At 39.4% G+C, this 72089-nt stretch overlaps 1 protein-coding gene across 2 annotated transcripts; it reads right to left on the minus strand.

Moving 5' to 3' along the window:
* Positions 1-1650: 1650 nt before the first annotated feature.
* Positions 1651-43233, minus strand: LOC129769218 (homeobox protein vnd-like). Of its 2 annotated transcripts, none has more exons than XM_055771325.1 (4): positions 43066-43233; positions 42753-42967; positions 2569-3020; positions 1651-2504 (listed from the first exon to the last, which is right to left on the minus strand). In XM_055771325.1, the coding sequence occupies exons 2-4, from the start codon at positions 42893-42895 to the stop codon at positions 1708-1710; spliced, it is 1392 nt and encodes a 463-aa protein (XP_055627300.1). In that variant the 5' UTR covers positions 42896-42967; positions 43066-43233; the 3' UTR covers positions 1651-1707. The 2 variants fall into 2 exon arrangements, with proteins under 2 accessions (XP_055627300.1, XP_055627299.1); XM_055771324.1 differs by having other exon boundaries at positions 42753-43007.
* Between the last annotated feature and the right edge of the window lie 28856 nt (positions 43234-72089).

A 72089-nucleotide genomic window follows, 5' to 3' on the forward strand; every position in this document is an offset into this window, starting at 1 on the left:
AAGACGTACTTCCCATCCGCGTGATGCTCGTTCAGGAACGGCAGCAGGATTTTATCGAGGCACTGTTCTCGATAGATTTGTTGGTTGATTGCCAGACCGCTCGGCTTAAACCAAGGCTTTGAAATGTCCCGGTCGGAAATGGCGATGTACAACATAACCTTTTTTTCAAACTTGTGCTTGAACTTGTATTTCACTTCAGGCGGTGTGGATGACTTGACTTGACTGACCACGTCGCTGGAGTAGTAATTATCATTTCATGGAATATGCGTTTTGGACAGCGGAAAATAGCTTTCGTCGTCCAGAACGAAAGACGTCCCGCGGTATATTTTGGTCATCCACCGACACTGTTATTTAACCGTCTCAATCTGCTCCTCCGTGTACTCCGGCGACCTCGTCATCTTGCTGCAGACGATTCCTTCCATCTTGAGGGTCCGATGGATCAATACGTGGGAGCAGCCATATTTCCGACCGGCGTCACGCAGGCTGGTTGCGTCCTTGTAGTCAAACAACTTCTTTAACGATGTCTTCCTCTGCTTCGTCATTATCGTCACCGGACGATACATTTTCTTCCTTAAAATGTGCCACCGTGAACTTTTTTCCTTGCTGGAAATGCGTTTCGTAGAACCGTAATAAATTCAAACTAGCAAAACCAAACACGCCTACTGTTTCTAGAGAGCCCAAAGAGCAATTTTCTTGGAGAAAGAAAATTTTACGCTCTTTATTTGAGTTACTGAAAGGTAAAATTCTCATTTTTTATTTAACACCCGTGAATGATTTATCGTGAAATGCACCTCAGTAACAGGCAAATCGCTAATAAAATCAATCGTTCACTGTCTGTTGTGGCAATTTCGTGAAACTTGATAATAATTAGTTTTCTCATTTTCGTTCATGTTTTCTAATTGTATGTCGTTATTCTAAAACTATCATCGCTTTTATGAATAAAACGCAGTGTAGTTGATTATGTTCACTATCTCAGGCAGATAGTAACACTCATAGTTCGAAAAAATTGAACAAACTAATCAAATATTAGCTTATTCGGACTCCATTTTCAAGCGCCGCAGACGTCAAAATTTAAGTTTTGATGTTATAATTGAACAGTTGTGGTGAAGATAACTTCGTTCATCATGAAAGCGCTGATGAACGGTGTCACCAAGAGCCTGCTTGTACACCTTAGGACAGAAGGGAATCCATCAGGAGGAGAGTGATGCCACTGAAAAGGCGACCAAGAAAGTACCAGCATCGAAAATCGGTTCCGCTTGAGGCATCGGAGCAGCAGCCACACACCCACATACACGCACGTAACTCTTTTTGTTTGCTGGCTATCGAGCAAAATCCAGAAAGATGTGATCGTTGCTGAAATATAATCTGCCAGTTCCCCTTGGAATTGAAAATTACATTCAAGCGAAAGAGTTTATTTTAATGTTTTCTATCCATATAATACTGCGACCAAATACATTTGGTTTTGTGATTTGTCAATGAAGTGCAGTACATAAAATCGGGATTTTCAAAAAAAAATTGCAAAGGGTATTTAAGCAGGTGACCAATTTACCCCCACTATCCCTATGTAACTGAGCCTGTAAAAATAAGTGAATTATTAAAAACAAACTCATAGATGGAATGATTTCTTTCAAAAGAACATAACCAATTGGATACTTAAACAGAACGCAACCCAGGTAATTATTTATCCAAAGTTTATCACAAATTATCTCAGCATCCGCTGGGCCACCAGCGCGGTCCGGCTGTCCCACAATGGTTCTGCAGAATCCTTTGCCCACCAGCCTGCTGATGATACGCGAATCCCATGGCTGCACAGCTCTCCACCGCGAGCGAATGCAGACTTCCGGCCGCCCCGAGCAACGACTGTTGCTGCTGATTTTGGGGTCCACCGCTCGGCACCGTTCCTGGTTCCCCTGCCGCTAGTGACACGGGCTTCCCGTCCCGCACCAACACCGGCACGTTTATCCGCTTCGGTGAACTCCCGAGTTGTTGGTGTTGATGGCTGAAAGTTGGAATCTTTTCACTCTGAGCCCGCTTGGTTTTGTAACGATGGTTCTGGAACCAGATTTTAACCTGCGTCGGCGTCAGGTGGATCATGCTGGCCAAATGCTCCCGCTCGGGAGCGGATAAGTATCGAGTCTGTTTGAAGCGCCGTTCCAGTTCGTACGTCTGAGATTTGGAGAACAGAATGCGGCGTTTTCGTTTTTTCTGACCGGCGGTGGTATCTACCCCTGTCGCCCCGCTGTCACTACCCGGTCGGTCGTCACCGGAATTGCCGACCTCAATGCTGTCGTCGTTCAGTGATTCTCCGTCACAAGTGTTGTTGTTGCAGTCGGTTGCGCCACGGCGTTCTTCCTGCGCTGTCAACCGTTCAGATGGTTCGATAACGGCTGTGCTGCAGTTGCCTATGGTGGTGTAGGAACACATTTCCGCAACAGATGAAGTACTGTCTGGATTTACCTGCTGGTGAACGTTTGGCTCGTTGCTTTGCTGAATCACAGTAGGAACTGTAATGTTAACCAAAGAACCTTGAATACGCTGTAAATATAGCCTCACCAGGGGAATACTCACTGTAGTCATTGTTAACGTTGTCATAGATCCACGTCGCTCTTGAAGAAGATCCGGCTACACTGCCAGATGGATCCCCTCCTGGCGGGAATAAATGATGCGAGTGGTGGTAATATGGAGGTAAATCACTGTATGCTGGAGGTTGTAGTGATGATGCGTTCACCACCGTTTGTAACGGGATGTACCCACTGGAACTCTCATATGGCACCAGATGGTTTTGCTTCTGATCGTGTTGCTGCTGCTGCTGCTGCTGCTGCTGTTGGGAGGAATACTCCGCAGGGTCTCTCCGTGACAGCTGATTGCTGGAAGACGTTGTCGAATGGACAGAATGTTGCAGAAGATGTGCGTGAGTGTACTCTTTGCTGTTGTGGACGTTATGACTGTTGAGTTCCAGAATATCGTTGATGTTGAAGCCCGATCGATGACTGGGAGGGATTTTCATACTATCCAAAATCCTGTTCGGGAGTAATGAAATGGGTGATGGTTGAGAATTTTTGTAAGAAGTTAGCTTAATTAGGACACCACAACATTGTCAGTGAAGTGCTAAACAATAGAAACGACAGGTTCGATGAAGAATGTCAACAGTTGGAAACGAGGAGAAGACAGCATGGGAGAGAGTGCTGTTAAATCGTACACGGGCGAACGAGAAACTCAATAAAGTCAAAAAGACGCGAAAGTTATATTAAAAGGTGAACCGTACAGGTAAAGGCTTTGTAATGCTTGCCGATATGTGCAAGGACCTGAATCTTCTTACGAACAAAAGTGAAATGGACAACAAGTAAATGCAGTATTCCGGCACCAAAACGGCGACGCAGAAGACACAGACGGAAGAGAAACTGACCTAGGAGAACCATCATCCTAAGATATGGTTTCAGCATCTGGGATTGCAGAAGATTTGGGTAGAGATTGGTAAGCTGAAAAATTCGTTAGAATGTGCAATCGTTATCGACATCGAAATCATTCCGCCGGATTTTCGCTGCGAACTCGCTCGAAGAGAATCCATCAGTAAAATACAAATTATCACCATTGATATCCATCCCTACCTCCTGTTCCAGCTTCGTTGAAACGATATCTGATAGATGGATAAACTTTGAATTCCATGGATTCACTGTTAGCACAAACAAAATGTAAAAGATGAATGGGTAATGTCGGGGACATAACCGGAGAGACGTAGGACTACACCAAGGACTTCCAACTGTAATAACTCATCGAATATCCAAGAAGTTTTACAGTATCTGTTAACAAAACGCACCCAAAACATCATTCCCAAAGATGTACCACACAGATTATACTACGTGGCACCTTCCGCAGAATGACAACAGAAAATCCGAAATCGATTGCGTTGGCGGTACCTATAGCAATTGTGTCGCCTAGTTGCAAAACCGGTCAACTCCAAAAATAAAAATTTTACAGAAAAGACGATTTTCTGTAGCATCATGCCACCCGTTTTGCATCGCATCATGATTTTCAAACGCGTTTTTTATAAGGAATTGATCTATATTGGTGCTGTTTCTCACTACCAATAAGTGGAAAAATGTATATAAGGTTTTTACTGACGGATCATACATTAATGGCTCCTCTGATTTTGGCATATTTAATGAAAACTTCAGTGCCGTTAATAGATTGAGAAATCCATGCTAAGTGTACGTTGCGGAAATGGCTGCAATCTATCACACTTTGGAGAAAATTGAATCCTTGTCGATTGATCACTATTTTATCTTTTCAGATAGCCTCAGCTCAATAGAAGCTATCCGTTCGATAAAACCTATAAGAGCCTCATGTTATTTTCTTATGAGAATAAGACAGCTCTTGGGTAGACTAGTAGAAAAATCTTATAGGATTACATTAGTCTGGGTCCCAGCCCATTGCTCCATTACAGGTAACGAGAAAGCGGACTCGTTAGCTACGCTCGGGGCCTTAGAAGGCACCATTTTCGAGCGACAAATAACCTATCATAAATTTGTAATACTCGTAGTTATGTACTCTCCGTTTGGCAACACAATTGGAGTGAAGATAATATAGGTCGCTGGTTACATACTATTATTCCCAAGGTATCGACAAATGCATGGTTCAAGGGATTGAATGTATGTCGGGACTTCATTCGCGTGATGTCCCGTCTCATGTCTAATCATCACTTGTTAGATGCACATCTGTATCGCATTGGGATCATTGATAGTAATATAGCGTTTGTGGTGATGGTCATCATGACATCGAGCATGTGGTCTGGTCTTGCATAAACTTTCATTCTGCCAGGGCTCATCTATCGGATTCACTCAGGGCACTAGGAAGGCAATCTGACTTACCGGTTAGGGACATCTTAACTAGTCGCGACCTCAACCTTATGCTTCCTCTTTACCAATTTCTCAAAGGAAATGCTATCTCAGTTTGATTCCTTCCTTCCTCATCAAACCAAACTACCCCACTCGCTCCATCCTAATCCTAAATCCTAATACTGTCCAATTATTCTAGTGTTAGATTTAGTTATTATTAAACTGTTAGTCTTAAGTATATAGAAAATAAATTATATTTTAAGGTGAAATTTGACTCTGTAAACGTTAGATAATAAGTAATTGAGTCTGATTAATAAACGTTCCTGGAAAAACAAATATTTCTCAAACTTGTGGAGTTGGCCGGTTTTGCAACTAAGCGACACCATTACAGAGGAATGAGTTTTCACCTTCAATTTTTAACCGAAGAACAGAACTCTCACTGTTGGAAAATTTACTTCTTCCCATCAGGCTTGCAATGTGTTATATTTTGACGTCATTTTTAATCCGGAAACAGTTCTGAATTCGCGAAAATTTAACGATCGATCGGCAATCTTCCCCGATTGTGGACTGAAGCAAAATTATGGAAATTTTGCAAATTCCATGTTTTTATGAAAATATGGGTGGGTTATATCTATGACATAACCGCAAGGGTGGCGTCTAACTACCGTTAGCTTAGTAAGCATTTGTTTATTATTAACTAGTTGACCCGGCAAACTTCGTCCCGCCCAAAATTTGTTTTTTGTTATCAATACCTTCAAACATTCACGTTTTCTTACTAAGCGCAACTTCATAAGTCTAATCGCAGAACTGTTCATTGATTGATCTTCTAATCGACCCCGTTGAATTTACCTTTTACTAAAGAAATCCTAGTCTTCTTCTTCTTCAATGGCACTAACGTTCCTAGAGGAACTTCGCCGTCTCAACGTAGTATTTTTATTAGTCATTTTTATTAGTACTTAGTTGAGATTTCTATGCCAAATAACACGCCTTGAATGCATTTTGAGTGGCAAGCTCTAGAATACGCGTGATCACAGTGCAAGTCGGAGGAAATTTCTTTGACGAAAAATTCCCCCGACCAGAACGGGAATCGAACCCGAACACCCGGCATGTTAGTTATGACGCTAACCACTCGGCCAAGGGAGCACATCCTAGTACTTCTACCAAAACTCATCATTATAATATCAGATTATTTTCGGACACAGACTCCTCTCTCTTCTCCTCTTTAGAGAGGGGCAATAGTGTCTATTGACCATAGAAACGTTTCATGCCCCTTAAAATCTTCACATGTCAATATTGGCTTCAAATGCTTGATTAGTTTTCGAGTTATGAAGAAATTTGTTTTTCATTTGTATGGCAACCTCCCCTTAGAAAGGGGGGTGGGGAGTCTAACCACCGTGAAAACATTTATTGCGCCCTAAAACCTCCATATACCTAATTTGGTTTCGTTTGCTTCATTAATTAATGCAGAAATTTTGGTTTCATTTGTGTGGCAGCCCCCCCTTAGAGAGGGGGGTGGAGTGTGCAACCACCATAGAAACATTTATTGCACCCTAAAACCTCCAGATGCATTCGGTTGCATTTGCTTGATTAATTCTCGAGTGATGTAGAAATTTGTTTTTTATTTGTATTAAGTCCATAAGAATCAGACAAACAGACAGACCGACAGAAATCCATTTATATATATATAGATAAACGATTTTATTTTAGTCTCATCATTGCCCTAGGCTAATGAAGGAAGGAATGTGATAACTACTAACTGGTACTTGCCTTATTATTTTCTACCTTTTAGTACATTAAACCGTTTAACTTAAAAAGTTTCATTTGATGTAAATATCTTTCCGATCTATTGAGAAATGTTTATGAAACTTTTAAACAAAAATGGACTTCTGTCCCTCGTGTGGAAACCCGAACGTTGGCTTCACCATTAACACCGAATGTTTTTGTGAAAACATGCGTGAGGAAACGGTTGTGCCGTGCGATGAGTTTATGATGTTATGCTCAACTTTAGAAGGATAGCACCCATAAAAAGGTTGAGCTAATTAATTCAATGAGTTCGAAATTCTCATTCTCTTCATCTAGAAGCCAAGGAAAGTCGGAAGAAAGAAGAATTCGACGTAAATGAATCAATGTTAATGAAACGGTTAATCGTTAATCGTAACAGTTTCATGAAATTGTTCCGAATCAAAATGAAAAGTACTCGTACTCGTACTCGTAACTTTTGAACTACTTTTGAATTTAGTTGATCGACATATTAATTTGAAGCCAATGAGCTAATCTTTCGCGAGTACTACACTTGCGAAAAGTTTAATTTTGTTTTCGTAATTATTGATTGCATTTGTTTTTTATAGTTTACATTGTTTCGGGACCAAGGGCGTGATATTTTTTTTATTTTTTGAAACTGAGGATTTTTCTCATGACATATCCTAAAATCAGATATGTGTTCTTTTTCGTTTTTGATTTTTTGTTTTTTAAAAATGTCATTATATAAAAATGGGGAGAAAATGCCCTTAAATGAAAATGGGTAACCTAATGAAAAAATGAAAACTATATATTTATTAATACTTTGCTATTAGGAACAAAATCACCAATTTTCACGATTAACTAAGAATCACTACACGCACCGGTTTGGCATGGAATGGCTGTTTGAACTGTATTAACCCTTTACGATCGTACTAAATTTTGACACCCCTTATCTTTCCCTAACTCATACCCTTTACAATCCACAGAGAAAAATGTCTTACCCTTTACCCTCCACAGAGCCGCGATACATGGAGTTATCCATTAGGCCTTCCCTCTTCATCTGAAGTCAATGGTCTTCCTGGTTTCAAAAATGTTCAATCACAAAAATCACCTACAAGTCGTTCCACTAAGGTGCGAACAAACATAGAATGTGACATGTTCCCTCGTTTAGTTGAAACCGGTACGGTAAAAAAGGTTTGGTGGCTGAGAGCAGACATACGTCCGTAAAGGGTTAAGACGTTCGTCGCCCCGTCGCCCAGATCTGGGTGACACTTTTCTCGTTCAAAATGAATAGGATTTTTAGAAAGACTTTGACAAAAGAGGCACTCGACTTTAAATAGAGAATGTATGAAAAGATAATATATTTTCATATTTTTTAGACTATTCCTTTTATTCTTTTATATTCCGAACTAGCTACAAAGATATAGAAATACATTCACAGAGCATGTGCTTGGAGCTCAATTTGAGTAATTTTTCACCATACTTATGCAAATAGTAGTCCTGAATCGATCATTAAGAATCAGAGAATCGAATCAGTACTATTTTTGTGTTGCGAAAAATCATTGTTTCCTGTTTATTTCTCTGATTTCAGACAATTTGGACCCCGTAAGAAACACAATTTATTAACAACGAACGTGTTAATAAATCCAATGTCTTATCTTTTACGACACGTCTCACTCGTCGTTCAACTCTATCAAAAATCACAAACAATTCGTTCGATATTTGATTTCGTTGGGAAATTACAGCCGAAATGATGAGGTCACCTTATAGGATATATTATTGCTGTACGATTTTTTAAACGCTTTTATCTCGAAACCATGTTTTTTCATCTGGTGGTATCGATATGTAAGGATCTACTGGACCGATTTGGCTGAAATTTTTTATCAGCATGTAAAAATGAATTATCTAGCCGTTTTTTGATATTTAATTTTTTCGATTTTTTATGGACTTCTAATCAGTGCCCATTATTTTTTGAATTGCAGACAGGGGTCCCCCCTTAAAAGCTACAACTACAGAACTAGTAGAAACCTTTGGCTAGTCTACAAATGGCATTTGTCTGAAAAATTACTGGGAAATCAGGGATTTTTTTTCGGGGTTCGAGCCGCCACCCTGGTTTACGTCTCCATACAATATTTGCAGTCGAGCGCTAAGTTAACACGTTCAGCCCCGGATTGTTCTTGCTGCGTTTCCATTTAGACCGTATCAATAGCATTTGCACAATATCAGTATCGGTCTCCGCTCCCAGAGATGTATATTGTGTAAAAAGAAAATAATCAATAAAAAGTAGTCACACATCGTTGAACATCTGTTAACAAACCATGTGCTCTGTTATTTTCTTATTTGACTGTCAGTCCCAGTGATCATCGTATTTCTAACGAAAAGCTCAATGTCAGTCCCTAGGGACCGATACGGGGCTCAAGGTGTTAAGGTTTTAATGTTCGTGATGTGGATTTCTTGCCAGCGAGATGGCAACATGTAACATTTTATCTCCAAGAATAGCTTGTCTCTAGAGGTAAAAAAACTGAACCAGAGCTCATCTTCTTGATTTATTTTTTTGATTTTTTCCCCACAAAACAGATTGTGAACTGAGGGTACTGCACTCTGTTCAACTTCTATAAGACCAGGTGATGATCTTGCTGCTTTGTGCCATTGTAAACAAACAATGTTTCAACTTATATTCTAGTGTATTGATATTGGTGACTACCATACACTCCATGATATTCATATGTGTGTGTGTGGAAGCGCTGAGTGTAAACCAAAGGTTTTGTATTTTTCAAGTCTCAAGTTTCTATAAGACCAGTTACATTTTTCTATTGTTTCAGTTGTTTTGATCAATAAATCTGGAAAATTCTGAAGGGAAAAGTGCTCTCGGAGAGAAAAGACGACAAATCGATGCATTCCACCAAGAAAATGTTAGTATCAGAGAAATTTCTCGTCGGATTGGACCATCCCATCGAGTATTGCTCAATTATTTAACAAACCCTCAATGATACGGTAAGAAGGAGAGAGCTCCACGTAAATCTCTGACCGGGATAAACGGGAAATAGCTAGAATAGCTTCGAATACCTCAAAATCGCTTATGCAAATAAAGCAATATTTCAATTTAAATGTTACTCGGGTGACAATTCGTCAAGTTTTAGTAAAAAAAAACCTCACATAAAGAGGGTTTAATAGGTTAAAGCACCTTATCTTACACCATCTCACGTCGGGAGATCATATCATCATATCAGCAAGGAAACTAAGCAATGGAATAAAGACCAAAAACTTAATTTTTTGGACTGGCCGGCTCACTCTTCAGACTTGAATCCTGTTGAAAATCTCAGAGGGATCCTTGTATATAGAATCTACACTGAGGGAAAACGGTACACAACGATTGAAGAGCTTAAGGTCGCAATTTCGGAAATATGGAAAAAATATCGAGAAAATCGTTCAGCAGCATTTGGTAAATAGTATCCCAACACGAATTTTCCAGGTTAAGAGCCGAAATGGCAAGGTTGCCAATTATTGACATGTAAATCAGCCGATCGTTCCGAATTTTTCATTGATAACATTCATGAATTTTGAAATGGTCTAATAGAAACTGGACAGCTGAAATTATCATTCATCATTCATGTTGCTGACTGTTTGTTCAACATCAGTTTGTGAATAGAAAAGAGCGGTGTCGTCTACAAATAGACGTGGGGTTCCCTTCAAATGGAGCCTATACAAGTCGTTAACATACAAAAGAAACAATAACGGACCTATGTTACACCCTTGGGGTACGCCCACTTCAATAGGCTTCGTTGAACTGCTAGACATACCTATTGCTACAAACTGTTTTCTTCCCGACAAATAGCTGCGAATCACGTCGTTTGCAACACCCCTGATTCCATAGCTATCAAGTTTCTTTAGCAGCAATGAGTGATTTAAAGAGTCGAATGCTTTACGCAAATCCAAAAAAAAGCTATTCGTCGATATATTCGTCGTTAGATTCATACGTTCAAAAGCAAAATATAAATGTTTTTGACTTTCGTATGGTTATTCGCTAAATATAATGGTCATACATATACACACTTGTAAAAGAATTTCACTTGTGGAAGAATTGTAAACCGTAAACTATAAACTAATCGGTGGCTTATGGTAATTTTTCGGGGATTTTTTTTATAATGGACAATATCGACAAGAATACAAGAAAAAGGAAAAGAAGTTCCTAGAAATCCTTTTATATCATCTTTTTATGCCCCGTCTAAAAAAATGCATTATATCTTAGATTCCCAAGAATACAGAGACAAAGAATATTAGAAATATGCAAGCTTTATATTCCAGAACCTTTATCATCTGGTAATTATCTAGAAGGTCGAAGGTCGCTATGTTCTGATTCATTATACATTATTCTCTTCGATAAAAGACCCGAAAAACATGCAACAACTGCATGAAATGTAAAAAATATCTTTGTTTCGAGTATGCAGTTATGCTATGTTCTGATTCTTACTCCAATGAAACCACAATCGATTAATACGTTTTTATGTTATTTTATAGCTCTTTATACTTCCATGAATTGGAGTTTTCGAACGCCGAGTGCTCAGAACAATATACGGTGGTGTACAGGAAAGCGGAGTATGGAGAAGGAGAATGAACCACGAACTGGCGCAACTCTACGGCGAACCCAGCATTCAGAAAGTCGCCAAGGTTGGACGAGTTCGATGGGCAGGGCATGTTGCAAGATTGCCGGACAGCAGCCCTGCAAAGATGGTGTTCGCATCGAATCCGGTAGGAACAAGAAGGAGAGGAGCCCAGCGAGCGAGGTGGTTGGACCAGGTGGAGCAGGACTTGGCAAGAATCGGTGCAGCCGGGAGTTGGAGAACTGCAGCCATGGATCGGGACTATTGGCGAAAAATTGTGAAGAAGATCTAATCTCTCAATGGGATGTAGTATCATTATAAATAAATAAAAACTTCCATGAATTATATTCAGTTGCTTACTTTTAATTAATAACAGTGAAAAATTCGAATTTCGTTATTTGTGTTGGAGTATCAAAAATTACTCTGTTTTGAGGAGGCTGAATTAGATGACTATTAAAACATAATAAAGACGAAGAAAACATTTTTTTTGGAGTTTTTTCATTCAATCATACCCTCTTCTTCAAATAGATGCCAATCAAGCCTGAAAAATACACAATGGCAACATTACAGAGAAGTTCATTTTTCGGTCTGTGACACCGTGCGCGAGTATACGTGTTATGTTTTTGCACGCGAGTACAGGAGGGTTAATAAGTAGTTTTCCAAGTATTTTATCAAACATTGACAACGTAGAAATCGGTCGGTAATTGCTAAGATCATACGCATCCCCTGATTTGAAAATAGGAACAACGCAAGCAGTTTTTAGACTGCTTCCAAAATTTTATTCCGACAGAATTCGAAAGAAAACAATGCAGTTACTTTTGACAGTGTCCGTTGAAACATTGTCGAAAACGCAGCTTTTGTTACGTTCTAGGTCGTTTAGTAATAGAATAACTTCATTTTCCGAAGCTGGGGCCAGAAGAATCTATCAGAAACCCGTTGTATATTTGAAAAAGTATTCACTAAAGCAGCGGTACTCAACCTTTTTTTCAGATGGGCCACAAACACGTGGTAGTCATGGTGTCGCGGGCCGCTTGTGTCTAAGACGCGACCGCATTGTTAACGTAGGAATTATGAATGCCGAAAAACAAACTTTATAGTAATTCAAGATTGAAACTTTTTAGCACAAATATTTGGTAGCACTGAGGGCCGTTGAATGAATGCTCTCAGTGAGGGAGAGGTTTCATTGTTTGCAAATGTTTCGCAAACTTCCAGTTTCCACAGAAGAACACAGCACTCACTGCTGAAAATAGCTTTTTCACACCCGGCTTCAAATGCGTTGCACTTTGATGACATTTCAAACCCTGAAACAATGCTCGAATTCACGAAAAATTAATTGATCGATCGGAATGTCACCATTAAATCATTCACGATTTATTAGTCATCTTGCTAGTGACCATTTGGCAGCGACAGCGGGAGCATTCCAAATGGTCTTGGTCAAGGCCGAATGTTTTATTTAGTTTTCCAAATTGGCCTTTTTTAAGGCTAGAGGCGTATTAACTGAGGAGTCATCATTTCATCATCATCATTACACCAATAAATCCGAACACGCTTCCAAATTTACAGAATCTCTCTTCCACCATAAATTCAACAATTTGTACGTGTGATTCAATTATACGCAACAATCTCCACATATCTTTATGAAAACTCGCACCATGTTGGTTTTCATACCGTTATGTGAAGATTGGTTATATTTTTAATACTTTTTATGCTTACATTGTGCAAGCTCTGCACGTTCGTTCAACATGGTAGCAATACAGAAACTGGAACCAGCCAGGGTAAGCACGATATTTATACTACTTTCACGGCCATCCGACGACATGCATCATCTACTGAGTTCTTATGATTTCACCAAAACTTATAGATTTTTGTGATTTCATTTGTTGGCTTTTAAAGCTGTGAAAAATTAGGTCAATAATTAACAAACATCACTTATACACTTTTTATCTTTTGAAAGTAATTGTAATACCACTTCTCTCACCCGGCAAAGAGATGTTAACGCTCAAATCCTTGCTCCCCAAATGTTACATATCGTTTTCGAAATTTTCAACTTGCACTCCAGTACAGATGCAAGAATGATGTGGTGCAGAAATAAAGAAACACTCTCCACCAGACGGCGTGAAAATCAACACAGTGTCTCCACCGAACATACATCACTATGTGGATACCAGTCTTTCATTTGTCCTTTCTATCGAACAAATCAGCTTTGTCTGAAATCAGTATTGAGAAAGACTGCGGTCTGCAAGTTCGAATTATAGAGGCTTTAAAACTTCAATTTATTCGGCTTTAACTTTGAAAAAAAAAAGCCTATTTGGAAAACTAAACTAATCTCTGAATCATGAATGTTGTGAAATCGCGAATAGCTCGTTTATACTCGATAAATTAAAAAACGCTGCATTTTCTATTTCTATTTCATAAAACCGTGTTCTGTTTTCTGATTTTGCACCATTTCTGAAAGATATAGCCCTACGTAAAAAATAGGTGATGATTTCATAGGTTTTCGTTATTGTTAGACATTAAAAATAGTTCAAAATAAAGTAACACCAGATGGGCCAACCGGAAAAGCCTGCCGGGCCGCAGGTTGAGTATAGCTGCACTAAAGGATCAATGTGAATTGAGTCAGCTAATTTTTGTTCTACGTTAGCGAAAAAGTTGTTGAATATTTCGCATGTTTCCTGAGTTTCGGTAAATCTCACACCATCCTTAATCAGCGTTATTGATTCATTTTAAACAGATTTTCCGAAAATAAGATTTATGTTCTTCCATATCTTCGCATGAGAGGTGTTATTCAAAAGGTTATCATAATAGGATTTCTTAGTATTTTTTTTCAATGAACTCATTTTGATGGATATGTGTTTCAGAAGATCTCGAGGATGATTATCATTCGGATTCCCTTTTACCCGATTAACGGACAAAAAATCCTTTTTGTGTAAATCTACTTTCTAATGAGTTTTGAGTGTTTAGTTAACAGCGAATTATAAGTAGAAACAATACAAGAAAAGCAATAATCAATATTCTGAACTGGTCCAAAATTGTTCAGAAAATTTTTGAAGTCCATATCAAGTTCCCGGCGGTCGATAACAGTTTTTGTGAGGATCACTTTCTCCCTATCGACATGCAATTTGACAGACAATATAAGTATACAGTGATCACTTATATAAGTATGATTGGTGTCATTCCTTGATCGCGCAATATCATCAATTTTACAAATAACATGATCATGAATGTTCGAGCTTATTGGTCTGGTTGGAAAGGTATTCAAACATGCAAACCCAAAGGCTCCAATAGTGATCTATTTTTTCTGACAATGTGACAATTTTGATGATTAATTGGGATATTGACATCACCAACAAGAAAATATGAACGAGTCTCATCAATAGAATCCAAATTGTTTTCTAAAGTGTTTAAAAAGCTGTTAATTTCATACGATGGGGGTATTTCCCGGGGTTGTTCTGTGAGTTCTAACGAGTCCCTCAAAGATGTGCATATCGGTCATTAAAGTTATCAGATAACACATTCAGACACCTATCTCGGATATAACACACTAATCGTAGATTCATAACACGGTCCGAAATGTTTTGTCCACATGAACTAGCGATGGAAACTGTAGTGTTTAGGCATGATAAATGTATTGTTTGTTCCAACAAACTACTTTCATCTAGAAGCCAATTTTTAGAAACACGAAATCATCTTAATACCCTTATAGTTTTAGATGTTATCCGTTTGGTTCACAACCGACAAAATAGCGTTTCTACAGTTTTATTTCCAAACAAAGCGAAAGTCTGATAGAGAGACTGAGATTTTCCCGGAAAATGAAGATTTCTCCACATCCGAATAATCAATCGAATCCATTGAACCTTGATCGGATCTTTTTTCACTTTTCTCACCCCGGCAGTGTTGAGTTGAGCATAATCGGATAGAGGGCCGCAGCGCGTAGCAGGCTGTGATTCAGTGCTGCCGCTGGCATAAAGATGGGCGCCCATTGTAGAAAAGGTGCACATTTTGAGAGCAATTTATCCAATTTGGGTTTCGTTATCCGCTCGGCCGCCACTGTGATAACTTTAAAAATGTATCTAACAATGAAAACAACACAAGTCACCACCACTTCACGATTGTTTTTCGACTCTGTAATCCGACCGCGAGCACTGGTAGCTAAGAACTGAGAAAATCCTTCCGTATGTTCCAAAACATAAGTTCCGTTTGTAAGCAGGAATATTTACGGGCCGCGCCATGGAAACCGGGCCATTGTTTTGTTGCTGCCTTTCATGCAGACCAAAGGTAACTTCAACTTTAACCAAACCAGTTACGATTTCATTGCAAATAAAAGCTCTATCGAAATCATCATCAGAGCCGCACACTTCATTCGTATAAGTAGTGCAAGCACTCACCGCAGCAGCGCACTTATTTCGCCATTTTCAACTTTTTACCATCTCCTCGTCGACACTCGAGCGGGATTTGTTCGTTCGGCTCGACCAATGGAAAGCGAGAGTGGGCGGTTCTCTCGGTCAGACGAAGCGCACGCGATTGACTATTTGTCACGTGAGCTTTGAATTTGGACCGTGGAGAGTTCACCGCGATACGTCTGTAATAAAGTGTTGGGGATATGACAAGAGAATCAAGACACGCTAATGGGTACAAATGTAAACAGACAATCTATAGAAAAGGAAGCTAGTAATGAGACTGTTTGTATTTGTAAACAAATTTGTTCATTATATGATCAATGACTGAACAGCAATTTTACCCAACATTTAATCCTACCAGAACGCCCTTGTAAAAATCCAATATTAGTTTCATTTAATGATCAATTAGATTTAAACATTAGAACGAAAGTAATTGCCAACTGATTTCAAACAGAAACGTATATTTCTTCAAATAATGCTTATCATTTTTATCAAACATGCATTTAACAAAATGTGAGGGTAATGTTCGATAAAAGTAGGCAAGAATTTTGATCATAAAAAATGTCCTGAATTCATTATAAAAGGCAAGTGATTCAGCTTGTTTTCTTCTTAGCTTCATACATTATAAATTTTCAGAAAAACGCGAAAAAAGTATTTTTTCGTTAATTTTATTTCAAATTATTTTCAAAACCAATAGGGGAATCGTGGGTAATATGGACAGGTGGATGATTTGTATAGTTACATTTTGAATTTCAGATTTCAGTTAATGAGAAAACCTTCTACATGTTATTCTATAATACAGGGTTTTCCATTTCGGGCTTCCGAAAGTATACAGCCCTGCGCTGACAACCGTTTGACATAGCTGTCAACCAAAGCGTCATATCGTTAGTTGAATATCTGCCATTTTACAATATGGATCGTTTTAGCATCGCACAACGTGTTAATTTTGTTAAATTATACTATAAAAATGATGAAAAACCGGCAAATGTTTTTCGAGCGACGGATTTTGGTCGTCATGGACGGCCTACAGAGCACACAATCGCTAATGTAGTGCGTAAATTCGAACAAACTGGATCCGTAGCGGATATTGTGAAACCTGTGCATCATCGTAATGTGCGTTCGGCCGAAAATATTGCCGCTGTTGCTGCCAGTGTGGAGGATGACCCGAATGTTTCGATTCCATGGCGTGCTCAGCAAATGGGCTTGTCAAACACATCATTGTGGCGAATTTTGCATTTGGACTTGCACCTACATCCATATAAAGTCCAACTGGTACAAAAATTAGAGCGTGGTGACCATGGAATGCGTCGGGCATACGTCGATTGGGTGAACGAACAACAGCAGCAAAATGCTGAATTTTCACATCAAATTTTCTTCAGCGATGAGGCACATTTCGAGCTCGGTGACTATGTGAACATCCAAAATTTCCGTATATGGGGCTCAGAAAATCCACACGTGATTGTTGAGAGGCCATTGCATCCGCCAAAAGTCACTGTTTGGTGCGCATTATGGTCATCGGGCCGTATTTCTTTGAAAATGAGGACGGCGAGACAGTAACTGTGAATGGTGAGCGCTATGGCCGCAAGGTAACCGATTTTTTTTGCCACAAACTGAAGATATGGATACGGATGACATGTGGTTTCAGCAGGACGGCGCCACGTGCCACACAACACGACCGAACATGGCCATATTGCGAACGAAATTTGAGGGACGCATAATTTCGCGTTTTGGTAATGCCAATTGGCCGTCCAGATCATGCGATTTGAACTCACTAGACTTTTTTTTTGTGGGGTTATGCGAAAGACCGTGTCTATGCCAACTCTCCGCAAACTCTTGAACATTTGAAAGACAACATTCGTGAAGTTATGACCGAGATACCCCCCGCCCCCCCCATATGTGCCGAAAAGTCATCGAAAATTACCTGTTCCGGATCAAGGTTTGCGAGGAAGCCCTAGGTAGACATTTGAATGATGTTGTATTTCACACATAATGGCATAAACCAAACTTTAATTTGAAATAAATGTTTCATCGAAATTCGAATTCTAAGTGTGTTTTATTTCAATTTACTTTCGGAATTTAAAGTTAGAAAACCCTGTATTTTAGCCACCCTATGACAATGAATACTGATCAAAAGTGGAAAAGGGAAACAAATACCGAAAATCATACATGATTCCGCGTGAGGATGTAATTTTAGCTGCTTCGATATTAAGCATTTTGAGTGGTTTAATATCAAAATTCAATTCGCTGATGGTTACATTTCGGTTTGTAAATTAACAGAGATGCGATATTAGGTATGTACGGAAAAATAAATTCATTTTTGAGTGGAAAATTTAAATTATTGAAATAATTGTACTGGTGGGGTAAAACGGACAGTTGGCAGTGGGATTGAGATGGACTGTGAAAAGTCTGTTTAATCTATTCCTAAGGAATGCCCCGCGTCTATAAATGGACATCAAATCGCCAAATGTGGACTGTTTAGAAGCTGACTGGAACCAAAAGCAAAATAGTTGAGGGTCTGTCGGTTTATGCTGCTGAAAAGCACGATATCACCTCCAGGTGGATTAATTCGATTTTTTCATCATTTAACGGACGTTCGTGATGAGTTCCGACTTTGATTGAATAAAATTATTCCTCTCGCGATCGATAAATCACTACGCTTCATATATTACAAACCTGTCCATATTACCCTCACTATATGTCCATATTACCCGCATCGAAAAAAAAAGTTGTACTTTTCGGTCTGTTTTCAGTAAAAACATTGAAACACACTTTTTTGTAAAATATTTGGCCTAGGTAGGTACTAGGTAGAAAAACAGTATATTGAATTGCAAGAAACTGCATCAAAGTTTTGGGAAACATGAGTTTCCAAAGATATAATTGAAGTTCTTCTTAACATGTCCGTTTTAACCCCACCTCCCCTACTGGTGCTAAAGCAACATATGGTCCTCGATGGTTTTGTTAAAAAAAAACCCCGAACACGCTGCGCCCCGTGTCGGTCCCTATGGGCCGACGTTGAGCTTTTTGGAAGGAAAGCGCTGACTGACTGGGACTGACAGTTACAAAATAAGAAAATAAAAATACATATAGTTTGTTTTTGGATGTTTTACAAAATGCGTCTACTTCCTAGTCGAATTTGTGACTTCTTCCTGTACAATAAGTACCTTTGGGAGCTCGCACCCCAACACTGATATTGTGCGAACGCTCTTGATGCCAATTGAATGGAAGCGCAGCTAGAACAATTCGGGCTCACCGTGTTAATCGTTAATTTGGAAAATTTCAAAACGTCGCTTCAGGGTGAAATTGATCAATCTATGTTTTATATGATGTTCTAGCGTGATAGGCTTAAAAATGTATAGAAAATCAATTATTTCTTCACTTACGGACATTTAAATGATAATTTAAAGCAGAGATCGAAATGCTCGCCGATTTGAGACGAAAAACATTCGTTTTCACCCACAGGGAAAAATAGCTGAGAATATAGGAGGCGAGAGAATGTTATACGCTAACTTAAATTCTCGCGAGAAATTCAATGCCAATTTTTATTTTTCTTCGAGTTATGATAGCCGAAAAATGGTTTCGTTTTCAGTGACTCCTTGATGCCGATAATAGTTTTTCACTTCTTCAGTACCAGCTGTATGACACCCGCCATGTTTTTGATGCCAACATCTCAAACGTCAAAAGCATTTATTTTCTTCAAAACAGCGATCCGCGTTGGCGGCATTGTGCTTCGTATACTAGTTTAGGGGAGCGTCAACGAATAGCTGATTTGCAGTCGGAATGAACGTTTCCAAAATTAAAATTATGAATGAAAACTAGCTTTCCCATATGAAATTAGTATTCTATTTGAATTAAAAATATTTTTGTTTGCAGTTGGTGAAAAAGTCTCATTCGAAAATTGTTTATGAAGACAATTTTATATTATAATGAAAAAATTCAGCAACAATTTTGGAATTGTATAGCCATATGGTTGAATGAAAGCCAGAAATACTTGTCTCAAGTAATTAAATAACATGATGAGAAAATTTTCATTCAAATTTTGAAATTCAAAAACCGGCTTCGTGTCTTCTAATCTGATAGAGCTTATACTAACGAGTTTGGGACACAAATTATGGCCCTAATTTGAAGTCGCCACTAGATGTCGACACCATCGCGAATTACCAATTTACCACCATCTGACATATCGTGATGTCGATGACGAACTTTAACAGCAGAGAATAGTGAGATATGCGATGACGGTAGGAAGAGTGAGATAGCGACAATCGTGCCATACACCTGTTCAGTACAGCTGAAAACATTGTATGAAAATGTGCGGCAATATTGGGTTTCCTCGTGAAGTGAACATGAAATGGATTAATATTTGTACAATTCAAACGCTGTCCAAATGCAGATCGTTTGGACGCTGTCCTAACAGACTAACGTTGGTAAAGTTAGCTTTGATTTTTCGCACCATATTTTCAGTACCAAATGAGAGACGAAAAAGAAATTATCAGCGTTGAACTTCCGAGATAGAGATTTTCCACATCTCTTTCTCTCTGAAAAAGAATTTTCGGTGAAAAGGAAGAGACGAAAATATCAACAATAAACGTTTCATCGAAAACTAGATAGATTGACTGAATATTTATCACGCAGCCGAGCGAGAATTTCGATCTCTGATTTAAAGGTTTAGGATACAAAAACCTGATTCAATCCGCCTAAAGGTGTGGTCATGCCTTTCCGCAACTCGATCTTAAACTGATCTGCAGGCAGGTATGGGCAAAATCGCATCGAAATTCGTTCAACAACACTCATTCACAGATAAAACTCACCCTTCTATTCTCCATTTATGCCTCACTTTTTTTTAGACAGAAAACATTCACCTATCATCTTCGCAAAGTTCATTATCGAGTTAAACGGAAGAATACTGTCTCGATTCCGCTCATCTCTTCTCATAGAATTTGCATTCTCTCATTTGCCTCTCGGAATGACGTTAGATGGTGATAGAATCAAACTGGAAACTTCTACTTGAACTAGCGAGTGTCTCTGTAAAATCATTCGTTTTTCACTCATTGAAGCCTCGATCACGGCATTAAAATATAGGCAGATAGTTGAAATCGAGTTGTTTCCTGTGCACTATTGCAATGGCATTTTTTTGTTTCTAGTATGGATTGATCTAAGCCAATGCAAAAGACCATATTAATGCAAGTTATTGGTGTGCGGGAAGGTAGATTCATATGCATCGCCGGTAACAAATGCACTTGAATGCTGACAAGGAAGAGAGTAGAAGGGAAAATAAAATCATTCATTCACGCAGATTCAATCTGATTGAGGCTATTTTGACACAATCGTTATTTTGTTTCGTGCGATCCTTCCAAAGGAGTATTCATGCATTGAATGTTGTTTTCCACTCTCTTTGTTTTGTTATGTTCACTCTCAGTCCCGAATGAAGAAGGTCGGAGAATGTAAAACGATTCATCGTGCAATCTCACGATTGCTTGCTGCATTCTTTTCGCCATGATTATTCCAAGCAGATACAAGAGTGAATTGTAATTAGGTATGGAGAAATGAGCGAATGAACTTTTCCATACTTGTCTGCAGGTTAACCTTGAAATGGTCGTCAATGAGCTAGTTTCGCCAAACCAAACCATTCTAAACCATTCTGGTCATTCGCGGTGCCTTTTTGTAAGATAGTTTTTCCTCACTTGTTTGAATAGTAATTACAAGTATTTGATAACTCATTCAACTGATCAAGTATCGACTAGAAGTGAATTAACATATTTTGCTTCTATAAATGTTAGTTTAATGTGTTCAAAATATGTTTCTTTACCATAGTTGAGAATGGAAACGAAAATGCTATTCCGAAAAAAAATTGTCATCTCATACACCGTACAGAATCTGTACCAAAGATCGAAGAACATCTGTATCTTTCCGGATAAATCTGTACATGTAGCAACACTGGTTATGGATAGGATATCGAGGTTCCGCTGAAGTTTTTCCGTCAGAGCACATGTTATACGTCGTTTGTAAAGGGCGAACACGAAATTACTGCAACACATTCAACAGGGCATAACTTTTTTACCATTGGGTAAAAATCAACCAAATTTTGCACACATTCTTATTGATTTGTATTGTCTACATGCTGTCAAACTCGAAGTCTTGTTTTTCGATTCAACGAAAATGGAGGTGAACCAACGCGAGTCGAGAGAACAAATTCTTTCCAAACACCTGGAATTGCCTGACCTGTCGGACCGGCAGTTGGGAAAAATGTTGAACATTCACCATTCAACCGTCTCCAGAGCGGTTCCAGGAGCGGTTGACGTTGGACCACGGCAAAGCAGCTGAAAGAAAACCGGTACCGAAGAACAAAAAGACGGAGGGAAAGGTAAAGCGGATGATCAAAGCAAATCCCAACGTCTCAAGCCGTGATTTGGCTGAAAAGATCGACATGTCGCAGAGCTACGTCCAGAATGCAAAGAAGAGAGCTGGTCTACATACATACAAGGTACAGAACTTCCCAAACCGCGATGAGCGGCAACAATCGACGGCTAAAACTCGGGCACGGAAGCTCTACGAGAAGATGCTGACAAAATATGGCTGCTGTGAGATGGACGACAAAACGTATATAAAAGCCGATTTTAAGCAAATTCCGGGGTTGGAGTTTTTCACCGGCAAGAGCAAGTTCGATATGGACGACAAATTTAAGAAGTAAAAAATGTCGAAGTTTGCCTCCACATATCTCGTTTGGCAGACCATCTGCTCTTGTGGACTGAGGAGTGAGCCTTTCGTGACAAAGGACACAGTAAATGGCGAGATCTACAAATCTGAGTGCCTCGAGAAGCGCCTTTTGCCGTTCTTGCAGCAGCACGACGAAGCTCCGCTATTTTGGCCAGATTTGGCATCATGCCACTATTCTAAAAGTGTCCTGGAGTGGTATAAGGCCAATTCTGTCCATTTGTTCCTAAGGACATGAACCCGCCAAACTGTCCGGAGCTGCGCCCGGTGGAGCAGTACTGGGCAATAATGAAGCGGGAACTTCGGAAGAGCAAGAAGACAGTCAAAGACGAGAAGGACATGTTAAGAAAATGGAAAAAACTGAGAAACTGGTACCGGATGACACTGTAAAGACTTTGATGGAGGGCATCAAGCGAAAATGCGTTCAATTTTTCACTCAAGGCTCCATCGATTAACTTTTCTTTTGATTTTTGAAGTAAATATTATATATGTATTAGGCTGTCAAAAAAGTCCTGCGGTATTTTTTTTGAATTTTCATTTGTTCATAAAATTAGTTACAATCATCTGTTTTAAGTCAAATATGCGCCGTTTTGTTCGATGACTTGTTCCCAACGAGATGCCAACTTCATAATACCCCTGTTATTGAAGCTCGCTTCCTTATTGGCAAAAAACTCGGATAGCCAATTTTCACAGGCCTCTTTTGTGGCTAACTTCTGACTACCTAGCTCATTCGCCATGGACAAAAACAGGTGGTAGTCACTTGGTGCAAGGTCCGGACTATACGGCGGATGCAAAAGAACCCTCCATTCGAGCTCCCGGAGCTTCTGGCGCGTCACCAAAGAAGTGTGTGGCCTGGTGTTGTCCTGATGGAAGACAATGCGGCCTCTGTTTATCAAAGATGGCCTCTTCTTCATGAGTGCTACCTTCAAGCAGTCCAGTTGTTGGCAGTACAGGTCCGAATTGAGCGTTTGGTCATAGGGAAGCAGCTCATAATAGATTATTCCTTGACAATCCCACCAAACACACAGCAGAACCTTCCTGGCCGTCAATGAGGGCTTGGCCACCGTCTGAGTCGCTTCAGCGGGCTTCGACCACGACCGTTTGCGCTTCACGTTGTCGTAAGTGACCCACTTTTCATCGCCAGTCACCATCCGCTTCAGAAACGGGTCGATTTTGTTGCGATTCGGCAGCGATTCACATGCGTCGATACGGTCAAAGATGTTTTTTTGCGTCAACGTGTGTGTTCTTTGTGAATCCAAGCTTCTTCAAATGGTTAATAACGGTTTGATGACTTATCCCCAGCTCTTGGCCGATGCTACGGCTGCTACTATGCCGGTCTTTCTCGGCTAATTCAGCGATTTTGTCGCAATTTTCGACGACAGGCCTTCCGGAGCGTGGCGCATCTTCGACGACCTCTACACCAGAACGAAAACGTTGAAACCATCGTTTTGCGGTGGAAATGGAAAATGTATCGGGTCCATAAACTGCACAAATTTTATTGGCAGCTTGAGATGCATTTTTGCCTTTGTCATAGTAGTACTGTAAAATATGTCGGATTTTCTCTTTATTTTGCTCCATATTTGCGACACTATAACTCACGAACGACTTAACCAAACAAAACACTGTCCAGGACTATATAATAGCGCGCAAAAATACCTTTCCAACAAGCTATAGTATGACTCGATACAATGAATACAACTAGAACTACGCGCTTACAACGACACCTCGCGGAAATACTGCAGGACTTTTTTGACAGCCTAATATTTGTAGCGAATTCTGAAGGACAAATCATTTTCAAGAAGGTTGAGTTAAAAAAACCTTAGCAAGTGAATGGAACCCCGAAGCAGGTTTTCGCTTGAAGAAAGTTATGGCTAGGTCTGGTAGGACTGGAAGAAAATCTGTATCATGAGCTTCTACCAAGCAAACTAGTTTCGATGAATTCCAACATGTACTGCTAGCAGCTGAACGTATTAAAATCAACGATCCAGAACTCTTCTAGAGCACTTCTAAAACTTCACCCGCCTTACTCACCAGATATTGCATCTTCAGATTATTAACTGTTAAGATTCTTGTAAGAACTTCAACTTACTGCATAGCATAAGTTCTGAGAGGATGGAATTCTCAAGTTGCATGAAGGATGCTGAAATATTCAGGAAAGAATGGTGCATCTATGATCTAAAAGATGTATGTCTACGAAAATATGCTTTTGGTTTTTTCCTTAGAATCGGCACGAATTTTTCAGGACTATATTTGGCATGATTTAACAATTAAGGGTTGTAGGTCAACGGAATCATCGATCACGATGATACTGCAGATGTTTTGTTTATATTATAGCCATCAGACACTACCGAACCTGTAAAAGCGAAAATCATTGATTTTTAGACGAGAAAATTCTGTTTTCAAACATTGATTGATTGCTTGATTTCATTGTCTGATTTTTTGAAAACTCAAACAGCCAGCTTTAATAAAAATACTCGAGAATAAGTTCACAATCGATATTTTAAAATTGATATGGAGATAACGTAAATGAAATTCGGAAGAAAATAATGAGCTCCCGGACAATGTTGTGTTGACAAAAAAGAGGATTTCAAGACAAATCGTTACCATCGGTAAGGCTATAATTTTTATCAATAAAAATATGGAATAGAAAATAGAAACAAACTTGAAATGAAATTTAAGCGAAAAAAAATTGAATTTCTAGATTTTTTCCTCAAAACCGGAGGAATCCACGGAGGTCCACGTGGACAACAGGGGGAGGGGTAGAAGGAATGTCCACGCTTGTCCACGGAGGGGAGGGGGGTGTCGAAAATCATGCTTTTTCTGTCCACGTGATATGTGGCCGTCCCTAGTTGTTTTTGGAGACACTCTTCCAAATGGTGCTTGCGGTAATGAATCCGCTTTCCGCAAGTACAAATCGCTTGTTAAAACTTCGCCAAACTTCGACATCTTCTGTGTCCAGAAGTTCTCGGGTTCTCGGGAAGTGTCTCGTCCAGTCCAGCTCGAGTTTTGGTTATTCGGCAGAAAAGTCTTGCTCACATGCAACTATTCAGCCACAATTCAGGCAGTGAATGTCGAGCAGACCAGTGTTGGGGTGAGCCGAGTGATCTGATATCGGATGTGCGAAGGAGAGGAATGAGTGATGAAACTATCTTCCCTCTCTGACTCGCTTACGGACATGCGGAATCACGTCGCTGCTTAGTTAAACAGCGCGTTAAAGTGCGGTATGGAAGGAATTGAGACAAAATGTGAAAGAGTCTCTTAGAGAATTAATTTGTGAGAAATTGGAATCAATGACTAGCTCTGTTTTTATTAATAAATGCGCAACAGAACTTAGCTGCAATTAATGATTCTCTCAATGAACCTGGTATTATTTCTACAGGTTCGCAACAAGTGAATAAAAAACGAAATAAACGTAAAGTCCAAAATAGTGATAACGATGATGTCTTTCGAGATAAGTTTTGCGGATATTGTTAAAACTTCTAATATTGTTGATTAAGGTAATGTAACAGGTAATATGAATAAGCAAGGTAGTTTGAAGGCTCCTCCGGTTATTGTGATAAAACCTAAGGAGTCCAAGCAAGCTTGGCAAGAAACTCGTACGCATTTGAAGAGGAAATTAGATCCAAGACAAAATAAGCAATTTCAGAAATGGTAGAGATGGCTCCATCGTTGTTGAGTGTGCAACTGGAGCAAATTTAAAAGATGTGAAGAATGATATCCAAAATAATCTGGGGGAAAAATATAGTGCTGTTACTCCCATATCGGTGCCAATAATGAAAATTGTGGGCATAAGCGACCATTATTCCTCCGATGCCTTCGTTGTCCATTGAAAAATTCAAAACGACGGTATCACAATAAAGGATGTGAAAGTTACAAACACGTTCGAAAATCCACGCTTCGCATATAACAAGCATAGTTCTGTTTTTGAAGTAGATGTTGACACATATAATTAAATGATGCATGCGAAAAAAAGTAAATGTGGGGTTTGATCGGTGCTCCGTAGTTCCCGCGATAAATGTGTTAGGGTGCTTCAAATATGGAGAACTTTGTCATAAGAGATTGTAATAATTGCGATACGTGCTCCAAGTGCAGCCAAAAACACAACACATCCGAGTGCAAGTCAACTGTATTGAAATCTATTAATTGTTTAAAAATGAATAAAGAACGCAATATGAACTCGGACGCTAACCATGCCACTTTTAGCATTGAATGCTCAGTTTATAAAAGACTTTACGATTTGAAAAAAAGCTATTTGCATTTCAAAATAGCAACCATGTTTCAGAAGAATTGTGAATCAATTTCATGTACTATATTTAAATAATGCGGGCTTATCAACAATCCACGTATCATTACGTCAGATTGTTGAGGAAAAGCGTCCACTTTATTTTTATTATCAGAAACTCACATTTTTTTTCCCAAAATATACATTTTATTAAGGCACATGTGGCGTTAGTCTGACGGGGCCGGGAGTCCAATATTTTGACAATTTTTGTCTTACAACTATGTTAGTAATATGTAACCGATTACTCGCGGTTGGCTCGAGGTTAGTATTACAAGTGTTCTCACAATTGGTATGTTGCAGTCTTCGATGCTCTGTACGTGTGCCCGACACGGGATACCTCCTATTGGGATGCAGCTGACCATTAATCAGCAACGCCCCCTAGTCTGTAACCCATATCTAGCGTGGTGCGTCTTTCTCGACTCGAGGAATCCAGGATAGAATGGTCACTAGCCGGCGCAATCATCAGCTCGTGTAGAGTTGTCATGAGCGGTACAACCTTTGGCTCTTGTTGAATGATCAGTGGACTGCACAACCTTCGGCCCGTGTATCTGTAAAGAGTGTGTGTATGTATTGCCGCGACTAAGTAAAAGTTTATCGATCGGATAGGAGGGATATGAAACAGGGACACAACGAAGGAAACATCATTAAACGTTGACATCGGCGTTTCTGAGGAACAGGTATAGATGAAGCAGAAGATCAAGATCACGGCTACCTAAGATATCCCGGACGGGGATATCCGATTATCTGCCTTGTGCTCTCAGTGCTCTAGAGAGCTGAGAGCGAGCAGCATGGAACCGGATACACGACCAGACAACATGCTCGATGTCGTGGTAGCCATCGCCACAATCACAGAGATTGTTTGCTGCGAGCCCAATGCGATAGAGATGCGCGCTTAGGTTGTAGTGATTGGACATGAGCCGAGATATCACGCGAATGAAATCACGACCTACATTCAATCCCTTGAACCATGCCCTCGTCGAGACCTTAGGGATAATCGTGTGTAACCAACGACCGAACTCATCTTCACTCCACATGCGCTGCCAACTAACGAGTGTGTCCTGACGAGGAATGTGAAAAAATTCATTATAGGCAATTTGCCTTTCAAAAAGTGTGCCTTCTGAAGCGCCTACCTTAGCTAGCGAGTCCGCTTTCTCATTCCCCGGAATCGAGCAATGAGAGGGAACCCATGCTAAGGTAATCTTGAATAATTTTTCGACCAAAACACTCAATAGTCTTATTCTTGTTAGGAAGTAAGATGAGCGTTTATCAACCTTCATTGAGCGGATTGCCTCTATTGAGCTGAGACTGTCTGAAAATATATATACGTTTCAATGATCCCTAATGCGTAATATATCGCACCCAGTTCAGCGACATACACGGAACAAGAATCTTTGAGTTTGAAAGAGGCACTGGAATTTTCATTGAAGATGCCGAAGCCAGTGGACCCGTTTATGAATGAACCGTCAGTAAAGAACATTTTATCAGATCCAACTTTCCCATATTCTGCCGAAAACATCGGCGGAATAGAATCGGAGCGTAGGTGATCTGGGATTCCATGGATTTTTTGTCGCATGGACAGATCAAAAATGACAGAGGAATTGCAGAAGTATGGGAAGCAAACTTGGTTGGAGATGCCTGGTGAAGGGTGCACGTCGTGGGTAAGGTACTCATGGTATAAAGACATAAAACTTGACTGAGGAGTTAGTTGGAGTAGATTTTCGAAGTTATCAATCACCAATGGATTCATGATCTTGCAACGGATGAGAAATCTGTAGGATAATTCTGTGAACCGAAGAGTAAGTGGGGGTACTCCTGCCAAAACTTCGAGACTCATCGTATGTGTCGAATGCAAACACCCCATGGCTATACGCAAGCAACGATATTGTATCCTCTCCAGCTTGAGAATATGAATCCTGGCAGCTGATCGGAAGCAAAAGCTGCCATATTCTAACACTGATAATATCGTTGTTTTGTACAACTGAATGAGGTCTCCTGGATGGGCACCCCACCATGTTCCGGTAATTGTTTGGAGAAAATTGATTCTTTGCTGGCATTTCTGTTTCAAATACGCAATGTGTCTCCCCCAGGTACACTTAGAATCAAAATATACACCCAGGTATTTGAAAAACATAAAGTGTTGGATCGTTTTGCCGGATAGGTGAAGCTGGAATTGGGCGGGTTCGTGCTTCCTAGAAAAAACGACCATTTCAGTTTTCTCCGTAGAGAATTCGATACCCAGCTTGAGGGCCCACGTGAACAGATTGTTCAGGGTATCTTGCAACGACTTTTGCAGAACGACGGGATTAGTACCCGTGATGGAAATCACTCCATCGTCTGCAAGTTGTCTCAGCGTGCAGTCTCTAGTTAGACAATCATCCATATCATTGACGTAAAAACTGTACAAGAGGGGGCTTAGGCAGGAGCCTTGTGGTAGGCCCATAAAACTGTAACGAGAAGATTTCGAGCTGCCATGAGAGAAAATCATGTGCTTTTCTGACAGTAAATTGTTGAGAATTGGTGAAAGTCCACGATTATGAAGCTTCTCTGAGAGAATTTCCATGGAAACTGAATCAAATGCCGCTTTGATATCGAGAAAAACGGAAGCCATTTGTTCTTTGCGAGCAAATGCGATTTGGATTTCAGAAGATAGCAGCGCGTGACAATCATTTGTCCCTTTACCTCGGCGGAAGCCAAACTGCGTATTTGACAGCAAATTGTTCGTTTCGACCCACTTGTCCAAACGAAGTAGAATCATTTTCTCTAACAATTTACGAATACAGGATAACATTGCAATCGGCCTATACGAGTTGTGATCGCAAGCCGGCTTGTTGGGTTTCCGTATGGCTATCACTCTCACTTGTCTCCAGTCATGCGGGACAATAATCAGCTCCAGAAACTTGTTGAACAAGTTCAGCAAACGCTGTTTTGCCAAGTCGGAAAGATTCTTCAACAAGTTGAATTTAATCTTGTCCGACCCCGGAGCTGAATTGTTACATGAGAAAAGGGCAATTGAGAATTCCACCATCGAAAAATTCTCATAATCGCTTTGAAGTGGAATGTCGCGTACGACGTTTTGTGCAGGAACAGTGTCGGGGCAAACCTTCCTTGCAAATTTTAAAATCCAACGGTCAGAGTATTCCTCACTTTCGTTTGTATGGTTCCAGCCACGCATTTTCTTACCCGTATTTCAAAGAGTGCTCATAGCGGTCTCCTTTGACAAACCATTGACGAACTTCCGCCAATATCCACGCTTTTTTGCTTTAATCAAACCTTTTAGTTTGGCTTCTAGAGCTTGGTACTTTCGAAACCATTCCACTAATCCAGTTTTCCTGAATTTTTTGGAAGCGGATGATTTTTCAAGGTAGACCTTTGAACATTCCTTGTCCCACCAAAGTGATGGAGGACAACGTCGGAAAGTGGTAGCCGGTACACATTTCTTTTGAGATTGAAGTGCGCTTTCGTAAATCAAACTCGATATAAAGTTATACTCTTCGAGTGGAGGAAGTTCATGCATTGAAAAAAGACGGGTGGGTAATGTCGGGGACATAACCGGAGTGACGTAGGACTATGCAAAGGGGACAGCTTTTGTTAAATATATATTTTAAATATATTGTTTTATTTTCTTCACCTACGTGAATACCTACCTATCTACCTGAAAAATGGATTAGTTTACTGTTTACTCTTTATGAATATGTTAATGGTTCTGAAAAGAACCTTTGGTGTTGTGTTTTTGTTATCACTCGATATTCCCATCTTGTTCGGCTAAACCTTCCTGTTTAGCGATTTGTTGTCACTCGCCACAGCTTTCACAGTTAGAAAATTTCTTCCCATCCAGCTTGTGACATATTTTACAGTAAATTACATTCAATGGCACGTCGCATTACCACTACTCAGTGTCGGATTGGAGGTAATTTTAACCTGTAATTGAACATTTGCGATGACAGTGGTACAGTGTCGACTTTCAATGTGGGATCATAATTTGGATCTCCAATTGAATCTGGATTCAATTAAAAGAAAATAAGATATTTTTTTGGGGTCCGCGTGTTTTATACTCTAGCGGTACACACTCACAGGATAGAGACAAATCGGCAGACTCAGCCAAAGGGGCGGGTCCAACGAGACGAACGAATGAGCGTTAAAAGGGAGCGATGGCAAAAAAATACATTCATTACGATTTGTTCGCTCGTTGGATTCACATACAGACTAAAAAGGGTCCTTTTCAGGATCACAAAAAGTCTAAAGAGTTCATTGTTTTGTTATCACTCGATATCCCCATCTTGTTCGGCTAAACTTTCCTGTTTAGCGATTTGTTGTCACTCGCCACAGCTTTCATAGTTGGAAAATTTCTTCCCATCCAGCTTGTGACATATTTTACAGTATATTACATTCAATGACACGTCGCATTACCACTACTCAGTGTCGGATTGGAGGTAATTTTAACCTGTAATTGAACATTTGCGATGACAGTGGTACAGTGTCGACTTTCAATGTGGGATCATAATTTGGATCTCTATGTTTACAAAAATGTCCAACTAAATAAGTCACATTACATGTCCGTCCAATTAGCTAAATGTCGAACTAATTGTAGATTACTGTACTTTCAATCTGGAAACAATTTAAGAATTGGTGAAAATTGAATAATCAGGAAAGTCCCCAACTATCAATAAGCTCAGAACAACTGCCAAATTCACATACTCATCAAATCCTGGCAAACAAATTATGAAAACATCAATTTGTGTTTTATTATTATTTTGGATAATGTTTTAGAAAGCATTGAACTTTATTTCCTAAACTCTTTTTTGGAAGGTTTAATGGCCCTGAAAAGCGCCTTGTTTTATGGAATGGTTCCAATTTAGAAAACTTAGTACTCGTGGTTTTGAAAAAAGCCATTTCGAACGCCCTCGATGCCGCCTTGTTCTGGATTTGCCACCAAAGCAGTTTGTATAAAGAACAAACTTTTTTCTTCTGCTACCTGATGCCGTTTTGCGATTGCGTTTGCCACTCGCCATTCGCTGCAACTGCCTGTTGTCTTGATGTCCACCGAACCGAATGTGTTATGATCCGAATGCAGGTTTTCTTATCGTCGCGAGCAGCTTTGCCAGCCAACTCGATCACTCCGGCGGCCGAAACTATATAACGCCGGCTAGGTGGACTGGTACACAGGTACTAACGCGCTCGACCTAGCTACCTTTTCCGGTGCAATTGGCGGATACACCTACGGGAAATTGCAGACCACCACGGTTCGAGCGGGATTTTGCCTTTCCTTTCACTTTTCCTCCTTTGCCATATCCAACCATGGCTGCTTGTGTTGGTTTGTTGATGTGAGGTGATGCGAAACGATGTGGTGTACGGTTCGGATGAGAATGATCGTTACGGCAGCGGAGAGGGGATTTTTAAGCTGACTGGCTGGCTCGAGAATTACGCATGTGTGAGACTGCGACCAATGTTTCCCTCATTTTTTTCTTTTTCCTTTCCAATCGTGCTTCATTTTATTTCGCTGCTGCTCTGGTTGCCCGTTTTGGTCGGTACGATTTGAGGAGCACAAAATGGACCAATCAAAAATGGGCACATAGTGTATTTGGACAATGCTTGATATTTCACAATTATTCAATTATTTATCTCAAGAAAAATGAAATGTTATTCGTTATGATAGATGCGTAGATATATTTCCTATCAATTGATGCAAAAACCTTTGCGATCTATTGAGAAATGCTCGAGTTATAAGCGTTCCAAATCTTGCATTTTTTTCCTACTTGTTCAGTCTTGCAATCTTGCATATCTTCCGGTTAGACGTAGTCCTACGTCAACAATTGCTTCAGATATTATTTCCGCAAATGTTCTCCAGTCAATATTCTTCGTGAGGTCATACGAAATATTGACTGACTCACGAGAGCTTGATTCATTAGCGATCGATAAAATTATTGGTAGGTGATCACTACCATGGGGATTATTACTAACTCACATTGTTGAAATTGAATCATTTGATCAATATAAAGGGTCTTTCAGATTAAACGCTCACGTAAAAAAATCGAATAGCTCCCTATAATTTTTTTTTCGCTCCGTCGATGGTAACACTTTATTCCCCATTTCTGGACGATTCGGCTAGTCGTTCAGTCTGATCGGGTGGTTTTTAGTGTCAAGATGTACAATTTACAAGAACGTGTATTTTTAGTGAAATCATTTTACTCGAGCAACCGAAGTCTTAAAGAAACTTTGTCCCCTTATGGTAATAATTTCAACATTTCTCGTCGTCGATTGCTTCCTCTGGGGGTACGTGAAGGACCGTTGCTATGTTAATAAGCCACAAAATTTGGAGGAACTTTAAGAAGAAATAACTCGGATTTTCAACAGAATCGAAATCGTAATGTTAGAGTTGTGCATGAAGAATTTTGTTCACCGTTTAAAACGCATTATCCAAAAAAAAAGGCGGCCACATCGAAAATGTCATAAAATAAGCTTTAGCTTGTTTTTTTTTTTAATAAAAATCGGTTCACTTTTGTAGAAGTTACTAAAATTTGTTGCGTGAGCGTTTAATCTGAACTACCCTGTATTCAACAAACGAGAAACGCAATTACAGGCCTTGGAAGCAAAACAGTATGAGGGGTTGTCTCGAAAGAAAGTTAAACCACCGAATTGTCTGGTATACATTTGCCTCACGAATATTTCGGAAGTCATCTAGATACTCAATGCAGAATGGTCGATAAGGGGTTGAAAATATTTTTTTGATACATCGGTGAAGCCTTAGCTGAAATATGGACAAGGACGCAGTTTTTTTTTATCCCATTTATTTATTTCAGGCTCATTAGCATTTTAGCTGTAACAGAGCCGAATTTTAATCGTGTACATGTCACATGGTTATCATATCTATAATTATAGCACATTACATTACACAGTTGCCATTCGCCAGTATTCCTTCTATACCATTGCATATGGTACATTTACACAGTAGCCATTTAGGCGTAAGAGTATTCTGTATTGTATTTTTCTTCCATTATCCAGTTAGACCACCGGACAACGGAGAAAGTTGATTGATCATTGTTGAGCTATTTATAGAACAGCAGCCCGATGTGTCTTGCAGAGCAGAGCAGTTGTATGGATGAATCGATCTAACTTCGACCGTGGATCGATCTCCATCGCTGATGATTGTTGCGTGGACGTAGCTATTCTGTAACAACACAAAGATGGTCAATGAGGGTCCTGAGTTTTGAACTCACGATCGATTGCTTACTAAGCGAACGCGCAACCTATTTGGCTACGGAGACCCCCCGAGGACGCAGTTGAGACAGCTGAATATGAAATCTAGAGTGAAGATAAACCGCGCCCATTTGAGCAGATTCACCATTGACACAAAAATTTGATGACTAGATCAGTTCAAAATAACATATAAGGTATCTTCTTGTTTTTTTTTTAAATAACATAAAAACTAAAAATAGAATGAAGAAAACTTGTTTTAATAGTCTAAAAATTGGTTCTAAAACATGCTATTGAAATCACGCAAACCTGTATATAAGCTGGCGCCTGCTCGGAAATGCATTCAGTTGTGATTGGAAAGTGACGGGAAGATGGTCTCGCACGCTCGCTTATACACTATGCTCTTTTCTCCCAATTCCATTTCTTTCCTGCAGCCGCACCGAACGGAACCTTTAGCGAAAAACGAAGTGTGGCTGACAATTCGATACAGATTATTCACAAATGGTGACATTGGCTATGGATTTGATAGCGGAAAAAATTAAATGTTCGATATGTTGTAGAGAATATTCCACCATATCAAAGAAACCATATTGTTTGATGATATTATAAGTGTTTAAAAAATGACAGAAATGTTCTCGCTCATTGCCCGAAAGAAAAAAAAAAAGGCAAAATCAAATTAGTGTAAACGTCAATAACTGCCGTTCGTAGTCCGCAATTGGTTCACCCTTTTCGTGAAATATGTTACAATGTATATAAGTTTCGCACAAGTATGTTCAACGCAGGAGTAGCGCCCCAACCCTGGAGCGGGATGGCTCCGTACCGATTAGCAATCCAGTTTTATTTGCATGATAAATGAGCATTTTTCGTGTGCCCGTTTGGTTCCTTCAACAGTTTACCTATTCCACCTGGCGGGGTTCCCCATCACAGTTCATAAGTAGATATTGAGTAAATCCCGACCGGTTTGAAGAGTACTTCGTCGCGGCAACGAGAAGGGTGCTTTTATTTGTAAAACCAATTACACAAGTTCCCATCGTTTGACTCCACGACATGGCGTGTGCTGCCCAGCCGTTACTAATTTACCGATGCACCCTTCGCCACGGCTTAAGGGTGCAACTCATCAGCAAATTGAGGAACGAGTAATGAAAACTGAACAGCTGTGAGAGGTCGACTTTAGCCAATTGATTGGACGCGCTCGATTTCGATAATATTTCGAAAGAACCCAAACTCACCGGATCACGTGAGTTCATTTTTCGCTAAATCCTGACATGTTTATTTGGACCGGCCATAAATTCAAATTGAATTACAGATAATTTGATTTAGATTTGAAATGTCTGTTTCCGTGGCCAGTAATGGGAGCCAAATAAACGAGGCCATTTATGACATAAATTGTCAACTTAAATTATATTTCAAAGGCACAAGCGATCAGTTGGATTGACAACCCGTAGCGAAATCCAACAAACCGAACAAAAGGATTCATATCGCAGGAACAAATCATGCCACCGGGGGCTTCGAGTTGAATGGCAAACCGAGTTACCAAAGCACACAAGACAAAATTGGTCTGAAGAAGGTTACACCCATTTATGTCGCATTTCGTTTTGTCACGAAGACTTGTTGTACACACCGTAGCTTTGTTTTGTTTCGTCGATGGGATATCCTGGCCTAAGTAGCGTGGAGATATTATTTTTGATAGTCCTGGGAAAAGCGGAAGATGTTTCTCTAACAAACTAATTTTGGCGCCCTTTGAAATGGGAAATGTGCTCACATGCCAAGTCATAATTACCAACTATTTATGGCTCTAGGATGGGATATTGTTTCGCCTGCTAGGAAAAAGAGGGACCCGGACACGTATTTACCTTTTTTTTCCATCCTGATCACTTTGCTGCTGATGATACTCAGCAGGACTTTCCACTTCTACCGTTGGCGGTGGCGCACATAAGATCCGGGAGGACCTTCGTTCGTGCCCGTACGAAGTTAGCCTTTCGCAGTCAAGTGTGCTATCAAATGAAGAATACCTCCATCCGGAACAGAGCGAAACTAACTTTGAAAAACAGCACGAGTAGCGCTTCCGACCTTATGAAGTCATGCGAGCCACGTTAGTTTTTGCTGCTGTGGGGCAAACTCAAATAGATTGTTATGGTGTGATATATTTGCTTGTACCGGTAAAGTCCTATGAGCATATGAGATTCGATAAGTGGAAAAAAGGCTGCATCGCGTGTTGGGATGGTTGGTATATGTGATCGGGTAAAACATTCAATATTTGATATGACTAACATGTTTCGATGTATGCATTGTGTGACAAGTGTATTATCCAAAAACACGGAACAAGTGACGTGCTTCAAGATCATTTTCATAAAAATTCAAGTAACACCTTCCAAATCGATAAGTGAATACCTGTGGTAACGATACTTAAAAAAACTAATAAAGTTTTAGAGCGGAATAGAATATGAAACGGTGATAGACAACAGGCGATGGTTGGGGGATGAAGATGTTTTGGGTTTTAGAGCGATAGAGCATTTCTGGGCAAACTTCTTGGCTGCATATTTCTTGATTTTATTAAACTTTACTGTTACTGTTTGACAACCTATAATATCATTCTCAAAGGCCCTCAGTACCTTTTAGAAAAATTCGAGCCTTTTAGAATTCCAAGAACCAGAAGTTTTAGTCTGCCACATTTCAACACTTCCCATTATCGCAATGCCTTCATTGTACGAACTACTAGTTGGTAGATACACCCCCCCCCCCCCTTGCTATTAACCCTTTGCGGTCGTATTAAGTTTGGGCATGGGTGTCGTACTGGTCGGAATTATTCTTCCTTGAAAAAGATTATGAAAAATAAACATTGTTTTATTTTTTTTTGTTTTTTTTTGTTTTGTGTATTAACTTAACAATGTGTTGTAATGTGATGTTTTTATAAAAAAAAATTATTTTATAATTTGTCTACGTGTGAAATCTTTCGAAACAGTCTCCAAGAGTAAGTCAATACATAATTTTATTTTTACTATCCCTTGAATATGAGACACTTTTGCCATTAATGGAATAAATGTATAATTAATGCCAGCAATATATACCCGAAAAGATTAGCACTTTTCACTTTCAACAAACTAAGATTTTTTACATGAGATTATTCAGATGACATAAGACAACAAATTATGCAAACAATTGTTCTGCTCTTTAAAAACAACTACTTCATCATAATTTGCACCGGTAGATACTCAAATGATGATTTCTGCGAATCCGAAATGATCAGAACTTGCCACTTTGAATAAACAAAGATTTTGTCGCTTGAGACACTTATGCGATTATTCAAACAACATGAGACATTTATGTAAACAGTAGTTCTGATACTTATGAACAATCTTTTCGATCACACCAAAGCGTTACAATGGCTAAATTCTGCTGTTATGATTTCTGTCCCACATTTCTATGCATTCAACGCACTGTGCGTTGTCTTGTGTGGGTGACTACTTTGTTTGATACTGAGTACCGTTATCTATTACTCATAGGATCACTGTATTGATTCGTGAACATGTTCACTAGATATCAAGCTTCATTTAGGGAACGCACAAACTGATACTTGGTTGAGTAAAATACAAGATTAGCATGGTTTCTTGCTGTGGTGGCTGAGAGCAGAAAAACGACCGCAAAGAGTTAAAAGTATTCAGTCCCGCAGAAGGTTCCATCTTAACACGATGAGCCCCACGTCGGTCTCTAGGGTCTATGTCGTGGTAACCTTGGCCACAAACATAGAGATTGTTGCTGGCAAGATTGAAACGAAAGAGTAGCGCGTCTAACGAACAGTGATTGGACATGAGTCGAGAGAAGGTGCGAATAAAGTCCCGACTCAAGTCCAGACTTTTGAACCACGGTTTGAGGCTAACCTTAGGGATACTCGAGTGAAACCACCGGCCCAATTCATCTTCGTTCCACTTACGTTGCCAGTTAGCGATGGTATTTTTGCGGACTAAAGACTGAAATTCATTGAAAGCGATTTGACACTGATAAATACACTGAAGGGACCCAGACAAAGGTTATGACATAACAGCGTCTGGATAAAGCACTCAAAATTTCTCGTATTCTCTCAAGGAAGTACGGCGAGTGCTTTTCCGGCCTCACTGAACGGATAGCTTCGACAGAGCTAAGACTATCCGTTACAATGTAATAGTGTTCAACAGGTCGTGAGGCGACGCTGTCCAGCGCCCAGTGTATTGCTGCCAATTCAGCAATATACACTGAGCAAGGAAACTGAAGACTATGGGAGGTGCTGAAAATTTTGTTGAACACTCCAAATCCTGTGGACTCGTTTATAGTGGACCCATCAGTAAAGTACATATTATCACAATTTATACCCCCATACTTTGCATTAAAGGTCGATGGAGCGATCCTCGATCGTTGATAATCTGAATTTCCATGGATATCTTGCTTCATGGACAGATCAAAATGCACAGAGGAATTGATGTAGTCAGGAAAACAAACACGGTTGGTAATATACGAAGAAGGAACAACCTGCATGGAAATGAATTCATGATATGAACTCATGAATCCGGAGCGTAAATTTAGCTCGATCAGCTGCTCAAAATTTCCGATCACTATTGGGTTCATGACCTTACACCGGATGAGGAACCGAAGAGATAAAAATTAAAGCAATCTTTTAGTGGAAGTACGCCTGCCAAAACCTCGAGACTCATGGTATGCGTTGAGGGCATACATCCCAACGCAATACGGAGACAAAGATACTGAATTCGCTCGAGTTTAATGAACTGTGTTTTGGCAGCTGATTGAAAACATAAACTGCCATACTCCATCACTGAGAGAATAGTTGTTCGATACAACATTATAAGATCTTCGGGATGGGCTCTCCACCAGGTGCCGGTAATTGTACGGAGAAAGTTTATTCTTTGTTGGCATTTTTTACTCAAATACCTAATATGGGCCCCCCAAGTACATTTGTAGTCGAACCAGATCCCAAGGTATCGGTTTACCCAAAAGTTGAAGCTTTGGTTTTGCTGGCTAATGCTTCCTAGAAAAAACCACCATCTCTGTTTTCTTTGGCCCAAGCCAATGGCCCAGGTTGAAACATTGTTCAAAGTATCTTGTAAGGGTTCTTGTAGGTCGGATTCGTTTGATTCTACGACAGACACCACTCCATCATCTGCAAGTTGTCTTAGGTTGCAATTTTGTGTAAGGCAATTGTCAATATCGCTTACAAAGAAGTTGTACAAAAGGGGGCTTAAACATGAGCCCCGGGGGAGTCCCATGTAGGAGATCCGACTTACAGTCGAATCCCCATGAGAAAATTTCAAATGTTTCTCACAAAGCAAGTTATATAACATATTATTCAATAGAGGCGGCAGTCCCCGAGAGTGTAATTTGTCTGACAAAACCTCTATTGAAACAGAATCAAAGGCCCCCTCTATGTCCAAGAATACTGAAGCCATTTGTTTTTTTTTTTTCGGCGTAAGACAATCATTCGTCCCATTGCCCCTGCGGAACCCATATTGTGTATCTGAGAGTAAGCCATTCGTTTCAACCCATCGATCAAGGCGAAACAAGATCATTTTCTCCAACAATTTCCGTATACAAGACAGCATTGCTATTGGGCGGTACGAATTGAAGTCGGACGCGGGTTTTCCGGGTTTTTGAATAGCTATAATTCGCACTTGTCTCCAATCATCTGGAACAATATTATGTTCCAGAAACCGATTGAATAAATTCAACAAGCGATGTTTCGCAACATCAGGGAGGTTTTTCTACAAGTTGAACTTAATTCGATCCGATCCCGGAGCAGAATTGTTACATGAAAGAAGAGCAAGAGAGAATTCTACCATCGAAAATTCGGAATCAAGATCGCACCTATATCTTGGTATATCTTGAAAAATTTTTTGCACGGGAGCGGAATCGGGACAAGCTTTCCGTGCAGAATTAAAAATCCATCGATGTGAATATTTATCGCTTTCATTCGTTGAAGAGCGATTTCTCATGTTTCGAGCCACTTTCCATAATTTTTTCATTGACGTTTCTCGTGACAAACCTCCCACGAAATTTCGTCAATAAGCACGTTTTTCCCTTTGATAGAATTTTTGAACTGATTCTCAAGGGCTAAATACGTTTGAAAATTTTCAGGGGTTCCACGTTTCCGAAAAGCTTTAAATGCATTCGATTTTTCTACATAAAGCTTGGAACATTGGCTATCCCACCATAGATTGGGAGGCCTTCGGCGAATGGTGGAACCTGGGATGGGTTTCGTTTGAGCGCGAACCGCGCTGTCATATATCAAACGAGAAATTAAGTTATACTCCTCCAATGGCAAGGCAAACCATCTCTGGAATTGATGGCTAGAGCAATCGCGTCCGCATATTTTTTCCAGTCAATGTGTCTTGTGAGGTCATATGCCATGTTTATAGATTCAGAAGAATTCGACCCAATGGTGATGGAAATTTTGATTGGCAAGTGGTCACTGCCGTTGGGGTCCTGGATTACATTCCACTTGCAATCTAACGATAGTGAATTCGAGCAAAGCGAGAGGTCAAGAGCACTTGGGTTAGCAGGAGGTTTAGGTACACGTGTTGTTTCCCCAGTGTTCAAAACGGTCATATTGAAGCTGTTACAAAGATCATACATCAACAGTGAACGATTGTCGTCGTACTGTTCCCCCCAGGTAGTTCCGTGAGAGTTGAAGTCTCCCAAGATCAATCGTGGCCCAGGAAGGAGTGAGCACATGTCAACAAGTTGATTGCGGCTAACCGCAGCTCTCGGAGGCCAATACAAGCTGACTATACAGAGGTCTTTGCCTCTGATGTTTGCATGACAAGCAACAGCTTCGATCCCTCCAATAAGTGGAAGGTCAATTCGAAAAAATGAGTGGCACTTGTTGATCCCCAATAGCACCCCTCCGTATCTGTCATCACGGTCCAAGATTTTGCTTGTCCGCTGCACTCGATTTTTTAGGCAAGCTAACAGGGGTTGTCACCGGGGGGACTTGTTCTTGAACTGTGGGAGTGGTAACATTTTTGCGCCGGGGATTCCCTTTGAATATAAACGGTGTACCCCGCTAGCTGTGTCCGCTTCCATTTCATCAACTGGCAACGACAATGTGTGTGGAGATTGGTTGTTGTTGTTGTTGGTGGGTCAGTGGAGAAGCGCCCTTTAAAATATCCGCGAAAGTGCGTTTCGAGCGTTCCTTCAAAGAGCGCTTTTGTTTATCCCAGCGACTCTTGTAAGTTTCACAAGATGAGAGCACGTGTGGGGATCCCCCGCAATATGGACACTTATGCTCAGTCGCACTGCAGGATTTCCCCTCATGTTGCTCTCTGCAAGTGGCACAGCGCTCCTTGTTGGCGCAATAAGCTGCTGTATGACCAACTGACTTGCATTTGTTGCAAACAATGGGCTTTGGCACGAAGAGTCGCACCGGCAGCCTCAATTTGTCCACCATAACGTAGTCAGGGAGGGCGGCACCAGCAAAAGTGACTCGAAACGAGTCGTACGGCGTAAATTTCTTTTCTTCTCCTGGGTGACTTTTCCAAGTTGGCGGCATTCCAAGATCTTGACTTCCATCGAAGGAAGCCTCTTGAACTTGCCAACTCCCATACTTTGGACCGTTTTGCACGTCAGACCCGTTTCAGATATAACGCCCCCAATTTCCACGTTATGGGAGGGAATAAATACTCTATATTCGAGAATGAAGTGCTTATCAGCAACAATCTCGTTTGCCTGCTTCCGATCGGACACCACAACTCGCAGTTCGTTCGGTCTTACTTTGGAAATTTCGGAAACAGAGCTGTATCTTTTCAGATCCGGCATAATCTGTACGACCTTCAGAGTTTTACCATTCGGTTTGGGCCGGAAAAAACAACCCAAGGACCAGTGCCAGGTGCATTGTCCGGATAAACCCTAACACGGGGTTCGGAGATAACAGAAGTGGAAGGAGAGGGCGAGGATTGAGTTAGATCAGGAACATCAGAGGGGGGAAGCGGAGTCGATGGTTGGATAGGGGAAGTGGGAGTATTGGAGGGTTGGGGGGAAGGTTTGCAACTTTTTTCTAGGGGGGTTTGGTAGGATGAGAAGATTCGTCCCCAGAAGAAACATCTTCCGTATCACTGAAGCGTTTATGTTTCTTTCCAGTCTCTTTGTTTGTATGGGTTTCTGAATGTGAGGTCTACATTTCTGGAGAACCTCCACTATCCTCCATTATAAAACTTTACACACTCACACACACAAACAAGAAAATTATCTTAAACTGAAAAACTATTATTTCTGATTTGGAATTCAATATAATTAACTCAAACTAATAAACTAAATGGTACTCTACAATTATGTATACTTTAGTTGTAACGAAGTCATATGAACGTCACGTATTCCACAAGGAACAACCCGCGTTGTGAAGCATAATATGGCTCATCTAAAACCAATCCCAGGGAGAAGAGACCAGGCAACACCAGACACCGAGAAAGGCAATCAAGACATAAGCGTTTCCACAAATTGACAAGACAAAGCAGCAATACTTTCAGAATCCGTGGTCATCTCACAATTCAACTGGTTGCAAATCTATTCGAAAATTCCATCAGAAATCCATTCAAATACGATTATACAGAATGAAATAACCCACTTCCCAGTGAATACGCATTATCTCACCACTAACTTTTCGAGTTCCTATCGGAACAAATCAAAATCCTCTGACCAAAATTTACGACCTGACCGGGAGCCAAAATCAATCAGCATGCATTCGAGAGGCTTTCAAGACGCCACTTCAAAATGCTCCCATTGATCCCAACATTTATTGCTCGAGTACTATTGCGGCAAATCATGTTCGGCTTCCCGTCAATATGACAATAATTACCGGCTCAAGTGGGAAGCCCCGGACAAAAATTCGTGCTTTGTCCAAATTTTGTCCACTCTCACCACCGATAAGTAACAGGTTATCTTCAACAACCAATTGGTTATTGGGGGGGTACCATAAATCCATCACGGAAAAAAAAGTAGAATGAAGATAATAACTTACTCCTCCTCGGTCGCTCCATAATCCGGCGGAATGAGCTGCCAGCTCGAGTCGTAGTACTCATCGTAGCTGGTCAACGGGGGCACGAGGTTCCCCGTGAGAATTGATCCACTCGGAATACTGCCAGAAGCACCACTGTTGCACATATTTACCGGTTGTTGTTCGGCCCGAGTGGTACCCTCTCACGGTACAATTGTCGTCTCACTTGAACTCAACAGCTTCGAGAAGGGGTTGGATGTAGCGCACTCAATAAATTAGCTATTTATTCATTCATGCGCGAGAGCTGACTAATTGATAAATTAAACCCTTTTCTCACCTCTCAAAAAAGTGAAGAATCGCACGCGGATGAGTATTTATTTTGACACTTGACATGCGAGAGTGGTCGGTAGCAATCGAATGGATTGGGATCAAGTATACAAACCGAGTGAACACTTGTCACTGCTCAATAGCGCGGGAGTTCAGGGGACCGACCTACTGTGGATACACCGACAACTATCAGCCAACTGATCTTCGATTGGCAATCGGTGAGGGTGCTATCAATTCCACCGTCCAGAACCTTTATCTATGCCGTGGATTCGCGACAAGTGGTTAGAAAGCACGGAGACGCGGCGTATTGATATTGTGATGTGGTGTATCATAACCCAAGTTACGAGTCCACCTTTCACGTGTGATAGCGACGGCTCCCAACTATTCTGTGTAACATATTAATATCTGTCGCATAGACTGGATGCACTGATGCACTTTCGAAAGTTTAAAAATAGTTTGACTATTGCAACTTGCAGACAAAAGCACGATTCTTCAATTTTGGTGGATTCAAATAGATTTCGTATTAGGTTAAATTGCAGTAAATCCAAATCATAACATCACTATCGTTATCACCCGGATAGATGGCAAACACTGTCCACACTAATAACTTTTTATCGGACGGACAGTCTGCAGTCTGATCCCTCGCACGCACGGCACCAATCGCACGCCAATCTGCCGAGAAAATAAAAATCCAAACGCTTGGGGGCTATCGATGAGTTGTCCACTGAATGATTAGCTATCGGCTAAGCGATACATTCTGCTGGCACAGTGCCAGTAGAATAAAGCACATACGCAAGTTAATACAGGGTTGTTGTTTTTCAGTTTTTATCAACCTATATTCTTCATTTTTTAATCTGTATCGATAATTCAAACTAATAAATAGATTGTACCGTAATGCCTTTTTATGAAGTTCAAAGCTGTCAATATCGGACAACTCAAATGTGAGCAACAAGACAGAATCCTTGCTAAACATTGAACCGTTGATATGGCCTTCACGGTTATCCGAAATACTCAATGAATTTGTTGGTAATCTCTCGATAATCAATATCAAGTCTCTTCTTTTTTTGGTCGGATCATGAGTGCTAGAATGTCAGATATCAGTCCAACAAAGAAGGTGTTTGTAACGGACCTGGTGGAGACAAAAAAAGGTCAGATCCAACGAAGGAGGTGGTTAGTCCCAGTGTTGACACATTTTCATCTGTACCGGATGGGGTAAAAATCTTTTGGCGTGAGACTACGTCTAACTGGGATATATGGGGGGTGAAATGAAAACCTAAACACATTATATGCAAGAAAATACTAGAAGTGGGTTATATCTTTGATATAACCGCAAAGTGGACGTAGGACTAACGTTGACTTAGCAATAAATAAGTAACAAGCATATAAATCTTAGACATTTCATCTTTCGAATAAAGTGATTATCATACCACTTCGTTTAGCCGGAAAAGAATTAGTAATGCTCAAAGGGGAAATCGAATCCTCCTCGAAAATACCCAGCGCAAATAGTACCCACTGTCCAAGTCCCGACAATTGGGATCATCGTTGATCCGGGGGAGGATTATTAACACTTGAGAAGGACTGGATCCCTCCTCGGAATTACACAGTAAAAATAAGACCCCCTTCCCAACAATTCCAACTTCCCAATAACGACGATCGATTGCAGTATTCGTAAAAAAAATTGATATGTTATATAATATCCACTCCACCATATCATATCGTGTTATTCTCTATCAAATCCATAGTCAATGGCACCCATCGGTATCGAATTATCATCGATACCTCAGTTTTCTCTAAATGCTCCGTTAGGTCCGACTGCAGAGGAGAAATGGAATTGAAAAACGACAAACGGGAGAAAGAGATGTTGGAGGTTGAAAGGGGATTGGCAGAAAACTTTGCATTTTTTCTTTCGAATAATGTGGTTATCATATCACTTCGTTTTGCCAATAGAGATTATTAATGTTCAAAGGAGGATTCGAGTCCTCCAAGGAAATACCCAGCGCAATTTAGAATCGACTATCGATTACGGCATTCGTACACAAATAATTTTATAACGCACCTTTCATCAAAGTGATTTCTTCGATATGATGAGATATCCACTATCATAAGGGTGTATCACATCAAATTGCATCACGGAAAAAATGCTGTAGAAATTCGCCCAGTAGACCAATCCTTTTGAAAATTTTAGACAGTAAAATAAAAACTATTATCTCGAACTTTTGGCATTTTCTTTTTATTCATACTTCGAGCCCAAGCCCGTATGCTCGCACCTTCCTCTTTACCCCGTCCATAAGGTTCTGTACAACGTCAGGTTGTAGTTTTTTTTGAACAGAAATCCATTTTCTCTTGAAGTCCGCCTCCGATTTGACAACTTTTGGGTTCTTCCGGAGGGCCTGCTTCATAATCGCTCAATATTTCTCTATTGGGCGAAGCTCCGGCGCGTTGGGCGGGTTCATTTCCTTTGGCACGAAGGTGACCCCGTTGGCTTCGTACCACTCCAACACGTCCTTTGAATAGTGGCACGAAGCGAGATCCGGCCAGAAGATGGTCGGGCCCTCGTGCTGCTTCAATAGTGGTAGTAAGCGCATCTGTAGGCACTCCTTAAGGTAAACCTGCCCGTTTACCGTGCCGGTCATCACGAAGGGGGCGCTCCGCTTTCCGCAAGAGCAAATCGCTTGCCACACCATGTACTTTTTGGCAAACTTGGATAGTTTCTGCTTGCGAATCTCCTCCGGAACGCTGAATTTGTCCTCTGCGGAGAAGAACAACAGGCCCGGCAGCTGACGAAAGTCCGCTTTGACGTAGGTTTCGTCGTCCATTACCAGGCAATGCGGCTTCGTCAACATTTCGGTGTGCAGCTTCCGGGCTCGCGTCTTCCCCACCATGTTTTGCCTTTCGTCGCGGTTAGGAGCCTTCTGAACCTTGTATGTACGCAGGCCCTCCCGCTGCTTGGTCCGCTGAACGAATGAACTTGACAAATTCAGCTTATTGGCGACATCCCGGACCGAACTTCTCGGATCACGTCTAAACTGCTTAACTACGTGCTTGTGATCTTTTTCACTGACGGAGCATCCATTTTTGCCGTTCTTCACCTTCCGGTCGATGGTTAGGTTCTCGAAGTATCGTTTTAGTACTCTGCTGACCGTGGATTAGACGATTCCCAGCATCTTACCGATGTCCCGATGTGACAACTCCGGATTCTCGAAATGAGCGCACAGGATTAATTCACGACGCTCTTTTTCGTTCGACGACATTTTTCCAAATATACGAAAAATTGACAGCGAAGCATGGCCACCGTGATCTATACACTCTTATCTGATTATAAGCGAAAGCTGAAGATATAATTCCTAAAAATTAAATTTCTACAGCGTTTTTTTCGTGATGCAATTTGATGTGACACACCCTTTATACAGGTCGGACTCGATTATCCGGAGTATTGATTTTTTTTTTTCACTCCGGATAATCGAGTCAAAACATTTTTTTTTCTTTATTTGTTTTTTTTGCATGTATTTTTCGTTTTTTGAAAATAAAAGAGGGTTTTGATTTTTGATTCATCCCCTTAAAGTCAGAAAACACATTTCTCACATGAAAAAAATAATTTATCCAGATTCTCTCAGGAGGTGATAGACGATCATATTTGATGAAAAAAATCCTCCTACGCATATGTTCGAATTTCAACAATGACAGAGTTACAGAACTTTTTTATTTGTTTCGGACTCTGTTGCTTCAAATTGGCTCTACATTAAAAAGTACGCTACGGAAGACGATTCTGATGCTTTCTTTTGAAAGATGAGAAAATTTAGTACAGGATATAGTAGTGGAACAACTATATACTATAATATATTCAAGCCATTCAGCCTTTTTTTTTTGCGGCAGCCAAATTGAATTTTTCAAGATCATGGAATACGCAGTTTTATAATGACAGTAGAATTAAATGTATGTTCCAAATTTTAGATCAATCATTCAACAGGAACGGGGTCAATTTTCTATTAATGTGGGACAACCCAACAAACATTCAAACATACATAGAAACAGGTGAAGCTGAATGAAACCTTCAAAAAGTAATTAGTTGTTTGGGAACTGCGGCCATCTAGAAATTTAATTTTTCATTATCTGCTATGTTCTACTAGTCGAGAACTTTCTTTTGATACATATTTGGGCATTTTTCATAAATAACTGTGTTCTACTAGGCAAGCCTTTTCATTTGATACACATATTGATGGGGTTCTGAGAAAATAGATAATCCGCCATTTTGTAGTGGCCGCCATCTTAGATTTGTATTTTTCGTAAATAACTGTATTCTGCTAGTCAGAATAAAATATATTTGGCGCCATTTTGCCGTGGCGGCCATTTTGGATTTGCATTTTCATAAATAACTGTGTTCTACTAGTCAAGCCCTTTCATTTGATACCCATATTGATAGGATTCTGAGAAAATATTAAATCCGCCATTTTGTAGTGGCCGGCATCTTGGATTTGCATTTTTCATAAATAACTGTGTTCTACTAGTCAGACCATTTCGTTCGATACCCATATTGATGGGATTCTGAGAAAATATGTAATCCGCCATTTTGTAGTGGCCGCCATCTTGGATTTGCATTTTTCATAAATAACTGTGTTCTACTAGTCAGACCATTTCTTTCGATACCCATATTGATGGGATTCTGAGAAAATATGTAATCCGCCATTTTGTAGAGGCCGCCATCTTGGATTTTCATTTTTCATACATAACTGCATTCTACTAATCAAGTCCGCTCTTTTGATATCCATATTCAGCGTTGCCAATGTTCCAGTTTGTGCACCCGTGGCCGAGTGGTTAGCGTCTCACATTATCATGCCGGGTGTTCGGGTTCGATTCCCGTTCTGGCCGGAGGATTTTTCGTCAAAGAATTTTCCTCCGACTTGCACTGTGGTCACGCGTATTCTAGAGCTTGCCCCTCGGAATACATTCAAGGCGTGTTATTTGGCTTAAGAAATCTCAACTAAGTATTAATGAATGACGCTAGTTAATGCATATGTTGAGACGGCAAAAGTTCCACAGGGAACGTTAACGCCATTCAAGAAGAAGAAGAATGTTCCAGTTTAAACTGGATTCTTCCAGTTTTTTTTCCTCGATCCAGTCAAACAGTTAAAGCCTTAAATCTTCCAGTTTTTTGAAATATTATCCAGTTTTATCCAGTTTTTTAATATGTGTGCCTTGGTTATACCCATTTAATGTAAAATAAGTTCAGAATGTATGAAAATTATCCCTCTCTCACCCTTCCTATTCCATGACCAGTGTTGTTTCGTTCGATCAATTCAAGGTATATTTACCTTGGATCGAATCTTTTCGTACACCTTTACCTCAGTGTTATTCTTCTCCTGCTTACACTTCCGAATTTAATACGACTAGCGCTCAGTGCGTGTGGTATCTTTGAATTTATATAAATATCAGATGTTCTAGATCATCCAAAACATTCTGAAGTTTAAACCAATTGATCTACCATTTTCACCACGACTGGTGCAATATTCATAGCGAGCAATCTAACCCAGAATTGTTCATACAGGCCGCGTGCTATGTTGGCTTTGAGTTTATACAAATATCTGATGTTAGAGGCCCTCCAAATCATTATAAAGTTGCTCCATTGACTTTATTTGATATAAATGTAAACCCAAGTAAACTTGCTTGCTCGGATTTTTATTTCTTAATAGCATTGTTATTTCGACCTAAACTATCCTATTTGACGTATAGTTTGTAATGTAATGAGATGACGCATTTTTGCATAACATGCATATGTACTATAGTGTTTAATTTGAAAGTCTTAATACTATATTTTTTCCAAAAATACATTCTCGAACTGGAGGAAATACTTAAGGATACCTCATTTTAATTTTGATACCAAAATTTGGTTTGGACACGCCTGATATAAGAAGTTAAATGTTTTGATATAGAATGTGTTCATTTTAGTATTGGAATAAAAAAATGGGTGGGTTATATCTATGATATAACCGCAAGGTTGCCGTTACCTTAGCGTAGCAATCATTCGTTTGTATTGATTAAATTTTCGATAGAATGAAACAATTCCCGAATTCAATTGAATTCAATATATCTGCTTTGTGAGTAAAAATATTGTATAATTCCATATAAGGTCAATGCATGCATTGTGATAGATTATGTTCTTCGTTACAAGTAAATTTAATGACAGTCCTTTTACGTTTGGTAAAATATATGTGAACGGAAGAACCATCAAACGATTATTTTATTTTACGTTTCCTTCTGAAGTTTGCTCAAGTGCACGTTTTTCTCGAACCGCGAATTTGCTTGATTTGATGAACTTCAGGTAGTTGCACAAAGGCAAGCGAGTACAAAAGTACTCGCAGTTTGCATTTATTTGCTGAGCCGATTTCCCCAGACAACTTGGTTTTGAAGTCTGTGTTAGAGGCAAACACATTTTAGTCGGAACAAAAATGCCCCCGACTTGCACGAATTTGCAATGCCAATTTCCTCAGACACCTTGGTTCTAAAGTCTGTGTTGGGGAAACACATTTCAGTCGGAACAAAAATACCCCCGACTTTAATGTATTTCGATCTCTCCAACGCCTCTTGGTTTTGAAGTCTGTGTTAGGGAACACATTACAGTGAGAACAAAAGTCCCCATACTTTCATGTATTTACTATGCCGATTTCCTCAAGGCTGCTTGGTTTTGATGTCTGTGTTAGGGAAACCGTAGATCGGGCCAATCAAAATGATACAGTTAGGGCGTTTAGATAACGCTTAACATTTTACAGCTGTTCAATTGTTTATCTAATGAAAAATAACACTTTATTAATTGCGATAGAAGCATAGAAATATTCCCTATCAATTGATGCAAAAATCTTTCCGATCCAGTAAGAAATGTTCGAGTTATAAGCATTCGGAATCTTTCATTTTTTCCTGCATGTTCTGTGTTTAGGTTTTCATTTTACCCCTTATATACTCTGGTTAGCCGTAGTCCCACGTCAATATTGTGGGATCTTATCAAAAGTTGTTCCAGAATTCTAATACATAAAGCACTGCATGTAACATTGCATGGAGATGTCAATTTGATATTTTTGCGTGTTTTCTTTCCGCTCACACTCGTTTCAATTTCCACATGTTCATATTCAACTGTAAATGAATGGGAGCTAAAGAAACCACGCAAAAACTTCAAACCGAAGGAAAAGCCAGGCGCCTTGCATTGATTAATAGATTTCTTCAAATCAAAATTTTTCGTGAAATAGATTAGCTTAGCAAATAGATTTCTTAGCTATCCTTTCAAAGTAAAAAGAAACACTTCAAAAATGTCAAAACTCGCGTTAGAAGAAAAAGAGCAGACGATTGATGATGCAGTGATCTATAACCAGAAACCGGAGCCCCATGTAATTCAATTAATCACATTGTTGAGCAGTTTTACGACGATCTTCATCGGTTTGGACACATGAACACATTTGGATGACATGAAGCAATAACGATTTTTACGAGATTTTTCAAGTTTAACCGAAATAAAACCGTATTTTCTAGAGGTTTTAGAAGAAAATATTGTTTCACAGTTATGTTCGAGTGGTGGGAAACGCCATTTTTATTTGCTCGAATGATATGATTTTTAGTGATCGATTTTTTTCATTTTATGAACTCCATATGAATGCTACACGAAGCATCGCAGGAAATTCTATTTCGTTGGAATGGATAAAAAAAACCATTTTAGATAAATCAACGCCGATTTTCCTTAAGGGGGTATTCTAGTGTAGAGACACGAATTTCGGACATTTCTCCGAGCTCCGTAAAAATAAATGAAAGAATATTTTTACTATCCATTATAACATTATTTGTTCATCTATCTTTTAACAAAGATATCGTGTACGCCAGTTTGAAAAAACTAGTTTAGAGCAATACGCGTTTGAAGTTCATTTTTCTGGTCGTACCAGGCCAGGTGAGATATCGCATCAACAAAATGGCTCTAACTTGGTAAATAATAAGATTTTCGATGAGTGCTTTCTATGGTATTTTCGAATGGGTTAAATAAAATGGTTTAACAGGATCCAGTTTTCTTCCAGTTTTTTTAAGAGCAATCTTCCAGTTTTTTGAAAAATATTGTTGGCAACCCTGCCCATATTAGCTATTCAATATAGAATTATTATACAAATTATTCAAAATTTCCGAAAATCAAAAATAAAATACTCCGGATAATCGAGTCTCCGGATAATCGAGTCCGACCTGTATTTCGTATTCGTCATTTTCAAATCTATAGTCAATGGCGCCCATCGGTATCGAATTATCATCGACACCACGATTTTCGCTAAATGCTTCTTTCAGTTCGGCTTGCAAAAACTTTTTTGAACTCTAATCCAACATTATATGCTAAGGTACTAAGCACTAAGTACTTAAGCACCCTCTCCTTGGATACGCCGGGCCAGCTGTATGTCCTTGGGCATGATGTGACACATTTTGCCCGGCTTAGCACACAAATTGGTATCTTCGAACAGGCCGACTAAATATGCCTCGCTTGCCTCCTGCAGTGCCGTAATGGTGGAAAACTTTGGAAGCGCAAGTCTGTCGACCGTCCTCATCTCACATCGCAGCATCAACTGAATGGATTTCCAGAGTGATGCGAGTTTATATACGGTTTCAGTAACCTGTTTTCTAAGCAATTTTAAAGCTTTTGAACCAACTTTTCGGGTCAATAATTGACAATCATATAACTCGTGGACATTTTGTATTTCGAATGAAATGATTATCATACCACTCCGTTCAGCCGGAAAAGAGTAATTAACGTTCAAAACTTTGCAGTCCAACGTCTTCTTCTTGAATAGCGTTAACGTTCCCTGTGGAACTTTTGCCGTCTCAACGTATGCATTAACTAGCGTCATTTATTAATACTCATGCCGAACACCCGGCATGATAATGTGAGACGCTAACCACTCGGCCATGGGTGCACGGCAGTCCAGCGTCACTCTTTCGTTTTCGAAACTTTGAACTTACACCCCGGTACAGAAATGGAAGACGTAGTCCTACGTCAAAATTAAAGATTTCGAATGCTTACAGCTGGAACATTTCTTAATAGATCGGAAAGAAAAATATTTCGTAAATATTTCTACGTATCTATCACAATTAATAATAAGTTTTTTTAACGAGATGAACAATTGAACAACTGTAAAATGTTAAGCGTTATCGTAACGCCCTAACTGCCACGTTTTGATTGGCCCGACTTATGGTTTCCCCAACACAGACTTCAAAACCAAGCAGCCTAGGGGACATCGAAATTCCAAATACATGAAGGTTGGGGGGATGTTTGTTCCCACCGAAATGTGTTCCCTAACACAGATTTCAAAACCAAGCCGCCTGAGGAAATTGGCATTGCAAACACATGCAAGTCAGAGATATTTTCGGCATTTGTTCAAAGTCTTCACTTATAAAGCAAATGTATTCAATTGAGTTCGAAAATTGTTTCATTCAATCAATAATCTGATCAATACAAACTAATGATTACTAAGCCAACGGTAGTCCCACGTCAACCTTATACCAGTTATATCAAATATATAACCCACACATTTTTTTTCTTACAAAAATCTGCACAATCGGAAATTTTCGTTGCAGAAAAAAATCCGTTTTGTTGACATGAAAAAATCTCATTTAGTTTCTACAAATGATTACATATACTTACTAACTTCATATTATATCAGGTTCAAGAAAAAGAAATCCATCATTTTCTCGGTAGATGGCTGTAGTGATCGATATTTCGTATAGTATAGATCAGGGGTGGCCAAACTTTTGGGCATTAAGGGCGACTGATTGTTCAAAGGCTGAGGTCTACCAACGTTGAATGTATCAAGAAGTCATTTGAAAATTAATGTAGTACAAGACGATAAAACAAAGTTTTAACCTTCCCGTACTCGCGCGCAAAATTATAACTCGTAAACTCGCGCACGGTGTCTCTGTAATTTTTACTATTGTACATATTTCGGCGTTATTGGTATTTATTTAAAGTAAAAAAGATAATTAAATGAAAAAACTCCAGAAAATATTTTTTCTTCAACTTCATTCAGTATCAACATTTATTTAATTCAGCCTTCTCAATACACTCAAGATGATTATTATATTCCTCAATTACCTTTAGGTATAAGAACTAGAGATGAAACGGATATTGGAGAAAAATTAACACTATTTCTTTTATTATATATTTTTAACCGAGCTTCGCGTGTAAGGTTTAGTCCAGTTACGTTTCTTTTGCTTCGTTTAATTTGATTTGTGTTGAAGTAAGTGTCCCCTCTCTCAGATTATCATCCCTGAAGACAATTCTAAGTTTTTTAATCTTGAATGAAAATAAATCGTCGACGCTTATTCTGCTTATTTGAATTCGTAGTACTTACTCATACTCGACTAGTATTAAAATTATTTTAATATGTTCACAAAAATTTCATAATTGTAATAAAAAATTCTTAACAGAAAAATAAGTTCAATATTCCTTGCAGAAAACTTGATAATCCATTAGGAAGTACCTGTCTATACGGAAAATTTAATCATGGTTCATTATTTTTATGTAAAAATGCGTTTATTACTCCCTCAAATGTAATCCTTTATTTGCTTCATGCAAACATGTAATTTCTCTCAGGTTCGTATTTGCAAATAAAGAGCCTAATAACCGGTCATTTGGCCTTGAAGTTTCCCGAATATTCGGTATCCGGACAAACTACTATCCGTTCATCATTAATAAGAACTATCTATTGAAAATATTGGCCCTTATTATGTAATTTGAATCGAACGGTCAATTCGATCACTATAACTAGCATACCGAGCGAAATCGAATCGAGTTATTTCTCGAACGTCATATCAACTAAAATTACATAATTACATAATTTTATTTTAGAAATTCCTCATATCTCATTCATCACTGTTGTTCTATTCATGAATATATTTCTTGAAAGAAATCTGCACAATTATTTCACATTACTCATTATAGTTTCGAAATAAAAATAACAAAACTTCATTAAAATTAGCATTCGCAGTCTTCAAATATGATTTTTTTTCCAAAAAAATAATTTTTATGAATTTTTGAAATCTTATGCCGGATATTTTCAGCATTTTTAATTGGTCGTTTAACGAATGATATTCCTGAAGAGAACATTGTTGAAATTGTTCCTAGTGATAATTTTTTGCTTTATAACAAGTTATGGCCGAATAATTGGATGTGTTAATAAATAATAACTATATTAAATATAGAACGGGAATTTCAAGGAAATAATATCTACTCTTACAAATAATATGTTTTGTTGAGGTTAGCATAAACACCTTATAAAATGATTACAGCAAAAGGAAGAGGCATATTTAGCCGTTTGAATACGGGGGAGTGCGAAAGCGCTCCTCTTGTTGTATGCGTAAAGTGCGGGGAGCGCGAGAGCGCTCTTCTTGTTCTGCTATTATTTTTGATTTAGCACCTCTTAACGTAGGATTTCGTTTTTCGGGGACATTTTTTAAAGAGGACTTTACGCGCTTTGTGCAGCAAACCATAATTTTGAATGAAATTGTTTAAATATTATTTTTCATTATTTAAAAAAAAATATTTATGTATAGGTAAGGGAGTTTATGTTAGTAAGTTTTATAAACCTCACTTTTATGTGTTCTTTTTTCTTATTAATACAACTTTTGTGACATAATCAGTTATCTAAGCTCTTTAGTATTTTTTTAAATATACCCAAACTCATCCTCATTTTTGGCATATGCTAACTAAATTTGCTTCGCACTCAAACGGTTAATCCTTTGCGTTTGGAGGTAACACTATCCTAGACCAGCTGGCGGGCCCCTAGGAATACTTACGCGGGCGACCTGTAGACCGCGGACTACCGTTTGGCCATCCCTGGTATAGATCAAACAATTTCAAATTCATGCTCGTTGTAAAGATAACATTTCACAATGAAAAAAATCATTTGTTCTTTTTTTTTGTTTTTACATTCAGTTTCCATCCAGAATTACATTGTGTTAATAGTGGAATGTCAAAAAAGAGAAAATTCGGTACATTTTACACTTTTTCTTTGATAAAGGGGGGAAAATGCAGGCCTGGTCGCTGTTTTAAAACTGCGAAGCCTTGGCAGTTGGTAATCTGCAAAGTCTTAGCCCGAGGACATAGGAAACGCGGTGCGAAGCGATCAATTGGAGCTCATCGCGTGATATGAGATAGTGATCGCGCGTTTTTTGATATTTCAGTCCACTCCATTCTACATGTAAACAACCTATGACAAGGATGCCAGATATGATAACATGTGTTCATTTTATAAACAGTTGAATTGTGTGATCGTTTTTGTCTGTGAACAAGGTAATCGGAAAGCCCTTAACGTACGGTTTCATTATATGCATTATGTAAGTTAGAATAATGTTATATAATTCATCGAACAAAACGAAAATAATAGTTTAACAAGTCAATATTTAATTTCGTTCGATGAGTTCGATTGTGAACACAATTTGCAGCCTGTACAATCAACTGAATCCTCTCCAAAACATTTTCTCTCTTATGTACTCTCACTTTCGTGGATCCTGTTCTCTCTCATTAGTAATTTGAAAACATTGGGGTACTTACGCATTGAAGTCATCGGAGCACAATATTATTACATTATTTCTTCGTAAAAAAAATTGTGAGTTCAATGTAATGGGGGTGAACTTCCCATCTAACGAGGGTGAGGAACTGAGGCGACTTCTAAGCTTTCCGAGTCGGCCGCCGGCCCGGTTAAAATATGTGAATGATATGTTTCAAAGCAAAAATTAACCGGGCAAACGTAATGCACCAGGTAAAACTATGCCCTCCGACGCTTGCTAACGTTCGACGGATCCTAACCAAAGGGTTTTCTCCAATGTTTCAAACTAACCGGGCAATCGGTGAAACACGGGTTTGCTTGCGAGAAGCCGCCGCTTCAGACAGCAGGTGGGTGGCCGACTCGGATTGCGTCACCTTCGCGGCTTAACACTTTAAGGACCGGGAAGAAATCGGTAAGACATACGCCTGGGACCGCACGTTTTTACTTGTGTGAAGTTGCTTGCAAGTTTTTAAGAGGCTTTAAACTTTGCAGCTCATTCGCCTCTATGTATGAAGTTAGCGGATGAAAAATTCAGCGGATAAAAGTGTGTTTGTTGCGTGCAAGTTTCTGTTCAACGTCTTGCTGGATTTAATGAATGATGAATTTTTCAGTTGAAATAAATTAATTGTTTATCGAGTAACAACCTCCAAAATAATGCTCATTAGATAGAGAATTGAATCATTCATCTTTCCACATAATTCATTTTATTCTTGATCGTGACAGAGAAAAGTTATAGACTGAAACGTGGGTCAATAGGTCAATATAGGAAAATAGTTATCGAAGTTATTCGATAGAGAAATATTTTACCTATCTTCCAGCCACAATTTTATTAATCGGAAATAGGCCAAGTTGTATTGTATGGAAGAAATTAATCATTTTAAAGAAAATTGAAAAAAAGACATTTGAATGGACCGAGAATACATTCTCGAGATAGTACTAATTCGATAAAGAATATTTTTATTTATCTTTAGCCAATCATTAGTCGGAAAAGGGTCTAAGAAAACATATAAGCCAAAACCTATACAAGTTGTATGGGAGAAATTGATAAATTCAAAGAAAATTGGAAAAAGTTTTTTGAAAGGACCTAAAACCCATTTTCTAGATAATACTCATTCGATACATACTATTCTTATCTATCTTTAGTCAAATCTTCATTGGTCGAAAAATGGTCTAAGCAAAGTTATAGGCCAAAACCTGTACAGCTTGTATGGATGAAATAAATTAATTTAAAAAAAATGAAAAAAGTTCCATGTTATTTTTCTACATACATCGAAATACAAATTTCTCTGTAAAATATTCCGTTGTAAATTCATGTAAAATATGCTTTAAAATGATTTATATCCCATCTTCATGCGTTGATATTTCACGACTTTAAAGCATTTCAAAAATCGCATAAAAATTTCGACTTCGAACTCTGTTCCTTCAATTTTCTTTTCAAGTGTGAAATAGTCCTATTTCCATTTTCGTTAAATTTATTACTTTCCCTACTACAACTTGTATACATTTTGGCTCACAAATTTTTCTCAGACTCTTTTCCGGCCAACGAAAAATTGGCTGAAGATGGATAAAAGTATTCTTTATGAGTATTATCTCAAAAATGTGTTTTGGGTCCTTTCGAATAACTTTTTTAAATTGTCTTTAAATTAATTAAATAGGTACTATCTCGAGAATGTGTTTTGGGTCCTCTATTATACTCTATTCGAACAACTTTTTTTTGGTTTTCAAAATTCTGTATAAAGGGTGTGTCACATCAAATTGCATCACGGAAAAAACGCTGTAGAAATTCGCCCAGTAGACCGATCCTTTTGAAAATTTTAGACAGTAAAATAAAAACTATTAAACAACTTTTGGCATTTTCTTTTTATTCATACTTCGAGCCCAAGCCCGTATGCTCGCACCTTCCTCTTTACCCCGTCCATAAGGTTCTGTACAACGTCAGGTTGTAGTTTTTTTTAACAGAAATCCATTTTCTCTTGAAGTCCGCCTCCGATTTGACAACTTTTGGGTTCTTCCGGAGGGCCTGCTTCATAATCGCCCAATATTTCTCTATTGGGCGAAGCTCCGGCGCGTTGGGCGGGTTCATCTCCTTTGGCACGAAGGTGACCCCGTTGACTTCGTACCACTCCAACACGTCCTTTGAATAGTTAGTGACACGAAGCGAGATCCGGCCAGAAGATGGTCGGGCCCTCGTGCTGCTTCAATAGTGGTAGTAAGCGCTTCTGTAGGCACTCCTTAAGGTAAACCTGCCCGTTTACCGTGCCGGTCATCACGAAGGGGGCGCTTCGCTTTCCGCAAGAGCAGATCGCTCGCCACACCATGTACTTTTTGGCAAACTTGGATAGTTTCTGCTTGCGAATCTCCTCCGGAACGCTGAATTTGTCCTCTGCGGAGAAGAACAACAGGCCCGGCAACTGACGAAAGTCCGCTTTGACGTAGGTTTCGTCGACCATTACCAGGCAATGCGGCTTCGTCAGCATTTCGGTGTACAGCTTCCGGGCTCGCGTCTTCCCCACCATGTTTTGCCTTTCGTCGCGGTTAGGAGCCTTCTGAACCTTGTATGTACGCAGGCCCTCCCGCTGCTTGGTCCGCTGGACGAATGAACTTGACAAATTCAGCTTATTGGCGACATCCCGGACCGAACTTCTCGGATCACGTCTAAACTGCTTAACTACGCGCTTGTGATCTTTTTCACTGACGGAGCATCCATTTTTGCCGTTCTTCACCTTCCGGTCGATGGTTAGGTTCTCGAAGTATCGTTTTAGTACTCTGCTGACCGTGGATTGGACGATTCCCAGCATCTTACCGATGTCCCGATGTGACAACTCCGGATTCTCGAAATGAGTGCACAGGATTAATTCACGACGCTCTTTTTCATTCGACGACATTTTTCCAAATTTACGAAAAATTAACAGTGAAGCATGGCCAACGTGATCTATACACTCTTATCTGATTATAAGCGAAAGCTGAAGATATAATTCCTAAAAATTAAATTTCTACAGCGTTTTTTCCGTGATGCAATTTGATGTGACACACCCTTTATTTTCCTTAATTGACCCATACTCACGTTTCAGTCTATAACTTTCCTCTGTCACGATCAAGAAAAAAGTGAGTTATGTCGAAAGATGAATGATTCAATTCTCTATCTAATAAGCATGATTTTAAAGGTTGCTGCTTGATAAACAATCAATTTATTTCAACTGAAATAATTCATTATTCATTAAATCCAGCAAGACATTGAACAGAAACTTGCACGCAACAAAACATTTATCCGCTAATTTCACACAAGTCCGTAAAGAAGGAACGCGAAAACGAGAAATCTCGTGAGCGGTCCGTAAAAGCCAAGGGCGCCTCAGTTCGTCACCCTCGTTAGATGGGAACTTCGTCCTCATTACATTGACCACAGAATAAATTTTATCACAACAAAATAAATATATAACAAAAAATGCGCACCGGTGGCGTTAATACGTAAGTATCAACATTGGCAGCAGTTACTGTTACTGCATGAATTAATGTGAGTGTGAGCAGAACAGCACCAAAAGCGTGGAGGAGTCCATTGAGTACTAACAAGAACAACTGTGAAAAGGTTGAATTGGTCATAGAAAAATTGAGAGAAAAAACAGATATTGATCAGCTTGAATACACACGGTTAACAAGAATGGCCACCACTGGTTTATAGTTAGTAAATGCTTTGTGCGCCTTCATCGATAGGTCGTTTTGGATTGGTACAAGATTGGATTGTCAATGTCAAGCAAAGGCATTCTGCAACGCTGGTTTCTCGACAACGTAATCACGCAGCGTAATGTTTCCTGGCCTTACTCATGAAACTAAGATCATCAATCTCTTTCAGTTGAATCAGTTCTTCCATTGTATCGACTGATATCATAACATTTCCGAAAGAAATAAAATCCTCAATATCGAATATACAACAATATATGAATAGCATCTCGACTTTCATGATTAGATTATGTTAGGTTATTTCTATCAGATTACTCTGTAATAACAAGTCGTTTTAGTCAATGCTCCACAATTCGTGATAACCCAACTAACGAAATACTTTATCAACCTAGGCCATTGTTCAACTATCCTAGCCGATTGCTAAGAAGTCAACCATTGCGTAGACGTGTTTAACACTTCTATACTCGCGCATAGGTCTGTGAGACCGAGAAATAAATGATTCGTTCATTTCTCAGAAAATATCAACTACTACTACTACGACTTTGCGATTCTCTCTAGCTTCGTTATTCGTCGTTCGTCATCGTTTAGCGTATCGTATGTGTTGGTACCAAGGAGACGTGTATCACTTTTTACCACTTTCGGTCTGAGACACCGACGCGAGTATAGGAGTAACTTTTTCCTATTTTAGAATATTGTTCGATGAAATGTATAAAATGATGTTAGTGAATATTTGTTGAATACAATGCATAGGATCATTACCGGACTATTCCTTTTTTTGATTTTAGTTCTTTCTAACACCGGATTGAACGGATTAACATTATAGTACGTTGTTTTACTCATACGTGCGAAAGAAAAATACAAATGTTTGACTTTCGTATAGTTATTCATTAAATACAATGGTCATACATATACACACTTGTGAAAAAAATGCACTTGTGGAAGAATTGTAAACTGTAAACTAAAAACTAATCGGTAGCTTATGGTTATTTTTTACGGTTACAGTTTCGGGATTTTTTTTATAATGTATGGGCTGAACAATATCGACAAGAAAACAAGTCGCAGGAAGTTCCTAGAAATCTTTTTATATCATCTTTTGACGTAGGACTACGTCTAACCGGAAGATATAGGGGGTGAAATGGAAATCTAGGCACTGAACAAGTAGGAAAAAATGCAAGATTTGGAACGCTTATAACTCGAGCATTTCTCAATAGATCGCAAAGGTTTTTGCATCAATCGATAGGAAATATATCTACGCATCTATAATAACGAATAACATTTAATTTTTCTTGAGATAAATAATTGAATAATTGTGAAATATCAAGCATTGTTAAAATGCACTATGTGCCCATTTTTGATTGGTCCGTTTTGTGCTCCTCAAATCGTACCGACCAAAACGGGCAACCAGAGCAGCAGCGAAATAGAATGAAGCACGATTGGAAAAGAAAAAGAAAAAAATGAACGAAACATTGGTCGCAGTCTCACACATGCGTAATTCTCGAGCCAGCCAGTCAGCTTAAAAATCCCCGCTCCGCTGCCGTAACGATCATTCTCATTCCAACCGTACACCACATCAGTTCGCATCACAACACATCAACAAACCAACCCAAGCAGCCATGTCTGGACATGGCAAAGGAGGAAAAGTGAAGGGAAAGGCAAAATCCCGCTCGAATCGCGTTGGTCTGGAGTTCCCCGCAAGGGTAGCTAGGCCGAGCGCGTTAGTACCAGTGCACAAGTCCACCTAGTCGGCGTTATATAGTTTCGGCCGCCGAAGTGATCGAGTTAGCTGGCAAAGCTGCTCGCGACGATAAGAAAACCCGCATTCGGTTCGGTGGACATCAAGACAACAGGCAGTTGCAGCGAGTGGCGAGTGGCGTTCGAAATGGTTTTTTTCAAAACCACGAGTACTAAGTTTTCTAAATTGGAACCATTCCATAAAACAAGGCGCTTTCCAGGGCCATTAAACCTTCCAAAAAAGAGTTTAGGAAATAAAGTTCAATGTTTTCTAAAACATTATCCAAAATAATAATAAAACACAAATTGATTTTTTCATAATTTGTTTGCCAGGATCTGATGAGTATGTGAATTTGGCAGTTGTTTTGAGCTTATTGATAGTTGGGGACTTTCCTGATTATTCAATTTTCACCAATTCTTAAATTGTTTCCAGATTGAAAGTACAGTAATTTACAATTAGTTCGACATTTAGCTAATTGGACGGACATGTAATGCGACTTATTTAGTTGGACATTTTTGTAAACATAGAGATCCAAATTATGACCCAACATTGAAAGTCGACACTGTACCACTGTCATCGTAAATGTTCAATTACAGGTTAAAATCGCCTCCAATGCGACACTGAGTGGCGCTTCGGCACGTCGCATTGAATGTAGTCTACTGTACAACATGTCACAAAGCTGGATGGGAAGAAATTTTACAACTGTGAAAGCTGTGGCGAGTGGCAGCAAATCGCTAAACAGAAAGGTTTAGCCGAACAAGATGAGGATATCGAGTGATAACAAAACAATAAACTCTTTAGATTGAAGATAATTTTGTGATCCTGAAAAGGACCATTTTTAGCCTGCATGTGAATCCAACGAGCGAACAAATCGTAATGAATGTATTTTTTTTGCCATCGCTCCCTTTTAACGCTCTTTCGTTCGTCTCGTTGGACTCGCCCCCCTGGCTGAGTCTGCCGATTTGTCTCTATCCTGTGAGTGTGTACCGCTAGAGTATAAAACACGCGGACTCCAAAAAAATATCTTATTTTCTTTCAAACCGTAAACCCGTGTGGTTGTACGGCATCGGCATAGTGGACGTAACAAAGGAGGCCAAGTTAAGGGAAAGGTAAAGTCTCACTCGAACCGTGCAGGTCTCCAGTTCCCTGTTGGTCGCATTCACTGATTGCTCCGCAAGGGTAACTAGGCCGAACGGATTGGTGCCGGAGCACCAGTATACCTAACAGCGATTATAGAGTTTCGGCCGTCGGAGTGCTCGAGTTGGCTTGTAAAGCTGCTCACGACAATCAGAAAACCCGCATCAAGAACAGAGCAGCTTCGGTTCGGCGCTCATCAAGGCAACAATTAGTTTCAGTGAGTGGCAAAGTGTTTCTCCGACACGTCGCATTAAATGTAATTTACTGAACAACATGTCACAAGCTGGATGGGAAGAAATTTTACAACTGTGAAAGCTGTGGCGAGTGGCAGCAAATCGCTAAACAGAAAGGTTTAGCCGAACAAGATGAGGATATCGAGTGATAACAAAACAATAAACTCTTTAGATTGAAGATAATTTTGTGATCCTGAAAAGGACCATTTTTAGCCTGCATGTGAATCCAACGAGCGAACAAATCGTAATGAATGTATTTTTTTTGCCATCGCTCCCTTTTAACGCTCTTTCGTTCGTCTCGTTGGACTCGCCCCCCTGGCTGAGTCTGCCGATTTGTCTCTATCCTGTGAGTGTGTACCGCTAGAGTATAAAACACGCGGACTCCAAAAAAATATCTTATTTTCTTTCAAACCGTAAACCCGTGTGGTTGTACGGCATCGGCATAGTGGACGTAACAAAGGAGGACAAGTTAAGGGAAAGGCAAAGTCTCACTCGAACCGTGCAGGTCTCCAGTTCCCTGTTGGTCGCATTCACTGATTGCTCCGCAAGGGTAACTAGGCCGAACGGATTGGTGCCAGAGCACCAGTATACCTAACAGCGATTATAGAGTTTCGGCCGTCGGAGTGCTCGAGTTGGCTTGCAAAGCTGCTCACGACAATCAGAAAACCCGCATCAAGAACAGAGCAGCTTCGGTTCGGCGCTCATCGAGGCAACAATTAGTTTCAGTGAGTGGCAAAGTGTTTCTCCGGCACGTCGCATTAAATGTAATTTACTGAACAATATGTCACAAGCTGGATGGGAAGAAATTTTCCAACTGTGAAAGCTGTGGCGAGTGGCAAACGCAATAGCTAAACAGGAAGGTTTAACCGAACAAGATGGGAATATCGAGTGATAACAAAAACACAACACCAAAGGTTCTTTTCAGAACCATCAACATATTCATAAAGAGTAAACAGTAAACTAATCCATTTTTCAGGTAGATAGGTAGGTATTCACGTAGGAGAAGAAAATTAAACAATATATTTAAAATATATATTTAACAAAAGCTGTCCCCTTTGTATAGTCCTACGTCACTCCGGTTATGTCCCCGACATTACCCACCCGTATTTTTTTTGTGCCCCATAAAAAAAACCGGCATTAATTCTTAGATTACCAAGAACACAGAGACAAAGAATATTGGAAATATGACAAGAACAAATAAAAAATTGAAATTCCAGAAGCTTTATCATCTGGTAACTATTTAGAACAGAGGTTCCCAAACTGTTTGAGTGCGCGACCCACCAAGACATTAACACGTTAAGCCCCGCGTCGGTCACTAGGCTGCTGACACTGAATTTTTCATCTTTTTCGCGCCGATCTCACCGGACCGACAGTAGACTTTCCTTTCGAAGAGTGTCGGCATTGGGAACGACAACAACAAAGTTACAAAATGAAATGATAGAAAAGTCCCCCATCGATTCGCTGGAACCGACACGAGCCTGACGAAAAGTTCATTGTCGGTCCCCTATTTCGGTCGGGGCTTAACGTGTTTACCGTACTTTTCGCGAATTTTAGATCTATTTTTGATTTTTTTTGTGCCCCATAAAAAAAACCGGCATTAATTCTTAGATTACCAAGAACACAGAGACAAAGAATATTGGAAATATGACAAGAACAAATAAAAAATTGAAATTCCAGAAGCTTTATCATCTGGTAACTATTTAGAACAGAGGTTCCCAAACTGTTTGAGTGCGCGACCCACCAAGACATTAACACGTTAAGCCCCGCGTCGGTCACTAGGCTGCTGACACTGAATTTTTCATCTTTTTCGCGCCGATCTCACCGGACCGACAGTAGACTTTCCTTTCGAAGAGTGTCGGCATTGGGAACGACAACAACAAAGTTACAAAATGAAATGATAGAAAAGTCCCCCATCGATTCGCTGGAACCGACACGAGCCTGACGAAAAGTTCATTGTCGGTCCCCTATTTCGGTCGGGGCTTAACGTGTTTACCGTACTTTTCGCGAATTTTAGATCTATTTTTGATTTTTTTTTAACCTTAATTGGAAATAGGTATGATTTAAAAATGAAATTTTACATGATTTTATTCATCAGCAGTCAATAAACACTATGAAATATGGGAACACATTTTTATTTAAATGAAATTGGATTTCAATATTTTTGTTTGTTCGGATAAAATAAGATTAAAAGACAAAATGTTTGAAAGGAATGATCATCTTTTATTCAGAAAACATGCTACTTGTTAACAATTCGGTGTGACGGATGACTCTGTTTACGATTATCGCCGATGGTCTGGTTTATGTTGATATTCATTTTCGTCAATTTCAACCGAAACGATGGAGCCAAGCGAAGTTTAATCCTGTATTTCGTTTTAATGGCAACCATTTCAGAAAATCCAGTCTCACATAGGTAGGATGTTTGTGAAAGGCAGAAGGAATTTCACTGCTTCTTTGAATAAGTGTGGGTATACGTGTTCCACACTTATCCAAAATTACAGCGCATTCCGCCGACCGAACCTAAGCTTCAGAAAACTGTCTTTTGACAAATCGATCAGCTCTTCATATCAGCTTTCGTAGATATATGGGAAACAGCCGCTTTTTGGTTGAAAGGGTCGACAATCCAGATGAACTTGGCTGTTTTCTTCATTTCTGCATCAAAATATTCGACGAAGTTTTCCTTCAGCATTTTCAGGTGATCAAAAATGCCAGTGATGATTAGAAGTGATGGTTTGAGATTCTTTTCCACAATCAGCGTTTCGAACGAATCAAAGCAATCATAATTCTTGTTTTTCAGATTCAGCGGGACCACAAATCCAGTTTTATCATAAAACCTCTGATTTTGTCATGGACATCAAATATATAAATCAATGTTGAGCCTTGAAGATAGGTGTTCAGATGGTTTAACTTCTGAAAGATGTCAGAAAGATATGCCAATTTGAGTGAAAAATTCTGATCTCGCAGAAGAACCGAAAAATTCTCTTTCCCCTCCCAAAAGCGTTGCCAACTCTTCTCGTAGTGCCACAACTCTTGTTAGAATTCTGCCCCTCGATAGCCCTCGTACTTCCGTATGCAACAACAGTGAAGTGAAGTGGAGGCGATCTGGCGTGGTGGTAACATCCATACCTCTCACGCAGAGATCACGAGCTCAATTCTCACTCCCGACATTCTTCCGAAAATGGAATTAAAAGTGACGAACCAGCCGAAATGTGTTGAAAGTCACTATAATATAGAAAAAAAAACAAAAAAAAACAGTGGAGTGAAGCTGCCTCCCATGTCTTCACATAGCTTTTCGAACAAGCGTGATTGAAGAGGTTTGGTCTTCACAAAGTTAACAATTTTTACTGTTGTTGCCAACACGTTTTTAAAATCATCGCAAAGAGTTTTGACCACCAATACCTCCCGGTGCAAGCTACAGTGAGTCCAAGAAGCGTTCTCGTCACAACTCCACTGTGCCTCCCACACATTGCGCTTGCGCCGTCAGTACAGACTCCAACGCACTTTTCCCATTCCAACCCCTTGGCCTTCACAAAAGAATCCAATTTTTCAAATATTCCCTCACTTGTTCCGCTCACAAAACAACAGATCTTCGTGCACATCACCATTCCAGAAATTTCGAATAAAAACAATCAATTGCGACAGCCCCTCCACATCAGTTGACTCGTCCAGTTGAAATGAGAAGTATGTACTTGCCTTTATCCTGGCTACCCACTTGTTCTCGATCCAGTCCGACATCTCATCAATTCTTCTTGACACTGTGTTGTTTGAAAGTGGAATGGCTTCGATCTCCTGCGCGTATTTTTGGCCGAACATGATTGATACAGTTTCTTTGATTGCAGGGAGAACCAAATTTTCACCGATCGTATGTGCTTTTCCGGACTGCGCAATTCTCAAACTCAGATGATAAGACGCAACCATAGCTTTGTCAGTAACTTTTGTAAAGGCTTGCATATTATTTCTGGATTTTTTCAGTTCCTTAATATTTGCAGCAAAAAAATTAATTAGGTTTGTCTTTCAATTCAGGGTGTTTTGTATGCAGATGACGAGTTAATTTGTTAGGGCGCAAGCTTTCATTGGACAAGATTTCAAGACAAATCACACATTGCGGCCGAGGTAACTCACTCTCATCATACATCTTGAAACCGTACTGCACATAATCAGGATCGAATTTCCGTGTTTTCGTTTTTTTACTACTGCTCGGCTTGTCATCATCATCTTCAAGTTTTCTCCGCGTTCCACCTCCTGTTGTCGTGGCGATATTACTTTTCTTTTCAGTAAGTAAGAAATATGTTTGCCTTGAGCATGCAGTTATGGTATGTTCTGATTATCACACCAATGAAACAATCGATTAATACGTTTTTATGTTATTTTCTAGCTCTTTATACTTTCATGAATTATCATTTGCTTACTTTTAATTAATAACAGGAAAAAATATCGAATTTCGTTATTTGTGTTGGAGTATCAAAAGTTACTCTGTTTTGAGGAGGTTGAATTAGATGACTATTAAAACTAAATAAAGACCTCTTTTCCCTCTTCTTCAGATGAATGCCATTAAAGCCTGAAAAATACACAATAGCAACATTACAGAGAAGTTCAACTTTCGGTCTGTGACACCGTGCGCAAGTACACGTCTTAAGACTTTGCACGCTAGTACAGGAGGGTTAATGAAATGTTTGGTAGGTAATCCAAGTTCTATTAGTAATATTGGGTTTTTGTGTGAAATGTACCCGTGACAACGAGCGTAAACTTGAAATTGTATGATCGATATTACGCAAAATATCGATCACAACAGTCACCGAGAAAATAATGATTTAAAAAATTAAATAAAACATATAATAATATAAAAACTTCTCTTTTTGACGTAGGATTACGTCTTTCGGGAACATATTGGGGAACAAATTAAAAATAGAAAATCGAGCACATCGTGAAAATTGTCCAATTTCAAACGCTTATTGCTCAGTCATTTCATGATGGATTTATGAAATGTTTGCGTCAATCGATTGCGGCACTCAGTAACAATTTTTTATATTGAAGAAAATAATATATGTCATGAAAATAACTATCAAACAATTGAAAAATCTCAACCCCTATCCTAACGTAAATAACCACTTCTGATTGGTCGAAATTGACGACACATGAGGCGGGTCCCTAACAGAGACATCAAAACCAAGCTGTCTGGGGGAAATCGACATTGCAAATATATGAAATTCGGGAGCATTTTTATATTGCAAGTAGGGTGAGTGATACGATTAATTCTAGCAAATAAAATTTAAATTTGGAACTTTAATGTTGGTTGCTTCGTGAAACTGTATTTGAATGAATCCTGTATTTAAAAAAAATTAGTATAAGTGTAAGTGTAAAATTGCATAAGGTAGCAGTTGTGTTAAAAATGACTTGATATATGAAACGATTTATTTCAATTTTCATAAATAAAAACCAAGGTGTGTTCCCGCTCGAGAACGGGTCGTTTGGTTTAAGCTGACTGTTTTGTTGTGTTCATTTTCACCAAAGAAAAGTTTATACGACGAAAAAAAATTGGAAAAGTGAAGAAATATTAGAAAAAGTGATTGCTCTACATATAGTATTAAGTGTTGTTAGTCCAATTAAAATTTGCATTGGGTTGAATAAACACCCAGAAAGTAAAAATTATAGAAGAAAATTACCTTTTCCATTTCAAATATGTTTTCTCTATATTAAAGTAACATGTTTTTACTGATGAGAAAAATTGATAATTATGTTCGGTATTGGTAATTATCTTGTATTACATTAGTGAGTTTTTTTCTTTATTTCACCCATACATAACATCTCGTCTAGGATCACAGAGGGTTTTCATCATATCTAGTTCCACTTCGGTATCTTTTATCTGATACGCACTATCCAAGGATTGTTTACTATTCTTCTGTCATCATCACTCGGTAAACACTGGTGAAGTGAACAAACAATACCCAACAACCAAACAAAACGGCCTTTTTCAAGAGGTCACCAAATCATTATGTTTAGCGATGTAATTCTTCAAACATATCCAAAATCAACAGATAGCCTAACGGAATCCTACGTGAACTATGCGGTCGTGTCTCGGACACAACCCTCCTGTGACTTTTTGTCTGGAAAACAAGGAAATTGTGATACTGTATCACTTTTGAGTACCACTTTCAATCAATTCATTATACTTCTTTTTTGGATATTTTCAATGACGTTTGGAGAAAGTTCCACTGCTCCGATTGGAGCCATTCGATCTGTCTTAGCCTATTTTTGGGGAATATGGCGGATGATTCAAGACAAATACGTTATTTCGAGCATAAAATTGACGCATGATCGGTAACTGCTGACTTGGCACATTATAGTGTAGAATACTATATTCGGGTCGAATTCGGCGGTATTCTGGCCATCGAATGCTTCAAAACTCTGAAATAAAATTCTCCAGTAACTGTTAGGCCAGATAAAGAAAAAAAGAATTGGTGTACAATGTCCGTATGATGATGAATGGCCGTTTCGAGACTTACCTATGCAAAAAGTGCATCCCTTGCCATTAATAAGCTTACCCAATGCTTCTGGTGCCGTAAAAAACCCCATATTTATCATTACAGCTCCTCACTTGGTGACCTTTCCTTACTTCCACGCTTCCACGCGCTTGTAGACCACCATCATCATTGCTCATCTGCACGGTCGTGATAGTCGGTCTTATCGAACTATAGTATTGTGATAAGCGCGAAACCATTATTAGTTATCGATGCGCGCAAAATGTCATCCTTGGTGTGCGATTACATATTGATATTGCATTGCGATAATGCGTTGTTGGACTCGGTTATCAATGCACCACAGGTGCACGCTGCTGTTTTCTATGTTCCTGTTGTTTTTCCCCATTCTCTTAATAGCACTAAAAACTATCTATCTTATCGCGATGATGTGTGACCGCCAAACAGTATGGGGAAAGTTCTGACGACGACTGATTGCTACAGGCTTTTTGCGGCCAAGCCTAAAATGCGAGATTAAATAATGATTGAACTTGGTTTCTGCTGCTGTTTAAGAAGAAAATGCATTTGAACGTATTGTAGGTTATGATTAATGTTCACAATATGTTTTTCTACGATAGCGTCCAGCTATCATCGTGTCATCGGGACATCGTGTTTTCTTCCAAGTAAATTGTTTCTGGTCCGCAAATTTAGACGCAAAAAATTAAACGATCAAACGAAACAACTAACATTGATCTTTGTTCACGTACAATCACTATCAGCCCCGAAATTGAGAAAACACAGTGTTTTATATGCTAATTTGCTCTCCGGAATATGTTCCCATAATTATGAAATGGTCTAAGCCATATATTTCCTGTTCCGAGATATTTAATGAATTGCATTTACACTGATTAAATACTATTTTTACATTATGTAATTTCTTTTATTTAGTGTTTTTTTTGGTCTTGTAACCTGAGACGGTCGGGTTTGAATGAATGGGGGAGTTACCAGCAAACGGCTTAAGCGCCACTCCCGATGGAGACCGTTCACCACTGTTTTGTGCCCAGCAGATACTCTACCAAAGGGCAGTTTTTTTTCTTTGAACCCCCAAACAAGAAAAGAATCAAGTCCGGAAACGAAACTAATTGCTGTGGTAATTGTTGCTCGCAACAATCGACCTCAGATCGATAAAGTAGACTAAATGCGTTAACATCACTAGCAGTAACTCAAAGAATCCACGTTGTCCCTTCACACTTTGGAAACCAGAACCAATCAAAAATCATCAAAGAAAAACCAACGGGGAAAGCAAAGTTTGCTCATCGGATTCCCGTCACAAAACCAGTTTCAAAACTCTAAAACTATTGAAAGAACAGCAACAACAACAAAAAATAAATTTAACGTTTAAATTCCAAAAAGCAATCATGTATTAAATGGTATTTAGTGAAATTAAATATTTACAATTTTTTTCATTTACAAGAATTATTCAGGCCACTCCTTTATGATTGTGTCACGTTTACCCGAAACCCACTCACCCGAATGACAGTTACCCGAAAGACATTCACCCGAATTCCACTCGCCCGAATGTAACAAATACCCGAAAGCGACAGCTACCCGAATGTAACATCTACCCGAATTGACATTTACCGAATGTGACATTTACCCGAATGCAACAATTACCCGAATGTAACATTTACCCGAATGCGACAGTTACCCTAATGTAACAATTATCCGAATGTAACATCTACCCGAAAGCGACACTTACCCAAACGAAGGATATATTCAAATAATACACAAATTTTACTGTATTTGTATATTTAATTCTGATCAGTGTTATATAAAGATCATATTTGTCTCATACTTTCATTTCCATTCAAAAAGTATTTTTCGTGGGAAGTACAATTCGAGAAATACTGGCACTGAATAAAATCCTTTTCAAAATAATGAAAAGTGAAAGAATGCAGTTTTATAAGTATTATTAAGTCCATCCATTCTTATGGATGACGCAGCCCGTTTATGTTTACGTGATGCACCAGATAAACGTATGGCGTCCGACGCTCGCTAACGCTCGGTCGGACCTGACTAAAGGATCGTCTCCTATGTTTCAAACAAACCGGGCAATCGGTGGAACACAGGTTTGCTTGCGAGAGGCTCGGATTGCGTCACCTCGGCGGCTTGGTGCCGCCTCGATTCGTTATCCTCGTTAAATGGGGACTTCGCCCCCATTACATTGATCTCAAAATAAATTTCATCACGAAATAATAAACTTGTGATAAAAAATGCGCTGCGGCGGCAAATACGTAAGTACCATTTTTTCTTATCTATTCTTTTCACATTTTCACTAAAAATTTTTATGTTAAAGTTACCTGTTTAATTTTCGGAATATTTCATAACCTCATTTCTGAATGATCTCTTGGTCTTAAAGAGCAATACGGAAAGGAAAGAAGACAGCATGTCAATTGTGCCTACACTATTTTCTAAAATTGACACAGCGAAGTCTTCAACATCTTTTTCGAATTTCCTCATTACAATTTCTCAGTTTACTTCGTAACTTCCTAACAGCAGATTCGACAAAACTCATAAGGGGCTGTCCACATACCACGTGGACAACTTTAGGGAGGGTAGGGGGTAAGAAAATGTCCACTCTTGTCCACGGAGAGGGGAGAGGGGGTATAGACTGAGTCCACGTGGACAGGAAGAATTTTCTCTCCGTATTTATCAATAAACGGATTGAGAAGCCTGAGAGTGCTGCCCAGGCAAACGTTCATATATTTTCTCTCATATCATGGATCTTCTTCAGTGAAATCTGTATTATAAAAATATCTCACGTAAATTGTGAATGACCAACTATTTCCTATGATCGAACTTTTATAGTTACGGGGTATGCATAGCCCTCATAGCCAAAACTATAAAAATTAAACGATTCCATAATGGTTGAGATTCCATGATATGCGTAAATGATTTTTATCAATTATAATTTTCTATACGTTTTGTTATATCTCGAGAACAATATATGATAATAACGTCTGTATAGTTTTTCATAAAGAATTGCGTGTAAAATCATTTTTCCAAAGTATTTTCATTCCATTAATTTCTAGGAATAAATATTTACATTTGCAGGAGATTGTCTATGCATCACTAGTCGTTGAGCCAGTGTTCTGATAAATTATAGAATATTTCAGGAGGTGATAGAGGATCATATTTGATGAAAAAATCCTACGCATGTAGTCAATTCTCAACTAGGACATTGTTGA

This window comes from Toxorhynchites rutilus, chromosome 2 (genome assembly GCF_029784135.1).
Source record: "Toxorhynchites rutilus septentrionalis strain SRP chromosome 2, ASM2978413v1, whole genome shotgun sequence".
Lineage (NCBI taxonomy): Eukaryota > Metazoa > Arthropoda > Insecta > Diptera > Culicidae > Toxorhynchites > Toxorhynchites rutilus.

Coding starts and splice junctions, on each gene's coding strand:
- LOC129769218 (XM_055771325.1), bottom strand. CDS start 42,895: ATGTGCAACAGTGGTGCTTCTGGCAGTATTCCGAGTGGATCAATTCTC. Junction 3,021..42,752: donor TATGGAGCGACCGAGGAGGA/GTAAGTTATTAT, acceptor ACTCCCGAACAG/GATTTTGGATAGTATGAAAA. Junction 2,505..2,568: donor CAACGTTAACAATGACTACA/GTGAGTATTCCC, acceptor TTAACATTACAG/TTCCTACTGTGATTCAGCAA.